General features: G+C 37.6%; 1 protein-coding gene across 1 annotated transcript; it reads right to left on the bottom strand.

Annotated features, from left to right (window-relative positions):
- Positions 1-44,531: 44,531 nt before the first annotated feature.
- Positions 44,532-51,238, bottom strand: LOC135218931 (uncharacterized). The gene is made up of 6 exons (XM_064255373.1): positions 51,230-51,238; positions 49,823-50,045; positions 49,193-49,531; positions 48,216-48,539; positions 46,634-47,800; positions 44,532-46,537 (listed from the first exon to the last, which is right to left on the bottom strand). The coding sequence occupies exons 1-6, from the start codon at positions 51,236-51,238 to the stop codon at positions 44,532-44,534; spliced, it is 4,068 nt and encodes a 1,355-aa protein (XP_064111443.1).
- Between the last annotated feature and the right edge of the window lie 20,851 nt (positions 51,239-72,089).

Raw genomic sequence — 72,089 nt, 5'->3', positions numbered from 1 at the left:
CTTTCAGCACAGGGGGAGCGCAATTACCTCCGTATGACTCTCTACCTCCGTTCTCGATGAACAATCCTTGGAGAGTAGCGTCATACGCCCCTTCCAAGACGGGCTTATCTCTATCCCGGAATGTGGAACTCGGAGGATTGAAGACTTCGAGTTCTACCGGAAGACCTTCAGCCTCCGTTCATCGGCTACTCCAGGCTCACCGCCTCGGCCATGACTCGAGACGATAAGGTACCGAAAGAGACAGTCCTCTATTCACGAGACCAGGCTCAGAGAGAATGGCTCAGGTGTCTAGAGGACATGGACTGTTCCAACACAAAGATACAACCATTTAAGAGTCCTTTTACGATCTTTACAATGGAAGAGAGTACCCCGCTCCCTTTCTTGACAAAGATCGCTACAACCACCATTCAGCAGCCCAGAAGGGGGATTCGATGCCTCAGCTGAAAGAAGCGGACCCTACGTCTCCTTTACTTCCCTCAGCCGGTGAGTTGTGGGAAGATTTGCCCAACACTTTTTCGGCGGGCAAACTCAAACCAGACTGTGCTATGGAGCAGTTTGGTGAGAAGCTGCCTAGGCTTCCAGATAGCCTCATTCAGGCAGAATTTGATGCCAAATCTAGGCTAGCCAGGTCTATCAATACCATGGCCATGACCGAGGTGGCTACCATTTCCTATGGTTCTGAGCCACTTTTTAAGCTTCTCACCAAGTCTCTGACTCAAACGGTGCAAGTCTGATATTGTTTGAGTTCGCCACGGCTAGGACGAACTGTAGAAAACAGTCTCCAAGAAGCAACGATTCGGCATGAACCGAATAAGTTGCTTGCATCGAGCATCTGGGGAGCAGACCTCTTCCCAGAGGCGATGGTGAAGGAGGTCCAGGCAGAGGCTACGAGACTAAACCAAAGCCTTAAAGATCGTTGGGGTCTTACGGCCAAGAGACGCCAAGATCAAGTGGTCAGGGGTAAGGCTCAAAGGAAACCCAGACGTTTCCAGCCTTACCAGAAGAAAACAGCCACGCTTTACTCAGCAGGTTCCAGCTGTCCCGTTGGTGCAAGCAGCCCAACCTTCTACCTCCAAGGCTCAGTCGCAGCCAATTTATGTCATTTCCCCCCAGCCTCAACCCTCCACCTCTTACGCTCTCTCTCCAGCCTTCAATCAAGTCTTCGAGGGTCAGGCTTCCCAGAAGTATGACCGCTCGGGTAGGGGAGGCAGAGGTAAGCGATCCTTTCGTGGGAGAGGATCGGGAGGGTCCTTTATAGAGGGAAAGCATTTCAGGGGAGGCCGAGGAGGCTACCAACATCAATGAGGACTTTCAGGTAGGTAGGGGAGGCTGTTTCCACTCCGCCACGGTGGAATTTCAGCAAGTGGGCGCAGAGTGCATTGTGTCAAAAGGCCTGGGTTGACGTTGGGTAGCGGACCCGCCCCCATCCCAGACCTTTCCGCCAACTTCCATCCAAAGAATTGACGGAGTATGCGGAGGACCTCCTTCAGAAAGGAGCTATAGCGAGAGTCAACAGATTAAAATTTCAAGGTCGCTTGTTCAGCGTTCCAAAGAAAGGCTCACAAAAAAGAAGGGTAATCTTAGACTTGTCCCGCTTAAAACTTAGCCCATTCGCTGCGACAAGTTCAAGATGCTCACGATCTCGCAGGTACGGACCTTACTTCCCCGTGGGGCCGTCACCACCTCTATCGATCTTACAGACGCCTACTATCATATCCCTATTGCAAGACACTTCCGTCCGTATCTGGGCTTCAAGATAGGAGACCAGACATTCTCCTTCAAGGTAGTTCCTTTCGGGGCTCAACGTAGCACCCAGGGTGTTCACGAAGTTGGCGGAAGTAGTAGTTCAACAACTAAGATCGCAAGGGGTTATGGTAGTAGCGTATCTCGACGATTGGTTGATCTGGGCTCCAGTCGAGGAATGCCACTTAGCAACACTGAAAGTGATTCAGTTCCTGGAATATCTAGGCTTCAAGATAAAACAGGTCCAAGTCAAGACTCACTCCAGAGTCAAACTTTCAGTGGCTGGGCATCCAATGGAATCTATCCTCCCATACTCTGTCGATTCCATCAGCCAAGAGGAAAGAAATAGCGAAGTCAGTAAAGCAATTTCTGAGTCACAAACTTGCGTCAAGAAGAACTCAGGAAAGGATCCTGGGTTCACTCCAGTTTGCATCAGTGACAAACATCTTGATGAAAGCCAAAACTGAAAGACCTAACCAGAATCTGGCGCTCACGAGCAAATGTCAGGTCCAGGGACAAATTATCCTCAGTCCCTCACCGATTCTACGGAATCGACTTCGCCCATGGGCGAAAGTCAAGAACTTGTCGATATCAGTGCACCCCTTCAGTTTCCTCCTCGGGGATTACCATCCATCACGGACGCTCATAAGCGTTTGGGGAGGATATTCCCAGTTCAAGAAAGTTCAGGGAACTTGGTCACTCAGTTCCGTTAGTTCCATATAAACGTATTGGAAGCAATGGCAGTGTTCTTGACTCTAAAAAGGTTACGTCCGCCAAAGTACTCCCACATAAAGCTAGTCTTGGACAGCGCAGTGGTAGTACATTGTATAAACAGGGGAGGCTCCAAATCACGTCATCTAAATCATGTCATGGTAGCCATCTTCTCCCTGGCGGACAAGTTCAGTTGGCACCTCTCCTCCACCCATATAGCTGGAGTGAGAAACGTCATAGCAGATGCTCTATCCCGATCAGTACCTCTAGAGTCGGAATGGTCACTGGACAACAGTTCGTTCCAATGGATTCTTCAGAGAGTTCCAGGCCTACAAGTGGATCTCTTCGCATCCCAAGCGAACCACAAACTCCCATGTTATGTGGCCCCCAACCTAGGACCCCTCTGGGCCTATGCCACGGACGCCCTGGCCTTAGACTGGAACAACTGGGAGAAGATTTATGTCTTTCCTCCAGTGAATCTTCTCATGAAGGTACTGAACAACTCAGGACATTCAAGGGTCAAGTGGCTCTAGTAGCCCCAGACTGGCCGAAGAGCAATTGGTACCCTCTAATTCTGGAACTGGGTCTTCGCCCTCTTCGGATTCCCAGTCCCAGGCTCTCCCAGTCAGTGCAAACGAAGACTGTGTTCGCTTCCTCAGGAATTCTTTAAAAACCCTAACTTTATGGATTTCATGAAGTTTGCAGCGAAAAGGGATGCGAATATTGACCCTCAAAACATTCTCTTCTTGGAATCCGATAAAAGGGATTCAACTTTGAGACAGTATGATGCTGCTGTCAAAAAGTTAGCAACCTTCCTGAGAGAATCAGATATAGAATCTGACAATCAATTCAGCTATATCCTTTTTCAGATCTGTTTACTTTTTTTTTTTGAAAAAGCTTAGCAGCTAGCACCATTACGACAAACAAGTCAGCCTTGAAAAAGATTTTTCAATTTGGTTTCAACATAGACTTGACAGACTCCTATTTCTCGTCTATTCCCAAGGCTTGTGCTAGACTTAGACCTTCTGTAAGGCCTACGTCAGTATCTTGGTTCTTAAATGATGTTCTAAAGCTGGCTTCAGAAACTGATAATGACACATGTTCATTATAATGCTCTTAAGAAAAACTCTATTTTTATTAAGCTTGGCCTCAGGAGCTAGAATTTCAGAACTGTCGGCATTATCCAGAGATCCGGATCATATTCAGTTCTTCCCACAGGGGAAGGAAGTACTACTTTCTCCGGAACGTAGTTTTATAGCAAAGAATGAAGATCCTTTGATGAGGTGGGAACCATGGAAGGTAGTACCCTTCCACAAGATATATCTCTTTGCCCAGTATCGACCTTACGAGCCTTTCTGTCTAGGACCTCCTCTCCTACGGGTCTCTCTTTTAAGAGAGAAAAAGGTGGTACTTTATCTATAAAGGCATCAGGCAAAAGATCCTGTACTTTATTAAACAAGCCAATCCTGACTCTTTTCCAAAAGCACATGATGTCAGGGCAGTAGCCACCTCAATTAACTATTTCCAACACATGAACTTCGATGAGTTGAAAAAATATACTGGATGGAAATCGCCGACAGTATTTAAAACGTCATTACTTAAAGTCCTTGGAAGCTCTGAAATTCTCAGCAGTTGCGGCGGGTAACATAGTTTCCCCGACTCTGCCTAATTCTTTAGTAGAAGATCCAGTCCTCCTTTCTACCTGTCTCACCCAAACAGTTCGTCTATGCCTGCCTTGTTCATCTACGGTTACCTTGTGTCTTAGCTGCTTTTATGATGATATGGTGGGTGTCCCTTATTTTTTTGCTAGGGACACTCACAATCGATTGTATATATTGATCTTCTTTGATGTGATCCCCTTATTTTTATGCTAGGGGATACATCTTATTTACTATGGTTACGGGTTTTGTATATTAAGTCATATACATTCTCATATTATTATTATTGAAGTTTGTTCTGTTCAAGTTATTGTCATAATTGCTTTAGAGTTCTTGGTACATATCGATACACAGATACTACTTTTAAATATATATTCCATGTAAGCCCTGTATATATATAATTTACCTTAATTTAAGAAATATTATTAGCATTAAGTTTAATTTAAGCAATATTTCTAATTTTGTATCATTGTGTATATGTATCTTTATTAGCAATTATATTCTTTTCTGTTATTTTATCTTTATTTGAGAACCTACTTTCTGTTTTGTTGAATTTTCTTTACAATCTTGTGCTATTTCTCTGGTACGATTTCGCGCAGCGACACGAGCTGAGCCCAGAAAAGGATTTTGACGTAAGGAAAAATCTATTTCTGGGCGCTTGGCTCTGTCGCCAGGCGAAATCGCCCGCCTAGGCCCATCCCATCGCTCAAGATTGTCTGCTAACTTCAGGATGGCCACCAGAGGCGCAGCAGTCGGCAGCATGGGATGGAGTAGTAGTAGTTGCTGCCCACTCTGTGGGTCGGCTCTCCTCTTGTGGGGATTTTGTAGTGGGAGATTTTATATTGGCAATCGGCTCGTGGTAGTGGTCTCACTCGCCATAGTGTTCATACCGACACCTCTTGGAGGGTTGAGCGAGTCAGTGTACTGACCTTTTTCTTTATTTATTTATTCTCTGGTATGTGTTAGTACATTTACCCTAGAAATAATAGATTAAAGGATATTTCGCTGGGCGACACGAGCCAATCGCCCCCCAGAAATAGATTTTTCCTTACGTCAAAACAAAATTCTTATATATACAGGGTGGGCCAAAAATAGCCTCACAGTTTAAACAGAATAAAAAATAATTTATTAAACGCATAAAAATTTTTCAGACATGAATAAGTGGCATATTTAAGAATGAGGGGTGACATGAAAAGGATAAAAATAAGTAGCATGTATTAATGGCACAGTATTCATTTTCTATTGAAGAGACAGATGCAGAATCAGTTGCTGCTCAGATCCTCTAGAATGCCTGTTGAGAGTGTCAGGACCTGACATGCTTAATGATACACTGGTTTAGTGGCTGTTGCAATGTGGTCTTGTTTAATATAAAAAATACTACCTGAATATTTATTGTCATTGCTAATCAACATCTGACAAACAGGTACGTTGTCTATTATTAACAAATGTTGCACAACACCCCTTCCTTCTTAAAGTACTTTTTCAATTTGGGGATGAAATATAGGAGGAATCCTGCAGTGAATAACACTACTGTGACCCAAGCCATGGTTTTCCTAAGACGGGAAGACAGTTCTTGATTTTGTTTGTTAGAGTGTGAGGAGTATTTGTGCAGTAAACAACACTTGGCTTTATCATATGGCTTTCTTCATTGGTACATAAGTAATCCACCTTCCACATTTTTGTGCTTGATGCTTGTTTTACACTTTTGTAGTTAGATTCTGTTGGGTATTTTTTCTAAAATAATCCTGTTTCTCCACATTTTTAAAACTTTCCTAGGATGGTAGCCTCCTACTCAGTACTTTAATATTCATAGATGTAACAATTCCTGCCCTTTTTTTATTAGTCAGATTATACCTATTCAGAACCTATGCAACAATCCCTTGCTTATTGTTTACCTTGGCATATGTTGCAGCAGGTGACTTTTGTTGGGGAGACCTATGGATCACTCCAGGCCTACCACCAGTCCTCCTAGCTGTAAATGGGCACCAGTGTCTGATATATTCAAGATACAGTGGGTTTTGGCTAGCAATGCCAACCCTGCATAATTGTTGAAAATCTAAAAGGGCATTCTGTTTTCATGCTGCTCTCCCAGAGGGAAGAAAAGTTAATTTTGTGAACAAATTTTTATGTATCAAATCTGACTTAGTATATGTATTTTATATGTATAATACTTATGCAGCGAAGGAGAATACTTACAAACCATATCATCCACAGATTAATATGATAGCATTTGCCATGGTGATGCGAATCGTTTGGAAAAGCAGATCGGTTGGTGATACACACAGGCAAAAGGCCAAACCCGCCTGCCATAAACTAGTGGGATCTCTCACCATATTTGTTGTTCTTGGACTCACATGGGTTTTTGGCTTTTTCTACTTAACAGGAGGTAAATTTTTTTCTGTTTGATTTTTCTAAACACATGCATTAATACATTGATAAATGGTCGGTAGCCAGTGGTGAACAAAATTTGTATGCTCTCTTGTATAAGTAATTCATTGTAATTATACAAGATTCTTTTGAGTTTTCTTGTCTACATGTTTACTGTTGTTCACTTATAGTACAAGTTTTTGTGAATTTCAACTTCCAAAACCTCCTCCATACCTATGACCTTATGTACAATTAACAGGGTACTTAGGTTTAGAGGGGGTACCCATTTGCAAGAAAAAATGCATAAAGTATTTCAGTATAAAGCTTCCCTTGCTGTCTTCAGAGACATGATAATCTCTGTATTATGCACATTCTGATGTTAATGATGATCTCTATGTTTTGCAATAGTACATTTGCCATTCAAGTTGTTTGCATTAAACCATAGTAGTTACAAACCTCGGAAAATATATCTGGTGTTGAAGAATATCATGTAAGTCTTTATATATTTTGTCCTTCAGATAAGTTATGCAGTATTCATTTTGATATATATTCCAATTTCCATTAATTTATAGTGAGCTACATCTTCCTGTGCATAGATACTTATAGTTTTGCAATACCAGGTACCTCACAATGTCAGTCACTCTTTCTTTTCAGCTGCCATCCATCTGTCATTAGTCTTCACTGTTATGAATTCTCTCCAGGGGGCCAGCTTAGTTTTATTTGGAATAGTTTTAGATGCAGAGGTCAGAGGGGAACTTAATGAGATCTTCAAAAGAAAGGTAAGTGAATGCAACATTTACTGCAATGAAGATAGTAGATGAGTAATTATTTTTTAGTATTACAATATATTTTAAAACCATAAAGGGAAAAACGAAGCCAGGATATCTATCTTCAGCTGTGACAATTGCCTTTTGGCTTATGCTGGGGAGACCAGATGCAATCTTGAAAAACAACAGGGAGCACTAAAGAGCTACAGTGTTATTGTTAATAAAAGAATCAATGCATTAGCTACATTTTGGATTTTAACCACAGAGTGAATTTTAAGGATGGTAAATTTCTGCACTGCATAAGCAAGAAAGTAAAGCAATGTAGGGTTATGAAGGGTGTCTAAATTAACTCATTACCAACTGTTGCTAGAGAGAAATCTTTTAAAATCTCATACAGCAGAAGATAAATGGCAGCCATTTTCATCGAGAAACTACTCTCTCCAAATTCATAGGGGAAGTTAATAATCCTTGCTTATTCCATGAACTTTTGGATTGCCAAATAGATGACCTTTGTCATGCACAACCAGAATAACACCCACAATTGAGCAGCAGATGGGTGACACATGCAGCGAACCATTGCTCAAGTGGTTAGAAGATCAAGCAGGAACCTGATTTAGATAATCTGTCCCAAGTAAAAATTTTTATTTAGTTTCATTCCATCTGACTATGAGACGGTACTCCCCATAAAGCTTAAAGATTTTAAGTGTATTCTTAAAGTATACCTGTATACCCTTATTCTTCATAATCACCATGGAACAGTTGTCAGCACCTGTTTGACTGAGAAGGCACTATTCTGCAGGGGAAGAGTACTAGAGGACATTGGTGAGATAGTAAAAATTGCTGAGTGGTGCTTAGAAACTCAAATGATAAGCTTAGTGGAATGCCAGAAGCTAATGAAGAAGTCTAGCAGGGGAGCATCAAGAAACCCAGTGACTTTTAAAAGATGGCTGAACAGAAGCAGGCAAACAAGTGTGAAGGCAAGTGCTTTGCATGTCACAACCAATACACTTAGCCAAAAATTGTACTTATCATGAATAAGGACCAGCAGAAGTTTAAGCAAAATGTAGCCATTGCTACAGTTATGGCAGAACCAATGGAGGTGATCTCTATCATGATTTATTACAATGTCAGCATGGGCAGATGGAGCTGAAATACGTGTTTTACAAGGAGCATACATAGCTGAGCAGAGGAGAACACTATAATTTACCAGTTATGAAGGTTATGTAGGCAAGGAGAAAGTAAGTTACAGTGAGATACAGGTTGACCAAATGTTTTTTTGTATAGTATAGAAGTTTGGTTACTGAGGACCAAATGACCGATAAGAAATGGGTTTATGCACTTGCTGATAAAGAGTTCCATAGATATCCTACTATGTATGGGAATTATATGTTGTGTGCCTAGATCGTCTCATTTATGATCTTATTCTTGGAAACATTCTAGGTACCATAAGGACCACAAAAAAGTGGCTAAAGTTGAGCCTGAGATGGTCATGAAAACTATAGTGGCAGAAAACCAAAAGGACAAGCCAGAGGAAAATGATGTTATTTAGCCAAAGGCAGTAAATTCTAGCATCTTGCTTGTAGGAACACAGTAACTAATTGAAGCCCTGCAGAAGGATCCCATTCTTGCCAAGGAGTGAGCAACAGCCAAGACTGATGCAGAATAGGGTAAAGAAACTCATTCAACTGAATGGTTGCATTGTGTTTTCTAGGGCATGAGGGATATAGAATTATAGTAAATCCTAGTCCTGGGAATGCATTTTACCCAAGTAATGAAGTAGACCCGTGAATTCATAATCAATTATAATCTTGGAGCAAAGAAGACTGTCGACTGATCAGCAGTTCCCATGGGCCAGGAGTGGTTACCAATGTCCTCAGATTTTGCTGGTCTTATGACATTGGACAGAAGACAACACATTAACACTGGAGGATGCCATTCATGGAAAAGCCATTCAAGAGAGCAGTGGACGTAATTGAACCTATAGGTATTGCCATTTTCTGAGGGGCAACAGGTAAATCTTGTCAGTGATGGATTTTACTATGAGATACCTAGAGGCATTAGCACTCCTTAAAAATAGGAACTGAGTATGTAGCAGGGTAGAATTCCCAAAGAAATGCTTAGCGACCAAGGTATCCAGTTTACTTATGAAAGGATGAAGGTGGGGAGTCATCTTGTGAACATCAAGCAGCTTTGAATGATGCCATGTAACCCAAGATGTAACAGATTTTGTGTGACCAAAGGATTGGAACTGGCATGTAAAATCTATCTTTTTTGCATATTGAAAAGTAATTCAGTCCAGCACCAAATTTGTACTGTTCAAGCTGCTGTGTGGAAGGACAGGTGCAGATTCTCAAAGAATTATGGCTTGAGAGAGACTATGATATGGTGAGTGCAAGACCTACTTGTAAATGTGGAGCTGAAGAAATTGCCTGAAAGAGATGTGTTGACTAATTGGGAGAGTTTGGAAGCTGCACAAGGACGCCAGAGATCGTCAGTTCAAGGTGGGACAAAAACTGTTAGTGTTATCACCATAAGAAGCAAACAGGGTGACATTGCAGTAGAGAGGGCCACATGAGATCAAGAGAGTTGTTAACTGCATGGAATAGAGATTGGTGTTGGTGTAGAACTGAAAACTGCATGCTGACACCCTGGCCATCGACAATGAGAGGGAAGTGAATGAAACAGCAGCAGCTGTCATTGAAAACGAGAGATACTTGAGTATACCCATTATCAAGAAGGAAGCCAAAGGAGGCTTATGTAATGTGAGGACTGGTTAGAACTTATACAACAGGAAGAGGAGGGGAAATACAGTATATCAAGATGTTAACATTAGTAATGACTTCAGCAAGCAGCAGAAGCAGCAGGTATTATAGTTGCTGGAATGATAACAAGACATATTAGGTAGCATTCCAAGTAAAACTTCACTGAGAGAACACTACAAGAGTTTCCATATGGCATGTGTCCAATTACTTATGCAAGTAAGAAATTCTGGAAAAAGTGCAACTGTTGCATTATCAAGAAGGAATGCTAGCAACAGTATTTACAGTTAAGAGATTCTATCTGTATCTCTGTAGGTGGATTTCAGGATACAGACAGCCTACAAGCCACATGCTTATGAGTACAGTGAAAGATTGAATGTTCAAGGATCATAAAGTAGTCCATAGCATTCCAGAACTGAAAGTTTCTAGTGGAAAGCATTTCAGGTAATCTCACCATTAGTGCAGATAACCTCAACAGATTAAATTGATCAAAAAGATTATCAGAAAATTTTTCTCAAATGTGGATATGTTAAAATGAAAATTATGGTATAGACACTTATTTTTGGGAGTTGAAGTGTTTAGTAAGATGTTAGAGAGAAAAGCATGTTAAGCTGTTTATCCAATATATTTATCCAATATATCCACTCTGGCCTACTTGACCAAGGTTACGTCTTGTTTCCGTCATGGGAATGCTTGTATATGCCAGAATTTTTGAGAGCTGGAGCAATCATGTGTATAGTAGCCCATGGTTGTAGAGAAGACAAAACAGAAGACAGAGCAAGAGTCATATCACCAGTTTTCTCATGCAGATGAAAAGAAGTTATTTAAGCATTTTGCTTCATAAGAGGATCTATTCTGAGGGCAGTCCTGGATAGACCACTTTCAAGAGTACAATCTGCCATTAGTTATTATCTCCAGAACGATGTATTGTTCAAGTGTTGTATATAAGCTATATTTTTGTATATACAACTTACCTGGTAGTTCCACTGCTATAGTCCCTGATGTGATCAGCAGCTAGAAATAAAGATACAAAATCCCCCCCCCCCCAGTACGGTTGGTACTCCTGGGTGATACTCTTCTCCCCCGCCTTTACCAGGGGTTGATAGTGACTATTATAGCTTCTTCAGATATTCCTGCCTCCAGGACACTGTAAACACACTGTCGGGAGGCAGCTAGAAAATTTATGTATTTTTATGAATTAATTGAATGCATCGTTATGGTGATGTACAATCTTTGGTTTTTTGCCAGTTGGTGGTTTTGTTGTTAGTTAGCAAGTTTAATGAATTTCCTCAGTTTTTTCATATTCATCATAGTTTTTTCTGTATGCTTTAGCCTAGGCGAGTCATGACGTACTCAAGTTCTTCATCAGTTAGGTTCTGCAGCCCTGGTTGCAGAACTAGGTTAACCAAGGCTAAGTATGACACTCATTCGAATTGTGTGAGTTGCAGGGGGCAAGATTGCTCTCCTGAGAATACAGGTGATGAATGTAAGGATTGGAGTGCTCAGGCATGGAAGATGCTTTCTAACCATTTATGGAAGTTGGATAGGGATAGGCAGAGAAAAGCCTTATCCAGACATAATGTAAGGAAGATTCCTCCTCTGTTGCTTTAATTAGTCAAGAAATTCCTGTAGATGAGCCTCCTACTAATATTCCTAATGCTAACACTTCTCTGTCTTCTACCCAGGAACCCGATGCCCCCCAACCCAATACCGTTGCCAGTCTTAAAGGTCCAATGAATGCTGCTTTTAAAGTAGTTATGGATGCTATGCATAGAATTGGTGATTCTGTGCAAATTTTTATGGACGATAGGTCCAGTGTTAAATCTAATGTTTGTGAAGTGAAGGAGGCATCTGCTTGACTCACTCGTGCTCCTAGACCAAGGTCTCTGTTAAACTCCCCAAACCTGGGACATCACAGAACGCTATTGAAAAGGCGTTTCTGAGAGACATTTATCATCTAGTGACTCTAGTGAAGACTTTCCGAGGAGCCGTCAGCATTTTTCAGAAATTTCACGTCCACTGAAAAGGACAAGAGGAGACTCACCCTCTTCTGTGCCCAAGAAGAGAGCGTATGTGTTTGAGGAGGAACCTACTCCTTTGTGTAGTTGGTGGGACTCCTCTTCAGACTCTGATGAACATACAGAGAAGGTCGCGGAAGGGATAGACTCAGAACACTTTAGGGCACCAGTTTCGAATCCCTTTTCTCATTCCGCTCTTACTTCTAAAGGAGTAGTGTTTGATAAGAAGTGCAGACATATGTGGAACAATAGTGATATTGTTTCTGTGAAATCTAAAGGAGATTTTCCTTTTAAAGAATTGTCTTCTTCCAAAAAATCAGTGGATTTCCGATTACCAGAACAAGTAGTGTCCGTTAAGCACCTAACGTCAGGTAAGGAGTCAACGCCCACTGGGCACCCAGCGACAGACAGCTCTTTTGCACCTGGCATGCACCCGAATCACGACGTCCATGGGGCGCCAGGTGCCTGAGCGCATTAACCCGGAATTGGCAACCATCTCATATAAGTTGGATGGCATTTTAGTTTTGGTACAACCTCAAGGAGCTGTCTATCCTACTTTGGGAACACAAGTTTTGTCTCCGGTATCGTCAGAAGTGGATCAACGAGACTCAGATGTAGAAGAAGAGGATAATGCAGACAAGAGTTCTTCGAATGCAGCATATAAACAACTCCTTCATTTCTTCGTAGCAAACTACCTAGAATCATTTGCTCTGAGGGAGCCCGCCTCTTCAAAATCATCTTTGAATAGGGACAACCTTGGAGAGTCGTCAGAATTGCCAAAATTAGTTTTGTCAATCTCAGCTAAGAAGGCTTTAAAGAATATTGAAGCTTGGGTTAAACTTAGGAGAGAAAAGGGAAAAGAACTTTCTGTTTTCCCCCATCTCGGCTGTTTTCCAGGAGATATACTATTTGGTATGAGACAGAAAAAATGTTTACTTTAGGAAATGCTGCTTCTTCTCAAAGAGATTTTTCTTGTCTGGTGGACTCCAAAAGGAGATCAGCCTTTTCAGCTGCTAAGGTAATGTTCTCCTCATCAGAGATCAACCATCATCTCAGGAGCATTTTTCCATTCCTTGGAAGTAGTGAGTTTCCTCGATTGGTCAATTGGGTTGTTAGGCAGAAGGCTCAAATCCGCCTCCTTACCTGAAGACGAGTTTGCGGATGTTTCCAATGTTTACTGTATAGACAGAGTGATCAAGGATGGTGCCTCTCAACTTGCTGCCATTTTTATGCTAGGGATTTTGAAGAAGCGTGAATTATGGTGTGCTTTTGCTATGAAGGGAGTGACTAGAACACAAAAATCAGCTTTACTTTTCTCCCCATTAGACAAGAAACATCTTTTTTCCGACATACAGTATCAGGAATTGCTTCGCTATTCCAGGCCAAAGCAACACAAGACCTGTTGGCTCAGTCGTCAAAGAGGCCTAAAGGACCTCTTCCTACAGGGAACCATCAATCAGTGGTAACAGACCCATCCTTTAGAAGTATGCCCTTTCGAGGGAGAGGTGCATATAAGACCATCACAAGAGGCAGAGGAAAACCAGCAAATATTGCAAACCCTTTTAAAAACCCACAACAGGAGAATCAAGAAAGTGAGGGATTTTTTCCTCCATGCAGTAGAGGCGAGACTTCAGGATTTTTGGAAGTTGGGAAAGTATGGGTGCGGAAATTGTAGACCATACTTCTCAGGGATGGATATCAGATCCCTTTTGTAAGCGATCCGCCTGTACTGGATTCTTCAATTCCATTTCCAGCATACTGGCCAGGGTTAGAGAAAAGAGTCGTAGGAAAAGTGTAGTTCCAGTGGGATGGGGTTTTTACAACCGCCTGTTCTTAGTCCCCAAAGCTTCGGGGGGTTGGAGACCAGTTCTAGATGTGAGTCAGCTGAATCTTTTCATTCACAAGACAAAACTCAAAATGGAGACTACACAGTCAGTGCTTTCATCCATTCACCAACACAACTGGATGGTATCCCAAGACATGAAAGACGCATACTTTCATGTCCCAATTCATGTGGAATCGAGGAAGTTTCCCGGGTTTGTCTTTCAGGGGGAGACTTTCCAGTTCAGAGCCCTATGTTTCGGGCTGTCAAGGGCACCACAAGTCTTCACCAGAATAATCTCTCATCTAGCAAAGTGGCTTCATCTGTTAGGTGTAAGAATCAACTTCTACCTGGACGACTGGTTGATAAAGTCGAGCTCAAAAGAAAAATGCATGGAGGACCTTCAAAAGACGATGTTGAAGAAATTAGGCTTTTGGTGAATGTTCAGAAGTCAAATCTGGTTCTGAGTCAACAGATTCTCTATTTAGGGATGATGATAATTCGGTGAGTTTTCTGGTTTTTCCATCTTGCCAAAGGAGAGATTCAGCCCTAAAGAAAGTACACAAGTTTCTGAATTTGAAAGCCTGTTCAGCAAGAGCTTGGATGAGCCTTTTGGGAACCCTCTCATTGATGGAACTTTGTCAGTCTAGGCAGACTACATTTGAGACTGATGCAGTTCTTCCTGAAAGCCAGCTGGAGAAGGAAGAAGGATTTGGACTCCTTGGTATTCCCGATTATGAACAATATAAAAGTGGACCCCAATGATGGAACTCAGAAGAACGACTCAGTGCGGGAGCAACGTTACGGAAGTCAGAACCAAATCTTGTCCTTTTTTTCCAATGCCTCGGACAAGGGCTGGGGAGCATTCCTGGGGGAGAAGGAGACATCAGGACTTTGGATATAGGATCAGAAAAAATGGCATATCAACTTGAAAGAGCTGAAGGCCGTTCACTTAGGACTCCTATCCATTGCAGAGGAAGTAAAGGAAAGACAGTTGTAGTCAATGCAGACAACACAACTGCTCTAGCATACATCAGGAAGCAGGGGGGACACACTCCCTGTATGAAGTCGCGAGAGAGTTGCTGTTATGGGCAAAGTCGAACCAAGTGACCCTTATCACGAGATTCATTCAAGGCAAGCTCAATGTCAGAGCCGATCTTCTAAACAGAAAGGATCAGATAATCGTGTCAGAATGGACTTAAAATCTGTCAGTGTGCAGACAATTATGGAGATGGTGGGCCCAACCACAGATAGACCTATTTGTGATGGCGAAAACAGATCGCCTGACGACCTATTGTTCGCCAATGATGGACCCACAAGCATGGTCAGTAGACGCTTTTCTCATAGATTGGTCGAATCTCAAACTTTATGCCTTTTCCCTATTCAAGATTTTACAGGAAGTAATACGTAGTCAAGTTCAGACTATCAGGGAGTTCCAGGATGATCCTAGTGCCCCCCTTTTGGCCAACAAAAGATTGATTTCCGGATTTGCTGGATCTATTCTCAGACTATCCAAGACTATTGCCACAAAGAGTAGATCTACTCAGACAACCACACTGCAACAAGCTGCACAACGGGTTACCAGCTCTCGCTCTAACCATGTTTTGACTTGAACGTTTGTTACGAGAGAATGAGTTTTCAAAATGAGCGGCAAAAGCTATCTCTATGTCTCGGAGAAGATCTTCTACTGATGTCTATCAAGCAAAATGGCCTATCTTTAGAAGCTGGTGTAGAAGACACAATGTCTCCTCTTCTGCGACTTCTTTAAGTCAGTTAGCAGATTTCCCCCTATTTTTAAAAGAAGGAAGGAAATTGTCGACATCTACTGTAAAAGGCTACAGATCTATGCTATGCTCAGTATTCCGACATAGAGGTTTGGGTGTAGGTAATAATAATGATTTGGAAGACTTAATAAAATCCTTTGATACTTCGAAAACAAAGGAGCCAAAACTGCTCTTTGGAACTGAGACGTAGTTATTAAGTGGCCGATGACTCCTAGATTTGAGCCACTGGAGAACTTATCTCTTCGAGATCTGACGAGAAAAGCTCTTTTCCTAGTGGCCTTAGCTACCACAAAAAAAGTGAGTGAAGTTCATGCAATGGATAAAAAAGTAGGTTTTTCAAGGGGAAACCCTATTTGCTCTTTGATAATGGGGTTCTTAACTAAGAACGAACTCCTGTCTAACCCTTGGCAACCATTTTTTGTGTTAAAAGGTTTGAGAGACTTGGTAGGCTCTCAGGAGCCAGAATTTACTTTATGCCCTGCGAGAGCTATGAAAGCGATTTGGATAAACTGTGGTGTACCGTAAAAAATCAGTCTCCCTTGATGTCTAAAAATGCAGTTACCTTCGTTTTGAGAGATCTGATCAGAGAAGCTCATTCTCAAATAGAGGAAAATGGTATTAAGTTGTGTAAAGTGAAAGCGCATGAAGTGCGTGCAGTGACAACCTTTATGGCCTTCAAAAGTAATTTATCTTTGACTTCCATTATGCAGGCTACATTTTGGAAGTGCAACTCGGTCTTTGCTATGCACAATTTAAGCGACATTACGAGTGATTTTGAGTATTGCAATACTTTGGGTCCGTTTGTGGTAACTGGCACGGTGTTGGGTAAGGGGGTCGAGGAGGTTGTTCCTTCCTCGAAGTCCTCTTCATCTCAATAGGGTGTTGAGTTTGTGGGGTGTCTTGGGCTACATTTTGTGCTTGGAGTACTTCCCAGTTTTTTTCTTAGTTAAGGAGTTGTGTCCTTTTTTAGGTTAGCAGTGATACTCGTGTATTATTATTATTATTTCGTTGTTTGTACTGCGCCCTGGGCAGGGGCAACCATGATTACCATGTCAGTCCATGAAACTAGCCCGCGACTGCATGGCTACCTCTAGAATCAGACGACTCTGGTCTATTACCACGTTGATGCAAAGTTATGATGAGCGCTCCCATAGGCAGTCACCATCTGGACAGCTCGGCTAACAGGTAGGAACTACAAGGGCTTTACAAAGTCTAGAGCTGATTTTTAACTGCAATGACCTTCCCCCTTCAATGTGGGGAATCAGCAGTGGAATTACCAGGTAAGTTGTATAAACAATAATATTTTGATAATAAAATAAAGTTTTGTATATACTTGCCTGGCAGTTCCAATTAAAGCCCATTGGCAGGTGAGGCATGAATATCTGAAGACGCTATCATAGTCACTACCAACCCCCGGTAGAGGCGGGGGAGAAGAATATCACCCAGGAGTACCAACCGTACTGGCGGGAATTTTTTTTTTCTAGCTGCTGATCGCGTCAGGAACTATAGCAGTGGAACTACCAGGTAAGAATATACAAAACTTCATTTTATTATCAAAATATATTAATATGTATTTCATGTTTTTAATCACACTACGTATGTGGACATTCGCCACTGCCATAGATGAACCAAATATGACACCATTGTTTTACAATCTTAATTGAACAGAACTTGATAATAAATAAGATGAAATAAATTATCCTTTGCAGTATCACAGTCTTTATAATGTTGCACGTGCTTCCTTTTAACTTTGTTTTGAATTTTGCTGTAAAATGAAAGTCTTTTCCATTTAATTTAAGGAATTCAAGGTTCTCAGTGAGATATATCAAAAAATACATGGCAACTGACAAGTTAACTGCTATTTGTATGTATTCCAGCCAAAAAAAAAAAAAGTTCTCGGCATTACATTACTAGGATGAGAGCGGGTACATAATTTTAGTTCTTGAAGTGAGTTGACGATGGGTCTAGTGAATACTTGGACAAGTGACTAAGAGAGAACGCTAGACAATATTGGCACGTAGACCACTCAACCTGCCTTGGATATAGGCAAGACTTCAGTACAAGGAAAATATTTTTACTAACATGAGTTCTATTATCATTACTTAACAAAAATAATACTAATACTTTGGTATTGGCTCTTAATTACTGGACATGTACCATAGCTTTTATTTAAATTGTAGAGTATCAGTTTCAATTTTTTGTGTGATTTTCTGATTCATCTGTCTTTTGCCAAAATCTAGCATAGCAAATGTCCTTCCTGCCCCACTTGGCTATACCCGTGAAAGGTCAAGCATTACATATTCTGGAGCTTCCATTCTAAGGGGGAAAAGTACCTGTACACTATTCCCCAAAAGTACATACTTTTAATCATTCTTTTATATATCACTCAACACAGTACTAATGTACTTAAAGAAAAAAGTTCCCTTTTCATTTGAGTTGTTAATCAATAATTTCTCTTTAAAGACAGACAAGGAAAACACCTGCTGTGTAGTTTATGCAGTGACAAGTGTTCTATATTTTTGCTTCATGGAAATCCAAATCAATTTGTATTTGTTATACAGGTACTTTCACTTGTATTAGGATCCATAGGTATCACATGTTGCAGATATGGCTTCAAATCTTTACACATAATTATTTATATTTCTTATGAAATATGAAATAGATTGCCTCAGATTGACACATAAAATATCGGTTTTCTTGTAATTTATTTACAGATTGATAACTGCAGTCTTTTCCGATGCTGCCGAGGCAATCATCCTATGTCTTTAGAGGCTCCTTCTTCAGCAGATGCCACTTATTATGCAGAACTCTCTCCTATGAATGGAACACAAAGCAGTGACTTAATAAGTGATTCGTTTTATCCAGAATCTGAAGGAACGTCCACAATAAAACATTTTGTTCCTAAAAAGCCCCAAGGAAAGAGGGTAGCTGAAATTTGTCGGTTGTTTGAGGAAACTGACTGAGTGAATTGAGTGTTCTTTTGATTGAGACATTCACTCCTGGCTCATTTTGCCCCAAATCCTGAGCTGTATTGTTAATACAGCTTTTATGCTATATGCACTCGAAGTCATAGTACCTGCATGGTCAGTTGTGAAAGAAGTGAAAAAAAAATGAAAATGAAAGCGAAGGATTCACTATTGAGAATTTATCTATTAGTCAAAATTTAAATATTGTAAAAAACAATTTTCAAAATAAAATAAAAAGTGAGGAATGCTTAAGTCAGTACCTGTCTTTATTGGAGTTAAAAACTGAGTGACGCTCTCTGGTTTGGAAAGGAGGACGTCAACTATGCTATAAACAAAACTGGGGAAGAGGTCTGACCATTTAATGGGGACACAAGCTGTTTAAATGTCGATTCCAAAACAAAGAGAGAATAGTCATTGGGTGCTTGGCTTACAATGCAGAAATCCTTATATGAAAATAATGTTTTACACTTATTACAATGTCCTTGTGTGTTAGAGAATTCTTGGTTTTCAAAGTACATCCCGTACGGTGACTGACTTCGAGATGGGAATCGATACTGACTTTGAGCAATCGTTTAGTGGCTCCCACATATGACATCCAAACTCACCATATATAAGTCAACATCCTGTGGTAGAATATCAGGTACAAGGTAGCAGAATTGATGAAAACGTATTCATTATTCTACTACAGGATGTTGACTTATATATGGTGAATTTGGATGTCACATCTCTTTTTACGAACATACCGTTGCAGGCGATGGTTGACATCATTTTAGATAAGAGCTTTTACGATGAAAATATTTTATATCATTGTTTTAATTAGGGTAATTTTAAGAAACTTCTAGATATTGCAGTGGAGGACACTCACTTGATTTTTAACAATAAAGTATTTAAACAAGTTGATGGTGTTTCGATGGGGTCTCCACTTGGCCCAGTTATGGCTAACGCTTTTATGTGCTGGATTGTTGTCCCTTATCATATCGTCCTCTCTTTTATAAGCGATATGTGGATGACGCTATTGCTCTATTTAGGTCCTGAGAAGCAGCCAAAGCTTTCTTGGAATATATTAATGGCCTACATCCTAATATACATTTCTCAATTGAGCATGAACATGACAACCAGCTTGCTTTTTTATGTTTTACTTACTAGGACAGAACATGGTTTTAATACGAGAGTCTTTAGAAAAACGACGTTCACAGATCAAGGTACTAACTTCTATAGCAGTTGCTCGCTAACATTTAAATGAAATAGTATTTCCACGCTATTACACCATGCTTATATGTTATCTTCCGGCTGGCAAAACATCATTAGCGATATCCAATTTTTACTCCAGTTTTTTCAAAATAATTTGTATCCTCCAGCCTTATTCTTTAATTATGTGAATATCTTTCTAAATAATAAATTTCAGCCACGTCAACCTGTACCGGACGTACTTAAATTAATGATGTATGCCTCTATACCTTTCATTCAGTCCAACGCATTTAAGTTGCAAATACAAAAAGTAATTCAGAATACTTTTCCTGTTGTGAATCTCAAGTTAATAGCTAAAAATCCTAAAACTCTGGGTTCTTTGTTCTCCCACAAAGATAAACTTCCGGCTTTGATGCGATCTTTGGTGGTATATTGCTTTACTTGCTCGAAATGTAAAATCGGGAAATATGTGGGAACCACCAGACGATTGCTCAAAGTCAGAATCGATTCCCATCTCGGAGTAAGTCACCGTATGGGATGTACTTTGAAAACAAAAGAATTCTCTAACACATGAGGACATTGTAATAAGTGCAAAACATCATTTCCATATAAGGATTTCCACATTGTTACCCAAGCACCCAATGACAATTCTCTCTCTCTTTTGGAATCGTTGACAATTAAACAGCTTGTGTCCCCATTAAATGGTCAGACCTCTTCCACAGTTTTGTTTATAGCATAGTTGACATCCTCCTTTAAGCCAAAGAACGTCACTCAGTTTTTAACTCCAAAATAGAGATAGATACTGACTTAAGCATTCTTCACTTTTTATTGTATTTTTTAAATTGTTTTTTTAGAATATTTAAGCTTTATATTGTTCAATTTTTATTCATATTAATACTGAGTCTGGTTTTAATTTGTATATTTTACAACCCTGAAGATGAGACTCAAAGTCTTGAAAATTTGGATAATAAATAAATAATGCTATGCCGGCTTTTCTCCATTCTGTTTATTATATATATATATATATATATATATATATATATATATATATATATATATATATGTATATATATATGTGTGTGTGTGTGTGTGCGTGTGTTTACAGTGGACCCCCCTTATTTGCAGGGGATGCGTTCCTGACCCCTCCGCGAATAGCTAGAATCAATAAATAGTACTTAGAACGTCTATAAAAATGCTAAGAACTGCCTATTTTGTTAGTTCAAACTCATGAAAAACCCCATTAAAAAGGCTTATACAGTCATTCCCTGGTTATTGTGGGATACCTGTTCTTGGTAGGGTGATGATAAGTGAAAACTGCCATTAACCAAAATGTAGTGATTTATGGCAGAGATAACAGGAACATGGTGCTTTATGACGCCATAAATTGCCAATTTTATGGTGCTAGATGAGCACCACAAAACCAGATTGCCATTGAACAAGTCCACCAATAACCGGGGACTGCCTATACCTGGTTTTTTAAATAGTTTTATCACAAAATGTGCAGTTATTCTTGAAATTGTTGCGATAATACAGTAATTTGTTGATATTTCTCACAGAAAAATGCCGCGAATACGCGGATTTCCCGCAAATAATGGGTAGATATGATCAGCAGGGTTTCCGGTCTGATGGAGTGATAACCGAAAATTGGTGGTTTGGTTATCATGCCAATGTTGGGGATGTATCAGCGCCAATGCCCAATTATCGGTACCAATAAGCAGAAATTAGTGCATGTCAGCGCCAAAAATCACCAATTTTCATTGCTAGATGAGCGCTGTACAACTGGATTGCCAATAACTGGGGACACTGCCTGTATTTATGTGTGTGTATATATATATATATATATATATATATATATATATATATATATTATATATGCTCATATATATACACACACACAAACACAGTGGCCCCTGGTTTTACACCTTTCATTTTGTTGCAGATTTTTGTGGAACACATTGTTCACGTTTCTGCTGGGAATTTTTCACTAATTCGCAGATTTTTCTATGGGTTGTATATCTCTAAAATTATCACCTCATGTAATTCAGGAAATAAAAATTCCATATTATGCTGTAATTCACTGTATTTGATGAAATTTTCACTCGTAGTAGTAGTGCAATATTTTGCTAACCTACATTATACACAAAGTATGTACTGCTATTACTACTACGTAAACTGAAATTTGTAAATATTTTTCTAACCTACAGAATAAAAATTAAATTAAAATTTGTATATATTTTCCTAACCTACAGTGCTATGCAAAGCAAACTTGTTTACAGTATACTACTTTCGGAACAGTACTGTACACACTGTACCATTGATGAATGTTATTAAAGATGGTGATGAGCAATTAGTTGTGCAGTCTGATGAATGACAATGATGAGCTAGTACTGCATACTAATGACCGCACAGCAACCCAGGGAAGCCACATAATATCCTTTTCCTCTTCCACCAATTCCATCACCTGTACTTCAGGGGTTTCCAGTGGCTTTGAAGGGTACTTTTTCTTCTTCCATCGGAAGAACACAGTGATGGGCAGCTGCTGTCGGTGCTTCTTCAGTCTGACTTGCAGGCTAACGTAGAGTGCCATTGACCATTCAGTTGCATTCACAAACTTTTCAAGGTGCATTCCATATGATTATCAAGGGATAAAAATCTAATGCCACCTCTTGAGCACCCTCAAAAGTTTGGACAGAACTTCCAAAGACAGGAGGCCCTCATCCTCCTCCACTTAATCCTCTGAACTTGAAATAGATATTGCATACATGAAATTAATGAAACTTATGAAGGTATAGTAAATGTAAAACTTACTTTTCTGATGACTACTTAAATATGTAAGTAATGTTCTGTTTATAAAATTAAGAGGTCCTTATAAGAAGAAAAATTATCGTTGTAAAGTAATGTAAATACTACATTACTATGGAATACTGTAACTTTAAAACTGAATTACGTTAAATATTTTTCTAACAAAAGATAAACCAGTATTATTTTTTCATATTGTGTTCGTGACTAAATACTGATTTTTATAATAAAAATAGTACTTAGTAATGTATACTGTCTATTAAGCTCATTCTCTAAGAGTAATGTAAGATGTATTTGAACTTATATTACTGTAAACTGTTTTTGGATAATAGGGCATATTGTACAATATTTAAAGTATTTTCTAATTATTTTCATTTTATTTTCCAGCAAAAGTAGACTGGAAAATTAAATTTAAATCATTAGCGAATATTTTAAATATTATATAATGTGCTCTTTCATCCAAAAACACTTTACAGTAATATAATTTCAAATACATCTTACATTACCCTTGGAGAGAGAGAGAGAGAGAGAGAGAGAGAGAGAGAGAGAGAGAGAGAGAGAGAGAGAGAGAGAGAGAGAGAATCGTACACTTCATATGCTAAGTCTTGGGCCCAACCTGAAATGAGTTTAACAAATGCAATGTGAACCATAATATGTACACTGTAGATCATTGTTATCATAAAAGTCAGTATTTAGTCACTAACACAATATGAAAAAATAGAGTAATTAGTGACTAAATAAAGTTGCTCTGGGGAAAAAAGCGATTTAGCACCTGGTGTGTCTTCTTCCTTACTGGCAGACTTTGTCAGCTCTTCCAAATCCTGGTCTGTTATGGGGTCAGAGTGGCCATTAACCCTTAAAACGCCGAGCGGTAAATAAAACAAAAAAATGACTCCCGTATGCCGGAGGGGTTTGAGAGTGAGCGCGTAAGCGGAAAAAATATTTTTTTCAAAAAATCACAGCGCGCTTAGTTTTCAAGATAGAGTTCATTTTTGGCTCCTTTTTTTTTCTCATTGCTTGAAGTTTAGTATGCAACCATCAGAAATGAAAAATATTATCATTAGCATATATAAATAATGCGATATATGATAGCGCAAAAAACGAAATTTCATATATAATTGTATTCAAATCGCGCTGTGCGCCAAACGGTTAGAGGTAACAAGTTGCTTTTTTTTTCGTTGTAATGTGCACTAAATTGCGATCATTTTGATATATAACATATTGTAAAACAATAAAAGCAACACAGAGAAAATATTATCACAAAATGATGCATGAATTCGTAGCGCGCGGATGTAAAAAAATAATTTTTTAATAAATTCACCATAAATCGAAATATTGTTATAGAGACTTGCAATTTGTTTCAAATGAAGGAAAATGATTGAATATTACGATACTGTAAGAGTTTTAGCTTACAAATGCAGTTTTTTACCATTTCGAACGAGTTAAAGTTGACCGAATGTCGAATTTTTGTTAAAAGTTTTTTTTTATATGCAAATATAAAAAAAATGAGAAATGCTACAACCTTCCAATAATTTTTGTTATATTGTGCATGTTTTTGCGCACATTTTCATATATAAAACTTTAAAAAAGCGTAATATGAAAAGGCTCAAATATTAGGAAATGTTGACCTACGCGTTTCTGAGATTTTCGGCCGAGAATAGGCGCGCGGACGGAATAAAAATATTTTTTTCAAATATTCACCATAAATCGAGATATTGTTCTAGAGACTTGCAATATGTTTTAAAATAAAGATAAATGATTGTATATTACTAGACTGTAAGATTTTTATGTTATAAATGCGTTTTTTGACCTTTTCGGTTGAGTCAAAGTTGACCGATCGTAGTTTTTTTCGTACTTATCGTACTTTATATGCAAATATTTCAAAAATGATAAATGCTACAAACCTTCCAATAATTTTGTTATATTGTGCATGTTTTTGCGCACATTTTCATATATAAAACTATAAAAAAAGCGTAATATGAAAAGGCACAAATATTAGGAAAATGTGACCTACGCGTTTCCGAGATTTTCGGCCGAGAATCGGCGCGCGGACGGAATAAAAATATTTTTTTCAAATATTCACCATAAATCGAGATATTGTTCTAGAGACTTGCAATATGTTTTAAAATGAAGATAAATGATTGAATATTACTAGACTGTAAGATTTTTATGTTATAATGCGTTTTTTTGACCTTTTCGGTTGAGTCAAAGTTGACCGATCGTAGTTTTTTTTTTTCGTACTTATCGTACTTTATATGCCAAATATTTCAAAAATGATAAATGCTACAACCTTCCAATAATTTTGTTATATTGTGCATGTTTTTGCGCACATTTTCCTATATAAACCTTTAAAAAAAGCGTAATATGAAAAGGCTCAAATATTAGGAGAATGTGACCATACGCGTTTCCGAGATTTTCTGGCCGAAAATCGTCTCGCGCGGAGGGGAAAAAAAAATATTTTTTTCAAAAAATTCACCAGAAATCGAGATTATGTTCTAGAGACTTGCAATATGTTTAAAATGAAGATAAATGATTGAATATTACTAGACTGTAAGATTTTTATGTTATAAATGCGTTTTTTGACCTTTTCGGTTGAGTCAAAGTTGACCGATCGTAGTTTTTTTCGTACTTATCGTACTTTATATGCAAATATTTCGAAAATGATAAATGCTACAACCTTCCAATAATTTTTGTTATATTGTGCATGTTTTTGCGCACATTTCCATATATAAACCTTTAAAAAAAGCGTAATATGAAAAGCTCAAATATTAGGAGAATGTGACCTACGCGTTTTCCGAGATTTTCGGCCGAAAATCGTCGCGCGGAGGGGAAAAAAATATTTTTTTCAAAAAAATTCACCAGAAATCGAGATATTGTTCTAGAGACTTGCAATATGTTTAAAATGAAGATAAATGATTGAATATTACTAGACTGTAAGATTTTTATGTTATTATATGCGTTTATTGACCTTTTCGGTTGAGTCAAAGTTGACCGATCGTAGTTTTTGTTTTTTTCGTACTTATCGTACTTTATATGCAAATATTTCAAAAATAATAAATGCTACAACCTTCCAATATTTTTTGTTATATTGTGCATGTTTTTGCGCACATTTCCATATATAAACCTTTAAAAAAAGCGTAATATGAAAAGCTCAAATATTAGGAGAATGTGACCTACGCGTTTCCGAGATTTTCGGCCGAAAATCGTCGCGCGGATGGGGAAAAAAATATTTTTTTCAAAAATTCACCAGAAATCGAGATATTGTTTCTAGAGACTTGCAATATGTTTTAAAATGAAGATAAATGATTGAATATTACTAGACTGTAAGATTTTTATGTTATAAATGCGTTTTTTGACCTTTTCGGTTGAGTCAAAGTTGACCGATCGTAGTTTTTTTCGTACTTATCGTACTTTATATGCAAATATTTCAAAAATGATAAATGCTACAACCTTCCAATATTTTTTTGTTATATTGTGCATGTTTTTGCGCACATTTCCATATATAAAACTATAAAATAAGCGTAATATGAAAAGGTACAAATATTAGGAGAATGTGACCTACGCGTTTCGAGATTTTCGGCCGAGAATCGGCGCGCGGACGGAATAAAAATATTTTTTTCAAATATTCACCATAAATCGAGATATTGTTCTAGAGACTTGCAATTTGTTTTAAAGTGAAGGTAAATGATTGAATATTACTAGACTGTAAGTAATTTGCTTACCCCCCAAAAAAAAAAACCCCCTTTATAATTAGATAGATATATATATATATATATATATATATATATATATATAGATATATATATAGATATATATATATATATATATATATAGAGATATATATATAGATATATATATATATAGATGTATATATATATCTATAGGAACATATCTATATATATATAGATATAGATATAGTATAGATATATATATATAGTATATATATATATTATATAGATATATATATATATAGATATATATATTATATATATATATATATATATAATAGATATATATATATATATATCTATATAAATATATAGATATATATATATATATATATATATATATATATATATATATATATATATATATATAGATTATATATATATATATATATATATATATATATATATATATATATATATATATATATATATGTATAATATATAATTTTTTTTATAACGTAAAATATATATTACATTCTTCGATTCTGGTACCAATACATAAATAAAAGGAATGCAGGTGACACTTCTCTTTTCGCATACAATGAAATGTCTTATTATTATTTTATCATGCACACATTCAGATATATAAAAAATTGTAATAAATATAAAACTAAATATAAAATAAATGCAGAATACTCACTCGTAATCCTGACTCTTCGTTCTATTCTTGTTTTCTCCCTCCTCCATTGAAGAGTCTTGGCATTTTTTTCCACTCGACATGACGAGGTACAGGTGGAGGAGGGAGACGCGCGCCCTTACTGCTGATGGACCCGCGGTCCCCGTGCGCCCTCCGCTGTCGGTTTAGGGGCGCGCTCCAATACATGACCTTAGTGTGATACTTTCGGTCACACTCCACCCCTATCCTGCAAAGAGCAACTTTGCACTTTGAGACGACAGAAGAAACCGGGTGTCTCTCCTTCTGCCATTCATATGGCACACCCGGCACCGTTTCTGCCTTCGGCCCTTCTAAGGCCTCCAGTATGTGTTCCCCTGGCTGCAGCCGACACGCAGGGTCCACTACCCGACGAGAAGCGGTGATGGCGGGGCCGGCAGCAAGAGGGGCCGTCGTCAGCAGGGGCGTCGTCAGCAGGGGCGGCGACAGCAGGGGTGTCGTCAGCAGGGGCGGCGACAGCAGGGGGGCGTCGTCAGCAGGGGCGGTCGGCGCAGCAGGGGCGGCGGCAGCAGGGGTGGCGGCAGGCAGGGGCGTCGTCAGCAGGGGCGTCGTCAGCAGGGGCGTCGTCAGCAGGGACGGCGGCAGCAGGGGCGGCGGCAGGTCGAGCGAAGTTGGCCCCTCCTATCTGCCCTTTCCTCTAGGGGCAGATCTGCAGCTCGGGGCAGGGGGTCAGTTATGGAAGGCCACATCATCGGGATCGAAGTTGATGAGGGCATTCCCGGCTACCTCTAGGAACTGTGCGTGGGTCAACCTCGGAAGATTGTCACCGCGGTACCCACAGTACAGTATGTAGGCATTTTGGAGGGCCAACTGAAGGATGTTATTTGAGGAGCTTCTGTGTCCACCTTCTGGTTCTCCTGGCGAAGGGATAGTACTGGATGAGCTGATCAAAGAGATCAACTCCTCCCATGTGCCTGTTGTAGTGCCCAATGACAGTAGGCCGCTCGGTACGAAACTCCTCAAACACAACTCGGCCCTGTCGACGTGTCTTCTTCCGCTGTACGATCTCTTCTTGGATGGGTTCATGACTCGTCGTAATCATGGGGACGAGTCGGACACCCTTCCAACAGATGACGAAGACAGCGCCCTTCCGCCGCCACTCTGTCTCTCCTCTTGCCAGGTGTTGCGGATGACTAGCGAACCTCTTGAGGACATTCGGGGCCCCACGCACCAACCGAAGGGTACCACTGACGTGAACACCTGCTTCATACAGTTCCTGGGCCAGGGATACGAGTTATAATATTATCCATAAACAGGTGATATCCCTGGTTACGGAAACGTCCCACAAGGTTGAATACAGTGTCACGCAGCGTGGAGAATACCCCGGTATACACTGAAAAGTCCACAACGTATCCAGTGTTGGCCTCGGTAATGAGAAAGAATTTCACACCATATTTCTTTGGCTTCTTGGGGTTATACACTTTTATACTAAGACGTCCTTTGTAAGGCATCATCCCCTCATCCAAAGACAGGTTCTTTCCAGGAATCACGAGATTACTACACCGCTCACGGATATAATCCAACACTGTACGCACTAAAATGAGGCGATCACTGTTATTCCGGGGTATGGCCCTTCGGTTGAAGGCGTTGAAGTACCTGTCCATCGCCAGGAAATTATCACGGGACATAACGCCAGGCACATTCGGCATATATAAAAAATAACTTCTCTTCCAATATTGCCTGACGTCGATAGCAGGTGTCAAACCAAAATAAATGTGGAGCCCCAAAAAATGTGCCATGTCAATGAGAGTTGCAACCCCGCCCAAGGAATACGAGGCAAATGGTTCGTCCTTCAGCTCATATCGGCAGTACCGAGCGTAGTCCACCGTCTCGTGTACCAGGTATTCCAGCAATTCCCGCGTCAGGAAAAGCTGGATGAATCCCAAAACAGTCAGGGGTACTGGTACGGTCATCCCAGGGGTTGCCGTGAAGGGTGCATGTTAGGAGGGGTGGGGTCCTCCGTCCACCCCTCGTCACTCTCCGACGACCGACCTTCACCTTGGCTGGCGCGACGAGCCGACCTTCTACGTGCCCGTGCCCGTGCGCGCGCACGCGCACGGGTGCGGGCACGATGCACACTACCCCCCCCCGTTGGCCCATCACCCTCACTTAGGCCCTCACTTTCTGTATCGTCCTCTGCGATAAAACTTGAGCCCGTATCCCCACCCTCCCCCTCCCCCTCCCCCTCGAGATTTCCCGCCCCTGCCGTTCCCAAATGATAGGATATGCACTGAATTCGAGCTCACTTTCGGGATGTGAGCCTCGAACGGACATTGGGGGCAAATATTCATCCTCACTTTCATCGGGACTGATGTCCTCATCACTCGATGACCATCCGCCATCAAAATGAGGACTTGCGACATGTTCCCGATCAAGCTCCGAAAGATATTCGTCTATGTCCCTTGGTTGGAGGCCTCCCAAATGCCTACGAATGCCCCTAAGGACGCCCACATGCTTTCTAGGGGTAACCAAAGGCAAACGATTGTGTTCCCGAAAACACTTTTCAGCCCACACGTGGCCGCACAGAACGGCCTTGAGGCGCGGGGTCATGCTGGGTGCTTGGCCCCTCGCCAGCATCCATGTCCAAAACTCGCCTTACACGATCCCTTCCGACGGGTAAAACGCGCCTTTCACGGTTCACACGTCGTTGAGACATATCTACGAATGTCTTGTAGCAATACAAATGCTCAAAGTCTCGCACAAGTCCAGAAAAACACGCTTTTCACGAAAGATCGCTCTCGGATGGTGCGCTACTGATGCTGGCTGGAGCGAGAAGAAGGGATATCGCGCATGCGCACCTGGGTCACGCTTCAAACAAAACAAGGCCTTGATCCGTGGACTCCCAGCATCCCCCAAGGCGCGTGATTCAAAAGTTTTAGGCTGGTAGGCCTATAAGTATTTTTCCGCGAATTTTAAAAAAAAACTTTTGTATGTCGACGTAAAATACGTCCAGTCGGCACCCGACAGACAATTTATCTCGACGTAAAATACGTCCAGTCGGCGTTTAAGGGTTAATGAGGGTGCCGACTTCATCCTTGGTGATGTCATTGAAGCCTTCTCCACCAAGCTGCCTTGCCAATTAGACTGCATTCCCATTGGCCGAATGTTGGTTTTCTTCAGGAGAGAAGTCCTCTTAATCATGAACACTCTCTGGTCATAACTTCTTCCAGCAGGCGTTAAGGGTCTCCTTCTTCATCTCCTTCAATGATTTGTGGAAGATGGACAGACATGAAGCAATCTTGAATTTATGCCAGTACCCCTTCAGCATAAATTCACTATCATTATCCATTGCCTGGACAAGGTGGTCGAGGGAGTTCTGGGTGTAGAGTGCATTGAAGGCATGGATCACCTCCTGGTCCATAGACTGGAGGAGGAAGTGGTGTTAGCAGGGAGGAACAACTTGGACTCCCTCATGATCAAGACTTACAGGGTGGCCACCATCTCTATCCATAAGCAACAGCACCTTGAAGTCCAAGCCCAATGCTTTGAAGGATGAAGCTCTGATGGAACCAGGTATTTGTAAACTGTTTGGTGATCCAGGCCTTGAAGTTTGACATGGCAGCAAAAAGTGTATAGTATATTCAAAAAGGCATACAGTATACTTCAACACTGAATACATGCGCACATGAAATGGAAAATCAAAATACTGTACATTTACTCACTTTAAAACTTTGAGGAGTTAACAAAGGTCCTGCTTCTGGCTCTTCCTCTTCTTCGAAGCCCGTGAAGTCATGCTCACTTCTGTCTCATCTACAAACAAATATTCTAGACTTCTGTTTTCATATGAACCTTTAGTTTCCATGCCACTTGTACAATTGCCATGCCTTCTCACAGATAATGTTGCTATCTAAAGGCACCCCCTTACTTTTACAATCTTGTATCCAGTAGGGGAGAGTGGGGCACCTTGAACATAGGGCCACATTGAACCATTGGACTTTTCAGGCACAGTTTTCTATTTTGCCACTAGATGTCTCCCATGCAAGAACCCTCTGTTGATGACTCACTTTATGACCAGTTAGGTGCTAGCCAAACTGTAGTGGCCACGTGCCACAAGGCATTTCTTGGATTTTTAACCTCCTATGTAAATATTCAGAGGTGAGTTACAATCCTCCTCATAATATTCCTTTACCAGATACTCTCAGTCACATGACTGGTATACCTAGTGGATCAGAAAATTCTTCTTATGAGAGATTTGTTAGTTCTGATTAGGCCTGGATGTTCACGTTTTTCTAAGTATTGAAAATAGGGCACTTTGAACCATTGCAGAAGGGGCACATTGCACATATGGCTCAATGTACCCCACCGTATGGTTTAAAGTACCCCATGCATTTTATTATTGTAAACTTGCTATAAAACTGGTTTTAATTAATATTAATGAGTACATGGCCACCCAATAAGGAAGATATGGAGATGGGACTACCAGGTGGGAGAAGGTTAGGTAGACCAAAATTGCAATGGATGGACTGTGTGAAGAGAGATGAGGGAGTTGGGATTGAGCAAGGAGGATGCACTGGACCGAGGGAGATGGAAGAGTGTGTTGAAGAACCATTACAGCAACCCCAAATAGGGACAAGCTTGTAGAGAAAGAAAAAGAAGACAAGGCCAAAGTTATGAGAATTGATATTCTGATGCGCCTCCCAAATCCAGTTAGCAGTGATGGTACAAAAAGGGTGCAGTCCATGATACACTCTGATGTGGACTTGGAGCAATACAAATGTCAATGAGTTATTACTATGGTTTTGTTTTTCTCTTCTTTTATTCTTTTTTAAATCTGTACTTTAATTTTCTTTACTTTTTCAAATCCCTTCTTTAATTTCAGCTAAAACAGTATCTTTTTGAAGGAGAGATAATTATTTTTGTACCCTAATTGTTTAGTGATTTATCTTGAGTAAGATTCATAAACCCAATTATTACAGTTTCATGCCAAAGATGTGAGATTTATAAATCCCATTATAACAGAGCCATGCCAAAGATGGCTAATCTCGTTAGCTTAATTGTAGAATAGCCTATCCATAAGAAATTAGCTTAATGAAGCCAAAGAAAATGGTGTATGTTAGAATTTTGTGAAACCAAAGAGGATATTTTATTTCCATTTTTATAAGTGGAATTAATTAATAAGCTTACATATATACAAATAAACAAATTGTACTTCTATTTCCTTCTATAAGTAACATGGATCAAGCTGCCCCTTAGGTATGTTCAATGTACCCCACCTACAGGGCAGATTGAACCAATTTGGATTTTTTTTTAACCTTAAAGTACACCCCCAAGAAATTATAAGAACCCCATGGGCTTCACATAATAATTAGCGTAATGGTTGAACTTTTTTATGGTAAGTATTAGACCGAAATCTTCCAGAAAAATTTTGTAGAGAGAGAGAATTACAAAAATATGTTCAACGCGCCCCACTCTCCCCTAAGCTTAGGACATCTCCACCTTTGCGATAATTCATCTTGCCCTGTGGATACCTTCTTGGGGGTCTTCCCCAAAACTTTTCTTGAACAGCCTTCCCTATACGTATGACCCCCACTATTCACAGTTCGCAATTCACTTATTAGAGGATTTTTCTATGGACCGTATATAACCCATTATTCATGGAAAATAACTGTACGTATTTTCATATTTAAGTGACTAAATGCACTTTTTGTGATAAAACTCTTAAAACACTCGGGTATCTACAAGTATTTTTAGAGGTTTTTTTGTGTTTTAACTATCAAAATAAGCAGTTCTAAGAATTTTTAGAAGGGTTTTCAGTATTCGCGGATTTTAGTTATTTGCGGGGGATTGTTGTACCCATCCCCCACAAATAGGGGATACTGTATCCACCTCTTTCTTGACATGCCTGAAAATATTCAGAATTTGTCAGAATAATGAAATTTATCATAAAATTTATATATGTATAATATATACGTACAGTATTTATGTACAGGCTGTCCCCGTTTTGGGACATAGTAAGCCGAAAATTGTCGTAAGCCAGAACATCGTCGAAATCATCAGAAATCCTAAGAAAACCTTACTTTTAATGCTTTGGGTGTATGTATTGAATTTGAATATTTACCTACCCTAACCTTTCATTTGAACACAAATGTGCAATCTACCCAACTGTTCACGTTCTTTGATCACAGTATACTCCAGCTCACACCTTAGAACATCACCACACCAAGACTTACAACCCAAAACCTCCTATCCAACAGAGAGCTCTCTCCTACCAACCAAACAACCCACGCACGTGTCACCTTCTGCCTTTGTTTTTGTTTACATCAATGAGATGCCGCCGCCATCTTGACTTCTATGACGTCACAACACAATTTAAATACATCAACATACACCTAAAATCAACCATATACTGCCCAAACATTGGACATCTACCATATTTTAACAATGCAGAAAATATCAATAACAATATGAATGAAATAACTCCACTAAACTGATATATATTTAATAATTGAAAACTATTTACACTGCATTTTTCATCAAAAACCTTCAAATATTAATTATTTTGCCTTTTCAGAGTCATATTTTTTCCGTCGGATCGGCGTCATAAGCATCATAACCCTGGAACACACATCATAGCCCTGGTAATAAAAAGCACCTCAGTGGCGTGATTGGTATGGTCTTGGCCTGCCACCTCGGTGGCCGCGAGTTCGATTCTCGGGCATTCCATTGAGGAGTTAGAGATGTGTATTTCTGGTGATAGAAGTTCACTCTCGACGTGGTTCGGAAGTCATGTAAAGCTGTTGGTCCCGTTGCTGAATAACCACTGGTTCCATGCAACGTAAAATACACCATACAACCCAAATAACCCTGGTAATAATTTCTGATGAAAACACTTTCGTTTATACGGGTAGTGTTCAAGTTACGCTAATTTGTCTTACGAAAATCCAATTTTACGATGGGGTTAGCAATTAATACTACTGATACAACAATATTTTGAAAATATTTTGAAGTTTCGTTCTCAATGGGTGCAGGGAGCGAGAGAGACCCAATTACAGTAGCCTAACTTTATCCCATCTTCTAGTTAAATAACTTCAAAAACTGCAAAACCGGGAAGATGGTGCGCCTTCTTGTGGCATCCGCACAAAGCCATATCTTGTGTCTACTCCAAGGAAAATGAACGGCCCTCAGGATCGGCCGATTTACGAAACATTAGCTAATGGCATGTCAAGTACCAATGCGCATAGGTATTTTGCCAAGACCTCATCTTCTGTTTTGCAATCTCTGTTTTTTGCCATGGATTGAACATCTTTAAGGAAAATTTTTTTTACAGTATATACATATTAATACTCTGCTGTATTTACATACATTAATATATGATAGTATACTGCACTGTAATGTTCGAAAATGAGTAGGGCGAGATGGGGTATTACTGTACCATTAATGGAAAAATATTTGGCAAAAATCAGGTTTCAGCCTGATTGAATAAAGTGTATGTCCAAAATAAATTTCAAGAAATGGGCCATCTGTGGTACCCACGTGAATTGTCAAAAATAATGGCAAATACAATTTTTAGATTTTCAAAAAAAATTCTTACTTCGTACGGAGTTTTCCCATGGCTGGGTAACTCCATTCAGGGTATAGGGGAACACCATACTAAGATTTGCTACCTACCTGTAATTGTGAAGGGGTTTTAAATGGCTAAGACCTATTTAAATGGATGTTTTTAGCCTATTAATGGGTGAAATGAAAGAACTCTAATACAAATTTACATTTATTGTACAAAAATAGATAATAAGATATATACATTCTTTGTACAGATTATTTACATCCTACCCTACCGCATATTGAAGTAGTTCAGTGGAGGGGAGACCTTAATTAGGGTTGCCTGCCTCTGGGTGTAGCCCTTCACATTGGTTAGGACACCCTTACACTGCACAACCTCCACATTTTCAACATCTTCTATTGCAAGGAAGGAGAAATTGTCCTTGGGAAACAGAGACTTCATGCGGAGGAAGGAGACCTCATATTTCCCTTCCTTAATGTTCATCATCTTACAAACAATGAATAGGTACCTCTCTGTTACTCCCCTCTTCAAGCTCAAGCTCAATCAGCACAAAGTCCCTAGCCTGGAAAAGAAAATAAAGTGAAAATAGTATCCTATTGGCCTCAAAATTTATAAAGAAAAATAATATTTTTGGGAGGGGAAGATAGACTCAAGATAGCCTAAATGTAGTTTACTTTAGTTCAATATGCTCTATGGAAAATGGAAATTCTGTGTATTATCTTACACTGTAAAAGTAGGCTATATGAAGTCCCTCACCTCTGGTTCCTTCACTGTAAAGGGATAAGACCCATCTACTTACATATTCCCCTCCAACTCACTGGAACATTCAGAGGAATCATCCAGGATGAGAGGCACTGCAGGGTCACCTTCCTCATCACTGTCTAGGAGTTTCGGGACAGCCCACCTTCTCAGTTTGCCATTCTTCCCTGCTCCCTTTTTCTTTTCCTCTGCTTTCCTCTTCTTATGATCTTTGGTCTGCAAATCAGAGATGACTTCTTCATTCTTGGTGGAAATGCAGGCATGGACCCTTTTTCGTCTCTTGCCATAAGGACGGGGAGGAGCCTAGGGTAAGGCCGTACACTTTCTGGGGTGACTTCAGAGATGTCACTATGCTGGAAGTGGTTGAAGGACTTGGGGTGCTGCAGGAGGGATCACTAGAGGTTGAGATGGCATTGGAGGTTCACTGCCTCTGCTTGGGTGGTGGAGTTGGAGATACCTCCAAGTCCTGGGCCAAAGTTGGTAGCTCCTCTCCAACAGCGGAAGGAGTCTGAGAAACTTCTACCGCATGGTTCTGTGATGGTGGCTGCTCCAATATCTGTGCCCCCGCAAATGCCTCATCAATTGTTTCTTACTGATGCGCACATATTTCCTTGGCATGATGGACGAGTGTTGTTGGATTCTAGAAGAAAGTAAATACCATTAGGTTTTTCCAAATAATTGAAGTCAGGAAAAAATTAAAAGATAAACATTGGGGTAACACCATATGCCTTACCTCTCATCCGTCTTGTGTGTCCCCCAAACTACTAATTTTTTTTATTTCGTAAAATTAGGCTATCTCATATAATCAATTTCAAACACCATACAAATGTCTTATGTTGGTTGTTGCACATTTAGATGTCATATTAATACTGGTAGAACATAAAAACTGATAAAAATATCCCAGAGCTTTACCCTTCCAAAACATACACTTTTACTTGTTTATCATTCACTCTTTCACGTGTGGCTCGTATCTTTATCTTACTTCACATGTGCAATCACTTTTCAACTTGTTATTCAAAGTATTTAAGTTTCGATGGCACTTCAAAAATTTGGCTGTACAGTCTTTCCCTGTACAGTTTTTCCCCACACCATGCTTGATTTTCTTCACGCCACTTCATGGCAAAAATTTTGAAAGGCTGATCTTTATTTCACTCAAACAAGTCTAAATATGGCTATTTTCACCATTAAATGTACTATCAAATAAATCACGCCATATTTGTGGTCATGGCACACTGTATTAGAACCCCATAAAATTACAATGAACCTGCAAAAATTTGATTTTCTTACCTGGTAAACAGACTTGCGGCGGGATCGGCAAAAGCAAATGGTATAGAGTTGTTATTGATGCTCTTCTTCTTCCTTAAACGGAGTGATGTCACAATACAGCTGATAATTTTTTGTCAGGAGCACATGTAAGTTGTTTCCCCATGTACGGTACTAACCCACCTCACTCTACAGGAAATCATTTTTTTTTATCATGGGTAAATGTATTTGTACGTAATCATGAAAATGCTTAACATGATGCAACCTAGCATTCTGTGTGGGTGAATGTGTCACATCGTTCTAAGCTACCCACATACATTTTAGATAATGCTCTATACAGTGCCCTATCCTAAAATATGTACTGTACACTAAATATTTCAAATGCATCTTGCAACACAGGAAAATATCAGTACTTAAAATGTATGCTCAGTGCATTATAGTATGCGTACAATGATGTGCAAAGTTACATAGGCCAAAGAAAAAGTGTCTGAATGATAGGGGACACTTAAGAGTAACAGTTGTAGGCTGGTACGTAATTTTGCAGGCTGGTACATAATTTTGCCAGTTGACTTTAAAATGGTTTTAGACTGTTCTGGGATGATAGTTTGAGGTATACATTTTTGTTTTAATTGTCAAGATTGGTGATGAACTGTTAAAATAGGCAGTTATAAGCATTGTAGGGGTGTATATAGCCAAGTTATGGATTACGGTAGTAGCAGAGTACTGTACTTTATTCTGGAATGTATTTTTGTTTGAAATATTAAATTATATGAGTATGATAATTTAAGGCATATTTTTGATAATTTAAGGCATATTTTTGTTCGAACTATCAAATTAAACAGTAAAATGTTAAATAGGCAGTTATAAGTATTTTAGTTTAAGGGACACATGGTATTTGGCAGTTATAAGCTGGTTATAAGCATGTTTAGAGAGAGCTGTTGCATTTTGCTGGATTTAACATTTCTGCAGTAGGTTCTGGAACCTACCCCCATCTAAAAGGGCACTGTGTATGTGTATATACATATTATATTATATATATTATATTATATATGATTATAATATATAATATCTATATATATTATATTATATATATATATATATATATATATATAGATATATTTATATATATTATATATATAGTATATATATATATATATATATAATATATATATATATATATATACAGGCGGTCCCCGGGTTACGACGGGGGTTCCGTTCTTAAGACGCGTCGTAACCCAAAAATCGTCGTAAGCCGGAACGACGTTCTTGAAAACATGTCCACAGGGAAAATTTCACTACTAATTTGCAATTTTTCTTAGGGGCGTATCTCTAAAATTATCACTAATTTACTTTTTTTCATGTGCAACACTGTGTATTCACAAATTACTGTATATTTTCATTAAAATACAAGAGAGAGAGAGATAGAGAAATAACTCCTTAGGTTTCAATAGATTGAAATGAATGTCTGTAGGCAACTTTTTCCCCCTCCCATAAATACATATATTTCTCCAGAGAAGAGAGAAAGAGAGGACTGTGCAATTATGTTTGTCTGTCTATCAATTCTTTTGCTGAGGGCGAGAGAGATAAAAGGAAGAAATAGAAACACCAAATGTATGACAAGTATCTTGTGGAGAGAGAGAGAGAGAGAGAGAAAGTTGTCCTTACAGTATTTAAAAGAGAGAAATGGAATGATTATTGTATTTAAAATACTCAGATATGAATTTTGTACTTATAGTATTATTATTGGAAAATATTAATGATAAACTTATTACATACACGTCCATGAAAATGATCTCATCTTAGTAAGAGAGAGAGAGAGAGAGAGAGAGAGAGAGAGATTACATAAAACCATTAAATTCGTTGACCATTGTATGGCATTGTTAAGCTTGAGTGTCACTCGAGTTGAGTTAGGGAAATTGATACAGAAAAAGACAAAGGGAAGAATTTTCTTTTGAAATTAGTTATCGTATTATTACTACTTCTATTATTATTAAAAAATATAATAAACACGTGCATCTACCATAAAAATTCTCTCATCTCAGTAAGAAAGAGGAATTATCCTTACAAGTGAAATGGAAAGGTCATTTTCATCTCTTTAAAATACGACCATTATGAATTTTGTAATTAAAGTGTTATTATTATTATTATTAAATAACTGAAATTATCAATAAACATTTTACATACTAGTACCATAAAAATTCTTTCATCTCGGTAAAGAGAGAGAGAGAGAGAGAGAGAGAGAGAGAGAGAGAGAGAGAGAGAGAGAGAGTGTGTTTATCTCTCTCTGTTTATAACGCTTCCAGCGAAAGAGAGGGAGAGAGTTACCACTATGTATGACACATTATTATCTTGTGTGGCAAAAGAGAGAGAGAGAGAGAGAGTTAACCTTAATTAAAAGTGACATGGATAGATTAGTACATATTGTATTTCTTTAAAATACTATCACATATGAATTTTGTAATTACAGTTATTATTATTATTATTTGAAAGTATTAAAAACAAATAGTACAAGTACATAAAAAATCTTGAGTCTCAGTAAATGAGAGAGAGAGAGAGAGGGGAAAATGTCAGGACCACATGATTGCAACACTGCAGCTCTCCCCCAGCTATTCCCCTCCTGGCTGTCACAGAACTTGATATATAGCTGACAGTTTTAGTACCTGCATCTCGAAAAAGGTTACTGGAAGTTACTTCAAGAAGACTGGGATTTCCTTCATTCTTCCATATTTTTTTAAGGGGGCCGGCCGGAACCCCTATATATGGGGGTATAGGGCGAAAAAAGCAAAGTCATGAAAAAATTCATGGAGCTTCATATGGCAATTGAGAATACGTATACGAAATATTTCGTCAAAATTCCTCTTACTTTCGTAGTTACAGGGTAATTAGTAAACATAACTCAATAAGCCTAAAACATTCATCCGTACAAGAAAATGCAATATTTCTTCTGTTATCGTAAATTTTGATAATTATTGGCAAATAAATTGTGAGAAATGGCATCTGTAGAGATTCCGTGGCTCGCATAAGCGAGTATCTAGTTCAATCATGAATCAGTTGAACCATAGACTTCAAGTAGATTACACGTTCGAGTTTCACCTCGTGACATTCGCTTGCTTTTATGTATGTTTATGTATGTTTCGGCAAGAAGTTCATCATGCCAATGAGGAAAAGACAAGGAAAACATCTCGCTAACATACAGACGAAGAAAAATCGCTCAAGTATTATTACAGAATATCATAATATATGCGTAGTTAGTGAAGAGAGAGGGGAGTGTTGCTTAGTAACGCCCCCTTCTTGCCTGACAGCACACGTCACACTGTGCCCAAGGCTACGATCTTTGAGCAGAGATATCTTCATTTATGAGAAATAACATAGTTTTGGTTTTTTAATACCTAAAATGGAATATGAAATTCATAATAATCATGATTTATTAAATTGTCTTTGTAAAAAGAGAGTACACCTTCGAGTCTCAACTCTGACATTCTCTTGTATTTACGTTTGTTTATCTTTGTTTCGGCAATAATGTCATCATACCAAAGAGGAAAATACAAGGAAAACATCTCGCTAACATACAGAAGAAGAAAATTCGCTGTAATAAGCCGAGTTAGTGAAGGGGAGGGAGGGGGTTACGTAGGAAGGAGTTCCCCATCTTGCCTCAAGCAGTGCCCCAGGCTACGATATATGAGCAAAGGGATCATCATTTATGATTAAATTATGATAAATAAAATAGTTTTGGTTTATTAATACACAAAAAAGAAATATACATTCATAATAATCATTATTTATTAACATTGTCTTTATAGAAATACGAAGGAAAACTTTGAACGCCCGTATCTCAAAACTATACTTATTGACCTTCAAAATCTATCTCCTCACTTAGTTTTAAAGCTATAACATTGGAATTTGGTATATAACTCAGAAAGACATTATAGAACAATTAAATAGAGCCCTTTTTTCCAATTTTTGTTTCGTCTTTTTTTTTATTTTTTTTTTTTTTCTCGTGATTTATAGGGTTTATTTTTTTACCATATTGAAAAATTCATATCTAGCAAAAAAATTACTTTTAGAAAAAAAAACTCTCCATTTGATTGGAGGTCTACATCAGGTCTATTTATGGTAGTAATCCCAGGTCTTAATATTAAATATCAAAGGAGATAGAATTTGAAAAATGGTATTTTCGGGATAAATTGCCCTGGCGTCACAAAACCGAAGGTCAGAGGCGAAAATCATATGCGGTTTGGAGATGTCCCAAGTCACCTTATTAAGTGGTATGAATGTCAAAGTCCTGTCGTTAAAAAACGGCATTAGCCGGCCGGCCCCCTTAAATATAAGCTAAAATCTTACTAATTCACTATGGTATTTTCTTTAATGAATTGATATTATTGCTGTATAAATTAATATTAATATTTGAAAATAGTAAATCATTTATTTATCATACTAAAAAACATACATCTTTGTAGTATAGAGAGAGAGAGAGAGAGAGAGAGAGAGAGAGAGAGAGAGAGAGAGAGAGAGAGAGAGAGAGAGAGAGAGAGAGAATTATAGTGATTATTTTCGTTGGAAAATACAAAGAGAGAGAGAGAAACTGTGCTAAACTATAAAGGATTCTTATCTTATCATAGTATGTGTTTTTTAAAAGCGTCGTAAACTCGGAGCGTCGGAAGCGTCAGCGTCGTAACCTCGGAACAAGCGTCGTAACCCAGGGCGGATTTTTCAATGAATATTTAAGAAAAAGCGTCGTAACCTCGGAACGTCATAAGCCGGACCCGTCGTAACCCAGGGACCGCCTGTATATATATATATATATATACGTATAATGAAAGGAGCCCATGAAAACGCCAAAATATAGAGAGAGAATACTATATTTCAGAGACTGCTGTCTCCCTCTTCAGGTAAATGAATGAGAAAAATTACAGAAAAAGTGGTATTTATACCAAGAGATCCATCCACACGTCAGCCAGTTTAGGTCATTCCCACTGATAATCCTCCTTTAATCCTCTTAAGCGTAGGTTGAATGACAACTTTATCATGACATCTGAGTGCCATGCACCCTTTGAGATGTTCATTACCTGTCTCTGTTTGATCAAGGCCGATTCTATCACCTGACTCTTGTACCGGCAGTTGCTGCTATGAATTATACATAACAAATTCTAGTATATTCTGTGGTTATGCTCATTTATATGGTTGAAAATAGCTGAGTTCTGTTGTCCATACCTAACTAACCATTTATGTTGTATTATTCTCTGGGGAAGTGATTTTCCTGTAAATCCGATTTAAGATTGGTCACAGTCCAGGCATGGGATTTTGTACAACGCCTGTGTCCTTGGGGATGTCTTTTATGGAACGTTAATCAGGGATTTGGCTAAGGTGTTTTGGTAAGTAAATGCAAAAGGGTTAGATTTTCCGAGAGTCTGGGTCACCGTCTTAATCCTGTCCAGGTGTGGAATTTTTATTTTATTGTTGGGTGTCTCTCTGGTCTTGTCTTGAGGGGGTCAGTAGAAAATTATGTTTGCTTTGTGAATTGCTTTCTCAATTATATGGTCAGGATACCTTAAAGATGAAAGCTGTTTATGAGTTAGATCAAATTCTTTTCCCGAGAAATATGGGGAACAAATTCATAAGGCTCTTAAGCATACAGAAAACCAATGTTCTCACTTTCATACATTCACTACTTTAGCTATCACGACATTTCTATCAAGATAGGCGTAGCCAGCAACCTATTCTTAAGAGCCTTTTGAATTTTTTCCCTAGATTTCCTGGAAAAAGAATTTGAATTAATTTGTAAGCAGCTTTCATCTTTAAGGTATCTTGCCATATAACTGAGATTTGTAAGCAGCTTTCATCTTTAAGGTATCCTGACCATATAATTGAGAAAGCAATTCACAAATCAAGCATAACTTTCTACCGACCCCCTCAAGACAAGACCAGAAAGACACCCAACAATAAAATAAAGATTCCACACATGGACAGGATTAAGACGGTGACCCAGACTCTCTGAAAATCTAACCCTTTTGCATTTACTTACCCAAACACCTTAGCCAAATCCCTGATTAACGTCCAACAAAAGATATCCCCCAAGGACACAGGCGTTTACGAAGTCCCATGCCTGACCTATGACCAATCTTACATCGGATTTACAGGAAAATCACTTACCCAGAGATTAATACATGAATGGTCACATTAACAAATAGGATGTTTTTTCATGTTCGTTCTTGTGAGCTGCCGCCTGCCGCTCTTCCAAAAATACAGTTAAAAAAATGCAAATTTAGCGATCGATGTGTCGATTTTATAAATGTTCATGCTTTTATGTTTAAAATGTGTATGAAAATGTAATACGTATGAAGTATTTTTATTTTTGTACATGAATATGATATAAATTAAGGCAGCTATCAGAGGATGTTTTTTCATGTTCGTTCTTGTCCGCCGTGGTTCCAAAAAATGCATTTACAAAGACTTCACGTGGTTATATTTGATTAATTTGGGAGCTAATTATAACTCATTTTGTTAATGAAACTTCAGCTTTTTGTTTTAAGTTTTCATGCATTTATGTTTAAAATGTGTATGAAAAAAGTATTACTGGGTATTTTTTTTTACTTTTGTACATAAATATAATACAGTGGCAGTACGCATGTCTATTTGAAGTCTTTGTAACAGCCCTTCACAAGATGAAGACGATAGGTTGTTCGGTCGTGCCCGAATAATAACATTTTAATTTATATCATTGAATCACGTTTCTATAACAAATTATATTTACAATTGTTGGATAAATTTATTTTAAAAGACAAAACTCATGTATACATTCGATTTTGCAACACTGCAATTTGTTTTTCCATGGGATAGAAGTTCAAAATATAACTGTGCAACTTGGTCGATTTTTTGCTTTGTTACTTGAGCAAAATATTGAGGTACAAGCCATACAGCCGTACAAGCTCGAGATGTTGCTGCTACATAGTTGGCATGGTGACGAAAATTAAGATAAGCACAGAAGAAAAAGTAAATATGCATATTTTCCATAAATCTTTTAAAAAGTTATACATTACTTCACTGTATGCAATAATATTGTATGTATTCTCATATTATTGTATTATAAAATACTACGGTAAATCCAACCCAGTATTCCGCGGAGCGGCCAATGTTTGGTTGGGAAATCTGCTGATGCCGAATACGAGTTAATTTGTTTCGCCATATTTAACGCAATTCTGAGCAAATTTTCTTGCTTCTAGTTAGCATAAACGAATATCTAGATACTTAACTTATATGAGACAAGGTTATTTTTCCTTATACGACATGTTTTTAGGTGGAAATATGACTTGAATATGTCTCATTGTTATTGTGAATTAATTTTTTGTTCATTAACAGATTACGTTGGCGGCATGTTTAGAGTAAAAAAATTATGTGTTTCCGTTCGCAATTTCCTTTATATTGTTAGAATTATCTAACTCAAATCAATTATAAGGCAAGTCTTTATATTTCAACTTACCTGCACCATCTTCCAGAACAATTTCTTCATAACTACGAATTTTAAATCCTTAATTCACTCTTTACGGCAGAAAAAGAACACCCGTTCTTCTGTCCGACAGGTACCACAAGACCCTTCTCCTTGTCGGATCAAAAACAGTCAACAACTCCATTTTCTTTCACTTAGTCCGAAACTCTCGAACAACGTTGAAATATAAAGACGGGAAAGCAAAACTGTTTCCTTATAAGGAATACATTTAATATTAAATTAATTAATTCAATTAGAATACAAAAAGGGGAAAGTTAAGAATTTACATTTAATATTAACAAACGGCAAAAATTCAGTTTACTTTCCATCCATAAATGAACACCAGAAATGGGGACAAAAAGTAAGAAACAAACGAACTAGTCAATTCGACTATTCTCCCACGAATGAAATTACCATTCTCCAATCAACTATTTCTATATCTTCCCCAACCAACAAAAGAAAAGTGGCTACACAAAGAACCATTTTGACAGATTAACTCCACCACAAAATACAACTTTTATAAAACACAAACAAACCATTGTTTACAATCTACCCTCCCGAGCTAAACTTCTTATTAGGTTTCTGGAGGCAAGAGCAGCACTACGGGTAGGCCTAGTAGATGTTTCATTGGGCAAAGATGTTCCAGTGTCAGGTATTTCATCTGTCTCCAACTCACTAATATTTTCTTCTTGTTCTTCAATTTGAACATATAAATTAGGATCATTAAGCTCAGAATATAATTCTAAAGGTATTAAAAAACTAACATTAATTTCACTTTCACTTTTATCAGGCTTAACAATACGAACAGTACGTACAACACCTTCGTTATCACTGAATGTTTCAACAATTCTAACCAGTGGCCAATAAGTTCTAGATTTGGAAGGTAATTTAAAGAGAGCATTTTCCCCTTTTTCCCATTTTCTTGGAGGATGAAAAGAAGATCTATCCTTTTCTTTTAAACTTACTAAATATTCAGAAAGCCACCTTTCCTTAAAGCTTTCATAAAGTCCATCCCTAGTTTCCAAAGTACGAGCAAGGAGAGAAGAATACTGATCCTCCTCACCATACTCCCACTCAGGAACTTGTTCAGAATCACCAAATATTAATGAAGGAATAAATTTGCCAACCAAGAAATGATTAGGAGAAATTATATCTATCTCATTTTCACAAGATCTATAAGTTAAAGGCCTATTATTCAAAATTTTGTGAATGTCAGAGAGGAAAGTGACAAATTCAGAAAATGAAGGAGTAAATCTACCAAGAGTTTTAAAAAGGCAATGCTTAATTGTTTTAATTAATCTTTCCCAAACAGCACCGTACCACGCTGCGTACACAGGGATAGTCTTATGAGAAATTGAAGCGACCCTAAACGTCTCCTCACACTCAGAAGAAGTAAGTAACTGTTCAATTATATTACCAGCCTGAACAAAGGACTTGGCATTATCTGAATAAACAGCAACAGGAACACCAAACCTATTAGAAAATCTAATGAAAGCTAATATAAATTCCGAGGTTGACATAGACTGGACAACTTCCAAATGTATTGCTCTTGTATTGAAACAAGTGAAAATAAGAATGTACGCCTTAAGTTTTTCTCCATTTTTCTCCCTCAACCATAAGTGGCCTGTATGATCCACACCAGTATGAGCAAAAGGCACACTCAAATTAACCCTGGAAAAAGGAAGCAAAGAAGGAGAAGGATACTTCACTGTGCTAGCATTATAACGCTTGCATACAATACAATCCTTAAGGACAGACAAAACTGCTTGCCTAGCCTTCACAATCCACAAACCATGCATGCGCAAAAAACTAAGAGTGGATTGCAAACTCATATGCATAGACTTACAATGGGCATAATAAATCAACAACCGGGTCAAATGATGCTTCTTATCCACAAGAATAGGATTGACAATATCAAATTTTAAAGTAATGTTTTTGTCAATCCGACCTTTAGTTCGCATTATACCATTATCATCCAGAAACAAATTAAACTGCCGAACTAAAGGTGGAACCTCAACTAAAGAATTTCTACTCTTTAGATAAGATAATTCAAGAGGAAAAGCTTCCTCTTGCATTAACCTTAGAAGGTAATTAGAAGCTGCCTCAACAGGGTCAGCTTGAATTTTCCTAAACTTATATACAACAGTAAATACCTTAGAAACTATACTTATAAGTCTAGAAAAACTAGAAAAATTACTAATATTTACAAGAGGTTCCTTTTTAGGAAACATTACAGGAGAAATTAAGTCACCCTTCACATTATCAGGAATACAACCCAAAAGACCCTTAGGCCACTCGTCAGGAGAATTCAACCAAGAAGGCCCTTTGATCCAAAGACTGAAATTTTCAAGAAAATACTTACAAGTACAAGGTTTAGTAAGTAAATCAGCCTGATTGCTAGATGAAGGAATATAAGCTAATGAAACTCTACAAAATCTATCAGAAATCCTATCTAACAGATTAGAAATTTCCTTCAACCTATTATTCACAAATGTGTTTCTCTTAGGAGCCCTATTAGTAAGAATCCAACTAAGAACTACTTGGCTATCTATAAATAGAGTTATGCTTTCAATTTTAGTACAATTTAATAGATTATTTTCAAAAAATAGTATCAAAACACTTCAAAGCTAATTGAGCAGCCCACCAAAAAGTTCTAAAGTTGGGAGAGTTTTCTCCTTAATAGGGCTAACCTTAGTCTTAGCAAATATCAGGGAACTATGACCACCTTGCACAGCATACATAGCACAACCATAAGCTTCCTTCGAAGCATCTGCAAACAAAAACAGCTTGATAGGAGCATCAGTTTTATAAGTTTGTCTGGAAAAAGAAGCTTGACTAACCTCACTGTAAGAACTGCAAAATTTACTCCATAACATAGCAATTTCAGCACATGCTGTTTCATCCCAGTTCAAAACTTGCTGGCACAACTTACGAATAATAAGCTTGCCCTGCAGCATTATAGGTGCAAATATGCCAATAGGGTCAAAGACAGAAGACAAAGCTGACAAAATCTGACGCTTTGAGGAAGCACCCTTGTACAATTGCTTAACCTTTAATTGTAAGGTATCCTGGTTAGAGTCATAAATATATCCTAAAATCTTCATTTCAGAAGAAGCTACCTTTTCATCTTCATCAAGAGTAGATAACAAAGCAGGACAATTAGAACCCCACTCCCGTAAAGGCAACCCCCCTGAATTCATGATTTCCTTAATAGAATTGATAATAAATGGTGACTGGGCTCCCTGATTAGAAGAGAGCACCAAGTTATCCATATAAAATTTGTCTTTAATCAGAGAAGCTACTTCATTCCCTCTATAACTAGACAAATCATGTTGAATAATATAATTCAATATAAAAGGAGAACTTACAAATCCAAAAATTATGGTATTATACCTATAAGCAACAAACTTCCCATTTATCTTTCTAAAGAAACAAAATCTATTTCGATCAGACTCTAAAGATAACCTAACTTGGAGAAAAGCCTTCACTATATCAGCTACAACTACATAATCATTATTCCTGAAATACAAAACTAATGACAACAAGTTGTTCATCAAATCAATACCAGGAAAAGCGGCTTCATTTAATGAAGGAGCTTTTCCCACCTTTAAACTACAATTGAATACAGGACGGATTTTAGTGGTGGCATTTTCATCATTTCTTATGACAGGACGATGAGGAATGAATACTTGGCCTGCGGCTCTATTTTTAACAGGCTCAATAATGCCAAGCTCCTCCTGTCTATCAAAAACTTCCTCATATTTAGAGGATATATTCTGATCTTCTAATTTAGAGTAAATCCGCTCAGTAACTGCCAATGAAATCTTTAAATTGTTAGGGACTTTTTCAATTAAATCCTTTATCCATGGTAACTGAACGTGACAATGTCCTTCATGAAAAGAAATTGATTTAGCAAATTCAGCAACTTGTCAGTCTTCATAAGGAATGTCGAGTCCATACTCGACACAAGAATCTAGAAAGATATCATTCCATGGATCGAACTTATAGCCTACTGGATTAACTGCAAAATTTACTAATAATTTATGTTTTCCAAGTTGCTTAGGAGGAACAAATTCCAGAAGTCTAATCTTATCAGGCTCAGAAGTCTGTTTAATCTCCAAATTAAGGGAAGAATTATAAAAAAAACTCTAGATTCTCTGTTACATTCAGGTACATATTTAATCTCCTTATTAGGAATAAACCTAACAGATTCACTTTACCATTACCTCTTGGTCTATTTTCCAAGATTTTATTACTATTAATTATAGGACAAGACTCTACCTCTCTTATTGGTTTATCTCTAACACAAGGTTCATAAGAATCAATTCTCTCATAAAAAAGCTTCCTTTGTGAAGGATGAACTAAATTGACTACTGTACCAAATGGAATAACCCCATTGGCCAACTTAATTACTCTAACCTTAATATTAAATAACTCTACAGAGTCTAAATCTAACTGACTAAATTCCTGAAGGATATCATTCCCTAGGATACCTAATATATTTACAATTTCAGAATTCCTTCCTGGGTAATTATTACATACAGAATAACCTGCAGATTCCAAATTTTTAACTACAGAAGACAACATAGGAATTTGGAGGATGCAAAAAAAAAGACAACTAGACTTTATCCCACAAGGCATTGTTAAATCAGCTACCAAATGAAATCCCTCACTAACTCTAGCTGGCAACCCAAAAGAAGAAACTAACCTAGATAAAGGAGCACCACAATAATCTCCTAATTTACAGTCAACAATTTGTTTATTAATAACACTAAACTGGGCTCCAGTGTCTAATAGAAAACAACATTTTAAAGATTTCCTACCCCTACCAACTTTGAGTGTAATAAAGGGAACAAATATTTCAGACCCTGATTGACAACTTAATACTTTTTTACCAAAATCCTTAATAGCATGAGGACACATTGCTCCATGATGTTCAGATTTATTGCAAGAAAAACATTTATAAGGTAACAATGATTTATTTCCCGGACATTCCGAGGCCCTATGCTTATCACTCAAGCATTTAATTTCCTAGCTTGCAAAGTATCAAACCTAGTACATTTAGAAGAGTTATGACCTGTTTCTTTACAAAATTTACATCTACCAGAAGATAAAGGTTTACTGGTAAATTGAACTTTATTAGAGTCATTACTAGCAGTAGATTTATTACTATACTTTGATTGTTGGAAATTACAGTCTTTACCTTCATATTTAACTTTAGGTTTTGCGCCAGAATTTTCATTGTGACCTAAACTAAGGCGTGCAATAATACTCTGATAATTATCTAACAACTGGTTAAAATTAGGATAAGAAGATCCTGTAGTTCTAGAGAGTTCTATCAAAAAATTTCTAGGAAGTTTCCTATTTACAATTTTGCTAATTAGCAATAGAGCAGCCGAATCAACTTCAATCAGATCTATACCAAGTCCCTTCAAGTCAATGAATTTATTATTCAAAGATCTAACCAAAGATTCTACTTCACTAAGAGATTTTACTTCAGAAGTGTTCAAAACTTCACCTATTACTTGATCAATTATGTTGTCTTCATCCAGAATATTAAGATCTAATTACTTAAAAGCCAAATCAAAACCCTCATCATTTACTGTAATGTTTTCTACTATACTTAACGCTCCACCTAACAAATAACCCTTTAAATAAATAAACCTTTGAGCATTAGTTAAGTTAGGCATACCAGCCAAAGCATTATTAAAAGCCTTCTTAAAGTTAAAATAGGCAAATGGATTAACTGCATTGTTTTCAAACTTCTGAATTTGAATAGGAGGGAGAGGTAATTTTACAATTTTACTAGAACCATTTTAAGGAGTATTCTTACCTCCAAACAAATTATCAAATTTTACTCTAAATTCTGACAGAGTTTTCTGTATCTCATAATGATAATCTCTTGCTGCTTGCATAATACTATCTAGTTTATCTTCAGCAGCAATTTCACAAATGCTTGCATCAAAATTCTCAACTATTACTAAATTAGCATCAATTTTATGAATAAATTCTTGTAACAAATGACTATTAATTTGATCGTCCTTTAAAGAGTCAACCTTCTTAACATAAAGAATTATTAAACCCTTAACATAAGCCCTCTTTTTAATTAACTTTTTTATTTCAGAATCAGTAATCTTGAACAAAGCTATTAACCAATACTAAATTACCCAAAGAAAAAATCTAAACTTAACTTAATCAAGTCAATGCAAAGCAAGTTATCATCAATTACTTCCTAATGAAAAAATACAGCATACTATGCTAACAGCTAAACTTAGGCTAGCCTACCTCAAACTTTATCAATAATAATTTAATTACACTTAACATCAGCTAGGCTAATCAACAGGTTATTTAAATGAAAAGGTTACTAACTTAACCTAAACTAACTTAATCTAAACTTAAATTAATACAAGTATAAATAAGGACCAATACTGCTCCTTTCCTTATAAGGAATAACAACAGTATACAAAAAATCCTAACATTACAAAACCCAGATGAGCCAAGAGAAAAAAATATATACTTTACCCCAGAACAGCTAAACTAACTTAACCTAGGCCTTTGCTCATACTAAAAGTCAGCCATTCTCCGAGGCAACTTCACATTACCATCAATATTGAGGTGTACTCCATCCCTGGCATAAAGGCGTGGGTCGGAAAATCCCTTAACCCCTTTCATTAGAAATAAACTATCCTTGCCCTTCTATTTGTTCAACTTCTTATTGAATTTATTAGATTTTGCCTTGAAATCCTGCCGCAACGCATCAAAACTTTCACAGTGGTTAAAAAAGAATCTATCCTCTATTTGGGCAAAAATTAGTTTAGCACATCAGGACAAACACTTTTCAGTAATTCAGCAAAGGCCTCACAACAGTGCTCTACTTTCCATACCTGCGCAGTACTGTGGATAGCATCCAAATCATTGCTCCCCAAGAACACAAAGATGCGACTAGGCCTAGACCTCCTAGGGTTAGCGAAATACCGCTCTACTTCATCCTTGATGTTTTCAAAGGTTGCGCCCCCTTTACAGATGTAATTAAACCCGTCACATTCTCTTAAACATAACTCGGACAACCTCCGCACCCAGCTATGCCCAATAACAAGTATCATAGCCAAAGAAAAACAAAACAAACAAGACGAAAAGTAAACTGAAATCTTACGGAGTAAAAAAAAAGTTTAAAATTCGAATATGTTATAATTATCTAACCCAAATCAATTATAAGGCAAGTCTTTATATTTCAACTTACCTGCACCATCTTCCAGAACAATTTCTTCTTAACTTCGAATTTTAAATCCTTAATTCACTCTTTACGGCAGAAAAAGAACACCCGTTCTTCTATCCGACAGGTACAACAAGAACAACTCCGTTTTATTTCACTTTGTCCGAAACTCTCGAACAACGTTGAAATATAAAGACGGGAAAGCAAAACTGTTTCCTTATAAGGAATACATTTAACATTAAATTAATTAATTCAATTAGAATACAAAAAGGGGAAAGTTAAGAATTTACATTTAATATTAACAAACGGCAATAATTCAGTTTACTTTCCATCCATAAACGAACACCAGAAATGGGGAAAAAAAGTAAGAAACAAACAAACTAGTCAATTCGACTATTCTCCCACGAATGAAATTACCATTCTCCAATCAACTATTTCTATAATATCATCCTAATACGAACTTTTCATAGTAATGTGTTCTTTCAAGCACAGTAGTTTTGATTAAAATGATTTTATCTCAATTTTATCTACAGTTGTGTTTGATGGCATAAGTTTACATAGATTTCATCCTTGTTGCCGACAGCACCGGAAACGGACGAACTTGTTTCGTAAACTTCATCTCTAGTTTAATTTACGTAGTGTAGGGTTTTAGAAATTAATAACCCTTAAGATAATTGGTTTGTATGATCTCCTTTCCTGTTTGTACCTATCCTAACCCATATCCTATCCGAATCCTTATCTGCAACCAAAATTTAAACGGCCATATACACTGATCTGTCGTCGGAAAATTCGGTAAGTAAAATAACATTTCTTGTCAACGTACCAATTTATTTCCACGAATATAATTAGAGGTCACTGGGTTTGCTGATTAAATATATAGGCTTTGTTTTTCAGTTTAGGAGTGAATTAAGAGGTGTGGGTCCAAACTGGGTTAACTTAAAGGTAGGTCAACATACCTATTTTCCACAAAGGCTAGACCGCCATTATTGTATGGCTGATTTGAGCCAACAGTCATTCGTTAGGAAGCGGTTTCGTCTTTTAACGTTTAACTTACTTGTTTAACTTAACTTACTTATTTAAGACTTAATGCACTGTTTTCTTTACCTTAACTAAATTTTGAGCCATTTTATGTAGTTAGGCTATTGTAATATTGGAGTTTGTGAGAATTAATTAAGCATAGACTCAGATTGAACAATTTTACAGGGGTTTATATAATTACATGGGCGTAGTAGACAATTTAGTCAAAATTAGGTCTGTCTGTTTACTTAGCATTACTATTTGGGATTAGTTTACTTTAATTTTACTTTAACTGGGACGAAACTTAATTGAATTCTGGGACCAAACTGCACTGCCTGGTTATTTTATGGCCTTGGTTTAATTTATTCATAGTCCTTATTAGATTAATTGCATTTACCTAAATTACTCGTACCTGAATTTAACTAGCCTACTTAAACTTAGAAAGCAATTATTAATCCTTTGGAATTTCTGACACAAGTCTGAAAACGTGTTAGGCGCACGGAAGAATTGTGTGCTTAACAGCCCGTTTTATGCGATTTACCGTGTTACTAGAGAACACTCAGTGGAAGGAATTACCCTCTTAATTTTGTAGAGTATATTCCTTCAATCTTCCCACTGAGTGAAACAAATTTCCCACAAAGGAAAATTGGCATCCCCAGCGGGATGTTTTAAGGCCTGGGATTTTTTTTGCTTTGTTACCTTTTAAACTCATAAAATGTCTGCGACACAATTAGCATATTCCCTCCAACTTTATGAGGAAACCTGCAAGGATCTATGCACAATCGCTGCTGACATAATTCAAAGGGCAAGTGATGTTGAGTCCTCAACCTTGGAGGCATATTGTCTTAGGCTAGAGTCTCAAATAAAGAAGTATGAAGAACTCAACTTTAAGTACTTAGTTCAACTTGGAGAAGAAGGGTTCTCTGAGCAAGACCCTGATAGAACACAGCTCACTGCAAAGTGGCGTCATGCCAACCAAGTCATCATGCAAAGCACTGAAGTTTTGGAGAAACTAAAAATCATTTGCATGGAAGCCAAACCCCAGAGTATTGCAACAGAGTTTAAGCCATTGCATAAGGTTAAGTTGCTGTCTTTATCACTACCAGAATTTGAAGGGGTCGATGGAGAAGGGCCCCCTTTTGGGATGTTTTTGAGTCTAACGTTCACTCTCATCCAGCCTTGAGAGCTGTTGACAAATTTAATTACCTGAAGGGATGTTTGAAGGGTGAAGCTCTAGCTCTGATTAAAAATATCCTTGTCACAAATGAAAACTATTTAGACGCCATTGACATGTTGAAGAAAACTTATGCTGATCCAGAGAAAATAACCTCATCTCTAATTTGTCAAGTAGCAGGCCTGCCTAAGCCTTCTGCAGATCTGGATTCACTACGTGGCTTCCGGGCTAAACTTGAACAATATGTTAGAGGCATAGAAAGAAACAAACCTAATTCAGATCACTATACCTGGATACTTGGTCCTTTAGTTTTCCAAAAACTACCGGGCAAGGTGAAAGAACAAATCCAAAACAAGTGTGGACAGGACTACCCCTCACTCCTAGATATTAGAGAGGGGCTAGGAAGGATAATCCTGACCTTGTCTTCTTTGGATTTTGAACCCAGGTATAAGAATAAGGATTACTCCCTTAGAAAACCCAAGCCTAACCAAAGTTCTAATAGACCAGGTAATCAGACCAAAACTCAGGTTAGTTCTAAGACCCCCAAGAAACATGATGTCACGAATCTTGAGTATTTCTGTCACTCCGGGTCAGCCTAATAAGCAGCTAGCAATAGGAATCGGATGAGACGTTGCCCACCTTATCCATAACTTCGTTATCATAAAAATCGTAATTTTCATCACGGCAGTCGATGTCTTGTCTGAAGAGCAAATGACAAGATATTACAATATTTCAGATGATGTGCGCAAAAACGTTTTTTCACAAAGGCGTCTTCAGAAAAGGCTGATATTATACATATATATATATATATATATATATATATATATATATATATATATATATATGTGTGTGTGTGTGTGTATATATATATATATATATATATATATATATATATATATATATATATATATATATATATATATATATATATATATCATATATATATATATATATATATATATATGTGGTGTGTGTGTGTGTATATATATATATATATATATATATATATATATATATATATATATATATATATATTAAAACAGTCCTTGATATGGTCAGAATGTCGCCCCCCGCCCCCCAGTATTACTTATGGAATTCTCTACTATGTGTTGAGGATGGGCATGAGACAATTACCAATGGGTCTACTGATTTCATACTCACATCTTTCCTATTACTATGTAAAAACTATTACGTACATAACTATATTTATAATAAGTACTTAATTACACAAGTTTCATGTAATTTGTAAATATAATATGTCTGTATACACGTTATCAATTAAATATATTCAGCTATGCATGGCAAGTGCCAATTGTTCATAGCCCTTTTGACCAATGTAACCCTATTCATTTTCCCATAAACCTGACTCGTTTATAGTGTACACTTTTACCCTACATGTCGAGTACGTAGGCATACACATATGATTTAGACGCACATACATACATACACCATATAAACAAACGTACATACACACACTCATTTAAATATGTGTGTACGCGCGCGCCCGTGTTTATATGTTTGCGTGCATAAACTCCACAGATGTACGTATACATCTACATCTATACCTCTCTCTGTCTCCCATATTCACTAATGAAAGCTTGGCTGTGTCAGCGGGGTAGGCAGGATGGGTATATGCAAGGCAAAGAGAGGTTCGCACACTGGACCATTACAATCGTTGCCATATCATTGGGATTGTTTCAAATTTATATTTTAAGGTTCTCTCATTAAATTTGCAGTTTTCTGCATTTTTGTTTTACATTGAATAACAACACTATATATATAAGAGCTTTGATAAAGGATTTATTTCTGGACAATTACAAATGATTTATTGGTAATTTACTAATCGGCATCATTTTGATGTCCGGAGAGGAAATGTTTTCGATTTCATCACGAGATTGAACGCAGCTACCTATCGTATGCCGACTGATTTTTTTTTTTATTATACTTTTTAGAAATATGGATTGCAGTGAAAATATTGTTCGTCAGAGACAGAAAAATTATATATCTGATCTGAGGGAAGAGCACTAATTACTTCTTAGTTAAACTTAGTGATGTCGGGCGACTTGGTGACAGTGTTACAAACACTTGAGGAAATGAAGCCAGTTAGAAGTAGCGAGAGGCGACTTTCACCTGGGAAACTCGTGGGGGAAATGAGGTGATCTCGCCAGAAACAAGCCGAGTTTTTGGCGTAGTTTTGAATATTATTTTCGGGGCCACATTGAGGATTGATTGGTGGGGAAAAGATTTACTTTAATTTATACACGGCAAGTAGAGAAAACAGACTGGATTGGATCAATTTTGGGGACGCTATATTGAGTTATTACAAAGATAAGCCCTCGATACCTACTATGAGAGGGATGGCTGGCTTCTCCCAGAAGCCCCAAGACCGGAGAGGGTTAATGGTCCAACTGACAGTTCTATGTACTCTTTACGTGTGGGCACTCATCCGTCAAACAGTTGTGACGAAACTGACTGGTAAAACTGTGATGAATACCTGGCCTTACATTTGTACATTTCACGAAGATGTGTATTCACAGAATGGTTCTTTTCCAATGAATTAGTAGATCAGCGTCACTGCTGGATTGGACGGAATGACATAGACACGGAAAACAGCTTTAAATGGTCTGTGGATAACAGCAGTATTCAAGACAATGGCAATTATTCAAGGTGATGATATTACTATACTATATTTCCTTTGTTTGATTTATAGGCCATCAAATAAAGTGAGACATTAAGCAGTATCCCAAAATTTACCTAATTAACAAAGTATATGGAAAGAAAAACCTTCAATCTGAATAGCACTTAACCTACCTAACAGCAGACCTGCCATGATGATCAGTTTACATGTAATGAATACATTTTTAAACAGATATTTTCCATATCTGTAAATAAGCCCATGACCCAAGGGGTCACAGGCGAGATAGGAGCGTGATAGGTATTCATCAACAGGACGTAAACTAGACCATACCGCGCTATGCTTGCAGTGGCCTGGTTTGCATTTGCCTGTGTAATCAGTTGATACTATCTTGTAAACAGGTCACAGCACCTTCCTGCAGAGGAAACACGTGACATTCGAGTCACATGTTAGTATGTCTGTATATTGTCTATGCTGAGATAGCTATTGTCTGCTATCGATATGAATGACTTTGTATTATCAGTTCACTACTTCTCTTCAAACAGAGCAGTCATTTGACTAACTCTTCCTATACTCCTGTGATGGAGTTTGTAATAAAGCTGTTAAGTTTAACTCAAGGAGTTTGAGTCATCTCCCCTATACTGAAGAAGAAACCAAATGGGAAACTAGAAATCTCTACATTGATGTCACTCAGACGAGAATGGGAAGTGGAACAATAATGCTTGCGTACAACAGTCGCAAGATATAACATTCAACGGGTCGCCATCCTATACAAAGGAGCAACCCGTATATGACATAGACACTGAAAACAGCTTTAAATGGTCTGTGGATAACAGCAGTATTCAAGACAATGGCAATTATTCAAGGTGATGATATTACTATACTATATTTTCTTTGTTTGATTTATAGGCTATCAAATAAAGTGAGACATTAAGCAGTATCCCATAATTTACCTAATTAACAAAGTATATGGAAAGAAAAACCTTCAATCTGAATAGCACTTAACCTACCTAACAGCAGACCTGCCATGATGATCAGTTTATATAGGAATCACAGAAAAACAAGTGATAAAATAACAAAAGGGGTAGTAAAGCCCAGCCACAAGAAACTGATATGGAAGTCGGGATACAAAGAAAAGGGAGGACCGAAGGGCTTTACTCCACAGCCTGATATGTTATGATGAAAGCGAAAAGTAGAAGGAGTTTTCCAAATCAGTATAGAAAGTGAGTGCCTTTATAATGCACACAACACTAACCATACCTGGAGAGATATACACTGGCACTTATTCATGCAATACAATTCGAAGACATAAATATAGCAAATGTATCACTCAGAAGCATGCAGTCAATTAAACACACCTCTCCTTTGTGAGTTACAAATTTTTTTTCTTTGTTGTCGAAAATCATATGGTGAACTCATCCCGATTGTTGCTGTTGCAGAGACTAATATCTTACAAATACCCGGGCAGGGTCAGTGTTGGGTTTTACTGGAATCAGGTGCTCTTGCTTAATTTTTAATCATCAGTGGTGGTTCATCCAAACTGAAGTCTATTCAGTATTTGTATTAATTTCCATACTGATTAAGAAAAGATTCCTACTTCTTTTTTTTCCTTTCATCATAATTTATCAGGTTGCAGAGTAAAACCCTACACTCTACCCCTTCCTTTGTATCCCCAACTCCATATGTCTCTTGTGGCTGAGCTTTCCTACTCCTTTTGTGATTTCATCACTTTTTTGCCTGTGATTTCAGTTCTTTTTTGCAATGGCAATACCCTAGACTGAGAAAAATGTTGTAACAAAGGAGTGGGGTGTTTAGGTTTTAGGTAGTTTTCTTAGACCTATGTGGCTTCCTTGTGATAATGGTCAGCTCAGCTCGTTTGTTGCATAGTATGCAATTTATATATATATATATATATAGTATATATATATATATATATATATATATATATATATATATATATATATATATATATATATATACACAGTTCCCCTGGTTTACACGTTTATCATTTCCGCGGCTCACTTTGTCACGGATTTTTGTGGTACACATTATTCATTTTTCCACAGGGAACTTTCATTAATCTGCAGATTTTTCTTTGGGCAGTATTGATAAGATTATCACTAATTTGCTTTTTTCTTGGAGCAACACTGTGCTGTGTATTCACTAATTACTGTATTTTTCCATTAAGATATACTAGCGCCATGAGATCAGCAGTTTATGACGCCATAATGGACTAGGTTCGGTTATCAGTGTCATAAGGCGCTGATAATAGAGTTATGGCGCCATGTCACCTAACAGAGTCGCCATTAACTGGTTATCAGTGCCACAAGAGCCATAAATCACAGTTTCAGTTAATGGCTGTTTTCGCTTATCAGCACCCTGCCAAGATCGAAACTCCTGCCAATAACCGGGGACTGGAGGGATAGATTCTTAGGAGTATTAGTAACAGGTTTGGGGTGGTGGACAGATTGATGCTGTAGACAAGCAATATTAAGTGACATCGACTTGGAAAGAATCAGGCAAGAAAGAGGTGCCAATACTTCTATAGCCCACAAATTCACTATTGGCAACTTTTATACTGGCTAAAATCACGAATATGGCATCTCAGGACTTCAGTTCTGCTTCTGACTTCGAGAGAGAATGTACTGCGTCTTTGTGTCTTGTGATGTCTTTTCATATATTTGCTCATAAATATAGCAAGGGGTTGCTGTTGGATTTTGTTCTTGTCTTTTACAATAGTATGTCAGTTGTAAATGTAATTATGCAGAAAGAAGTACAAAGAAATATTAGAAAAAACATGTACAAATAAAAAAAATTACTGAATCTTCGGTCTCCATAAATTTACATAAATATTCTTCAATTAATATGCTAAGAATTTGTTACTGATTTTATTTCTTATCTGTTTTGATATTGTGATAGCTATTGTTATAATTTTACAAAATTAAATAAAAATATTTATTAGATAAAACACATAAGTTGGTAAAATTTACGATTGTCGAGTAAAAGGGTCTCCACAAGGGGATGTAAATAATCATTATCAACTTCTCGTGGAATGTAGGGAAAAATTTTTAGAATTTTTTCTTCTTTCACCATGTGCATTTGAATATCTTCCTCTTTCCATTGATGTTTTTTTTTTTTTTTTTTTTTTTTTGTAAATTGGCCAACCTCAAAGTTTAACTAGCCTGAGGAGCTGCCTAATGATTTTTTACCTGTCCACTAAGGGTTAAAATGAGTAAGAAAGACTGTGGTTTTTACATAAAGTCTAAGCACAGTATAAATATTTTCTGTAACTGAAATACTATTTCATTGATATTTTGTTTTTTTCACACACACACACACACAAAAGTATACTTGGACATCTCCCTGTGGAAAATACTGCAACCAAATTGACCATTTAACAATAAATAGAAAATGCAAAAACTCACTACTGGATGTCAGATCTCAACGGGGAGCTGATATAGGAAGTGACCACCAACTTGTTGTCTCAACACCTAGACACAAGTTGAAGACCAGGAAAGCTAATATAAACCTACCTCCTAGATATGACACTGAAAAGCTAAGACAACAAAGTAGTGAAAAAGATGATTATGTTATAGAGTGCAGGAACAGATTTACAGTTTTAGAGATACTACCTGATGAAGAAGTAGAGATGGATGTGAATATTCATTATAAAAATGCTGGAGAAATCTTTCGGGAATCTCCCAACATCACAATCGGACAGGAAAGTAGAGCAAGACAAAAGAAATGGATGAGTTGTGAAACATGGAAACTGAGAGAGAAAAGAAGAATGGCAAAACTTAACTCTTAATCATTAAAGGAAAACAGCTCACATCTGACCTTATTATGAACTGAATATATGAGCCTTGATAGTGAAGTAAAGAGATGCTATTGAAGAGACAAAAGAAGGTTCATAAATTCTACTGCAGATAAGAAAACAATCTAAATAGGGGAGATGGAAGAAGTATAAGATTTGCATATGAGGGTATTCGTGAAGTCGCTGGAAAGAAGAGGCTGAGAGGTGAGTTACCTGTCAGAAATGAAAATGGAAATCTTCTAACTAAGGAATCTGAAATTAGAGCAAGATGGAAAGAACATTTTGAAGAGACACTAAATAGGCCAACCCCACCAAATGAGGAAGACATACTTGAGGCCGAACATGATCTTCCTATAGATGTGACATTAGACTGGCAGAGGTCATTTTGGCAATCAAACAACTGAAAAACTATAAGTCACCAGGAATGGATGGTATTGCACCTGAAATGTTGAAGGCTGATGCGATTCAAACACCCATTGTGTTCAATGAATTATTCAATCATATGTGGTGAGATGAAGTCACGCCTGTTAAATGGAAAAAGAAAAGGATTATTGTTAGAGTACCCAAGAAGGAAGATTTGAGAGAATGGGAATTGGCAAGGGATCACAATGTCACCAGTATGTATGAAAGTTTTTTCCAAGGTAAAATTGAATAGAACCTGTAATAGATAGAATACTTCAAAAAGAGCAAGCAGGTTTCAGAAAGGGTAAAGGATGGGACGATCAGATTTTTATTCTACAACATATAGCTCAAAAGTTTTTATGCTTTGTGGATTTTGAGAAAGCATTTGATAGTATTTCACGTAGTACATTAAGAAAGATTCTGAGGCACTATGGGATACCAGAAGAGATTGTAAACATCATAATGGATATGCATAGTGGAACTTGTTGTAGGGTATTGGTTGATGGTAGTCTTACAGATGCATTTGAAGTCAAGACTGGAGTACCACAAGGTAGAATACTGTCCCCTCTACTGTTTATTATGGTGATTAATTATGTTATGACCAAGGTAATGCAAGGAATAAATAATGGCATTCAGTGGAAAGGGGACCAGAGAATATGTGATCTTGAATACACAAATGATATAGTTCTAAGCGCCTCTACAATGGCTGAAATGCAGGAAGTGATTGATAGGTTAGTACTGGAGGGGAGAAATGTTGGATTTCTGATCAATTAGAGAAAGACTGAGGCCATGCAGATTCAGTGTGGTGATCAGACGAACTGCTTTATCGGAGGAGTGATATTACCCAACTCAGATACTCAAATACTATTTGGGAACCATTATTACCAGCAATGGATTACTTGGTACAGAATTCAAAGAGAGAATAGGGAGGGCAGAACAAGCATGCTATAAACATACCCATATCTGTACCATACCATAGCCATTCCTATACCCATAATACACTCATATCCATACCCATATCCCAACCATACCCATGTCAATACCATACCATATCCATATCCGTATCCATACCATACCATACCCATATCTGTACCATACCCATACCTATAGTTAAATTAGCTGTACTAATAATATTCAAGAAAAGTCTACAGCAGAATCAGCCCCGTTTATGGGGGAGACCTTACCTTACCTTACCTTAGACCTTACATCTTGTTCGGGTTGCCCCAGGTCCCTCAGTGTGAGGCACCTCTGTCTACCAGAGAGTTGCTAGTACATCTTCCGGTATATTTTGCATCTTCCAATCTTGGATGGTCTGGGATACAGCTTAGATATTTGTCGAGCTTATTCTTAAATACATCTACGCTCACTCTTGATATATTCCTCAGATGAGCTGGTAATGCATTGAATAGATGCTGCATTATCGATGCTGGTGCGTAGTGGATTAATGTCAGTGTGCTTTCCTTATTTTTCTGGTATAGTTTTTGGGCACTATTAATCTACCTCTGCTTGCTCTTTCTGATATTTTTAGCTTCATGATGTTTTCGGCTATTCCTTCTATCTGTTTCCATTCCCGAATTATCATGTAGTGTTCTCTTCTCCTTTCTAGACTATATAATTTTAAGGACTGTAGTCTTTCCCAGTAGTCAAGGTCCTTAACTTCTTCTATTCTAGCTGTAACGGACCTTTGTACACTCTCTATTTGTGCAATATTCCTTTTGATAGTGTGGGTACCATACCATCTGCATTATCAGTGGACGATGAGCATATATTTTTATAAAGCATAATCATGTTGTTTAGCTTTTCTTGTTTTTGAAGTGCCGTAACAACATTCCCATTTTGCTTTACATTTTGCCAATAGAATTGCTATTTGATCATTGCATAACATGTTCCTATTCATCATCACACCAAGGTTCCTTCAACTGCTTCCTTATTTGTGATTGTCTCATTATTAGGTCCCCTATATGCATATAGCTTTCCTTCTCTGTCTCCATAATTTATTGATTCAAATTTATCAGAGTTAAATACCATCCTATTTACCTCTGCCCAATCATATACTTTGTTAAGGTTTCTTTGTAGCGCGTTCCTATCTTCATCACAAGTAATTTCTCTACTTATTCTTGTGTCATCGGCGAAACTACTCACTACCGAGTCCTTAACATTACTGTCTATGTCTGCAGTCATAATAACAAACAGTAATGCAGCTAACACCGTACCTTGTGGCACACTGGATATTACCTAGTCTTCCTACTTTATCCACTATATTATGTTTTCTAATTTTCTTCGCTAATATATTATGGTCTACCTTGTCAAAAGCTTTTGCAAAGTCTAGATAAACCACATCTGTTTCATTTCCACTTTTCATATTTTTGTATATGTTCTCACAGTGGACTAACAGTTGGGTTTGTGTACTTTTTCCGGGTACAAAACCATGTTGTCCCTATAAACAAATTAAAGTTTTTTTATAAATGTTTTTTTTTCATATATTTTTTTTCATTACCCTTTCATACACTTTCATAATATGTGATGTTAGACTCACAGGCCTATAATTACTTGCCTCTAGTCATGATCCGCTTTTGAAAGCAGGGGTAATATATGCTAATTTGTGCTCATCATAAATCTTGCTTGTATCTACACTTTGTCTTAATAGTGTATTAGTAATTTAAATAAGATTAAATGATATCACATAGTAAAAATAATAAATCTCTCTCTCTCCCCTACAGAGATGTATGTTTTTTTTATGATAAATAAATGATTTACTATTTTCAAATATTAATATTAATGTATACAGCAATAACATCAATTCATTAGTGAAAATACTAAAGTGAATTAGTGAGATTATAGTTTATAAAATTGAAAAATTATGTAAGAATGAAGGAAATCCCAGTCTTCTTTCTCAAACTCCAGGTACTAAAACTGTCAAACTTATCAAGTAATGGGACAGAGGGGGAGCAGCTGTTGGGTTGTTGCCACCAAGTGTTCATGAAATTTCTCTCTCTCTCTCTCTCTCTCTCTCCTCTCTCTCATTTACTGAGAATCGAGAATTTTTATAGTACATGCACTATTTGTTTTTAATACTTTAAAATAATAATAATAATATAACTGTAATTACAAAATTCATATTATGTGATAGTATTTTAAAGAAATACAATAATTATCCATTTCACTCTTTTAATTAAGGATAACTCCTCTCTCTCTCTCTCTCTCTCTCTTGCCACACAGGATATGTATGTCATAGTGGTAAAACCATCCCTCTGTTTCACTGGAAGCAATATAAACATTTTCTGAGAGAACAGAGAGATAAACACACTCTCTCTCTCTCTATTGAGATGAAAGAATTTTTATGGTACTAGTATGTAAAATGTTTATTGATATTTTCTGTTAATAATAATAATAATAATAATAAAAACTGTAATTACAAAATTCGTTTGTGGTAGTATTTTACAGAGATAAAAATGACCTTTCCATTTCACTTACGTAAAGATAACTCCTCTCTCTTACTGTGATAAGAGAATTTTTATGGTAGATGCATGTGTTTATTAATATTTTCAAATAATAATAATAATAATAATAATAATATAATATCTAATATAATAATAATAATAATATAATAATAATAATAATAATAATAATAATAATAATATAACTAACTTCAAATGAAAATTCTTCCCTTTGTCTTTTTCTGTATCAATTTCCCTACCTTCTCCTAACTCCAGTGACGCTCGGAGCTGGGAAGCTGTGTAGTGCCATACAATGGTCAACGAATTTAATGGTTTTTATGCAATCTCTCTCTCTCTCTCTCTCTCTCTCTCTCTCTCTCTCTCTTACTGAGGAGATTCTTTTTATGGTACATGCATTTAATAAGTTTATTATTAATATTTTCCAATAATAATACTATGTGTAATAATACTATAAATGTAATTACAAAATTCATATGTGAGTATTTTAAATACAATAATCTTTCCATTTCACTCTTTTAAATACTGTAAGGACAACTCTCTCTCTCTCTCTCTCTCTCTCTCTCTCTCTCTCTCTCTCTCTCTCTCTCTCTCTCTTGGCTGCAAGTGTTAGAAGTACTATGTATGTACGTATGTATATACCTTTAAGGGTGCTAATGTTTAGGATTACTTTGAAATTATATTGATGCAGTCTCTAAGATTAATACATTAATATGATAATAATTTAAGGTAAATTTGATGTAGGATGTTACATAAGGTTTACATTTGGTGTTTCTGTTTCTTTCTCTCTCTCTCTCTCTCTCAGCAAAAGAATTGATATACAGACAAACATAATTGTTCTCCCTCCTCTGGAATAGATATGTGTATTTATGGGAGGGGAAATAAGTGTTGCCTATAGAAGTTCCTTTCAATCTATTGATATCGTAAGGAGTTATTCTCTCTCTCTCTCTCTCTCTCTCTCTCTCTCTCTCTCTCTCTGTTATTAGCTGTTTATATATTTCTAATGGTAAAATGTTTAAGCTGACTTTGGAATTATATTAATAATACCAATTCAATGGTATCTTTAATGTAGGATGATACTTTAAGTATACAAGATAGGCAGATATGGGCATTTTTAGAGGGGAGTTCTAACTAATCGCAGGTTTGCGCTATTTGCGGGGTCCCTGGTACACATCCCCCGCGAATATGGGCAGAACACTGTATGTATATATATATATATATATATATATATATATATATATATTATATATAATATCTTAATATATATATATATATACACACAAACACTGGACAAACAAGTATGTAAGAAATTTAAATTATCGGCAAAGAGCCCACATTGTGAAGAGGCGTTGGTAACCCAGTAGTCAACCAGATCCCCAGGCAGGGCCTTGTCAGCTGCAAATTGCAGGTGTTTTCGAGCCCAAGATTCCAATGGAACAAAGAGAAGAAGAAGAATGGCAGAGACAGCCATTTGCGTCAGATGCGCCAAAACTTTGCTCGCCTTCCATCCCACTGGGAATGTCCTGGTGCCCTCCATCTTCATTCCTTTTATGGAAAGAGAGAGAGAGAGAGAGAATATTAGTAGACACTCCTGTAATTACGAACTTTCAAAGATATGAACAACCGTGATTGCAAAATAAAAATATTTTACTATGTTATCAACATAATTCGCTTATTGTATTTAAGTTTTGATAATCATTTGTATAATAAAATACTCTATAAAATAGAATACAGTACTAGCAGTGTGTTTTAGTATAAAATAAACAAACATAAATAGTACTGTATTTAATGACTTTTGAGCACGTACTACTATATCAAATTGGACTTATAAACAAATCAGGTTACAAATACTCATTCAGAATATAACTAGTTCATAAGCAGTGAAGTGTTTGTATGTATTTGTAGTCTGAAATTTAAGTTTTATAAAAGATTTTAATTTCTGATATTGCTGTATTCAAACAACAACGTTTCACTGCTAATTTTTTGAAAGGAGAAATAAATTATTGTTTCCTGCCCTTGGTATCGACTTCAAAAGCTAAGAGTCACATTATAACTTTAAAATGCAAACATGAATGGAAAGAATTAAAAATGAAAGAAAAAATAAAATAATGAATATAGAACAGGTTTTCTGAAACTGCCACAGCATAATAAGCAAGATATAATTATTTGACGCAAGTTACATTCAGCATTAGATGAAAACCTCAGGATTATTAAGGATTCACTGACAGAGATCAAGGGTTGAGCAACCATTTTTCCTAAGATAAAATTTACAGCATTTTGGATACTTTCTGTCAAAACCAAAGTAAGTGTGTTACTTATGTCAAAGGTTTACTTTTAAAGAACTTTTGTTAAATGACATCATGTCAAACTTAACTTTTAAAGAACGTGACATTATGTCAAACTTAACTTTTAAAGAACTTATGTTAAATGACATTAAATAAAAACTTTCAGTCCTGAACATGACATTACATAAAAACTTTCAGTCCTAAACCACTTACATTAAATGACATAATATCAAAACTTCATGTTTAGAGAACAAGTTAAGTGACATTGTATCAAAACTTCAATTTTAAATTATATTACTATATCAAAATTCCATTTTTATAGTACTTACATTAAAGGAAGTTTACCACTGAAACATTATATCGAACTTTACTGGGGAAAAATATGCGAAAATTATCCAAATAAGACTAAACTTTATAACAAAAATTTCAAGAAAATGAAAAGAGATTGAACTTTACAACAGAAAAATGTCCAAACAATTGAGAAAATATTTAATATTACATCAAAAATATTTTTCTAAATTAGTAAAGACAGCTCTACCACAGAAAATTTTTCAAGAAGTTTAAAAGAGATTGAATTTCACTTTAGAAAAATTTCCCCCTCAAATGGAAAACGGTTGAACATACCAGGGTAAAATTTCCAAAGCATTGAGAATTGATTGAACTTCACTTAAGAAAATTTTCCAAAAATTGAGAAAAGATTGAACCTTACTCTATATAATTTTTAAAAATTGAGAAAAGATTGAACTTTACTTGAGAATAATTACCAAAAATTGAGGAAAGATTGAACCTTTCTCTATAAAATTTTTAAAAATCGAGAAAAGATAGAACTTTACTTAAGCAAAATTTCCAAAATTGAGAAAAGATCAAAACATATAAAAGACTGAACCTTACTCTAAAAAAATTTCCAAGCATTGGGAAAAGATTGAACTTTATGAAAGAAAAATTTCCAAAAATTGAGAAAAGATTGAACTTTATGAAAGGAAAATGTCCAAAATTGAAGAATGATTGAACTTCACTATACAAATGTTCAAAAAATTGAGAAAAGATTGAACTTTACCCAGAAACCTTTCCATTAGGCAATACGAAAATTTCCAAAAAATTGAGAAGTTTGAACTTTGCTATAGTAGACAAAATTCCCACCAAAATAAAAGACTGAAATTTACCTCTTTTCCTTCAGAAATAAGATTTCTTTCGAAGGTCCACGCTTCCTCACTGGCAGAACGAGTTGGACTAACATGAGACATGACGTTGATTTTATTTGCTCCCATGATCCTTCACTTAACGACATCTTGCAAGCTGTAAAGCCAAGGGGAAAAAAAATCATGCCACTAAATGTATCTTGCGCATTCTAATTTACAGCCATAAATTGGAAGATTTTTTTTTTTTTTTTTTTCCCGCAAGGTTAGCGTATCACATCCGTTTTTCTGTGCTAGTGGGTCAATTAGTTGACAAACTTGGTAGCTCTGACAAAATTGGCAATGAACACCACAAAATATTTTATATATAATATAGTAATAATAATAATATTGGAAGAGACCCTCTTTCAAACAAGTCTTATTGAAAGATATTGCTGCATCAGCTGCATTCAAACTTGTAAATAGTCTTCTCTATTTTTCTAATAATAGCTTTCTCTCTGCTATTACAACTGGCGAGTATTGCGCCGATATTACTCATCAGGAGCAGTCAATTCCAGGGATAATTGTCGCAAATTTATTTATTTGTTACAGTAAATGAACAAATAGGTCAAAATATAAGTTAATATATTGGCCAACGTTTCTCTCGGTATCATCCGAGTATGATCACGGCAGTGGATCGGAGCAGACTGTTGTTGCTGTCAGGATCTACTCAATATATAGCGGCAGGTCAGCAGGGGTTCAACCGCTAGCTGCGTTTTCATTGGCCGGTGGCGCAATGCGCTCCCGCCATTGGTTGAACGAAGTTTTCTTCAAGACCGCTTCTCGTCGTTGAAGGTTGCGAAGTTTGCAGCCTAGCAGACCGTCGAGGCTGGGGCAAGGCTTCCCTGGGCGTTGTGTCACGACGGGTCGCGATGTCATTGGCTGCTGGACTGCTCGTCTCATCTGGTATTCTTAGATCGGGGGTGTTCGCTCGGTCTGGTATTACTTGTATTATACACATAGGTTTTCCTTAAGTTGGTGGGGAGGAAGAGCACTTCCTTCCTGCGTCGTATTCAATAGGGCTTCTCTTGCTGTATGAGGAGTGCCTCGAGGAGTCGCAAGCGTCGCTGGTCAGGAGCCCTCCCTATTATCTTTTATATTCTTTGATAATTAAATACCGTCGCGGGAATAAGCTTCCTGGTTATGCTTGCAACCTGATATGGTTTTTAATCGCTCCTTCTTGTAACGTGGTCAGGTATATCCTCTTGGACAGGTCTCATAGAAGTCATACCAGAACGTAAGAGCCGGACATCCCAGGACGGGGCCATAAAAGATTGGTAGACTATACATATTCGACTGTTTCAAGAGGTCTCTTGCTGGGGGGGTTGGGTTGTTCTTCATAATACGGTCCCGGTACGTCGATTTTGGTAATAAATTACACGTTCAAGTTCTTTGTCGGCTTCGGTGGGGGTCACATTCTCTTTGATTATTTTCTTCAAAGCATCTTCGTCCTCACGGTGACGTGCGTGCATTCTTGCTTTGTAATACAGCTTGATCTTCTCATGGGGTAGGGCCTACATTCGGAGGGCCCTTACTCACTGTTCTTCCTGGCAGGACACTCACAAAGAACTCGCCGAGTCACTCAGATGCTCTTTAATAAACGGGTATCCGAATCGACTTGTTGATAAAGGAGTCCGAACAGCGCTGGATCGGTGGTACGGCGAGAGTGAGAGACCGCAGCGCCCCACCCCCAATGAGAAGATCAAGCTGTATTACAAAGCAAGAATGCACGCACGTCACCGTGAGGACGAAGATGCTTTGAAGAAAATAATCAAAGAGAATGTGACCCCCGAAGCCGACAAGAACTTGAACTTTTAATTTATTACCAAAATCGACGTACCCGGGACCTTATTATTGAAGAACAACCCGACCCCCCCAGCAAGAGACCTCTTGAAACAGTCTAATGTAGTCTACCAATTCTTATGCCCACGTCCGTGGATGTCCCGGCTCTTACGTTGGTATGACTTCTATGAGACTGTCCAAGAGGATATGCTGCCACGTACAAGAAGAAGCGATTAAAAACCATATCATGACACACACCAGGAAGCTATCTCCCGCGACGGTATTATCAAGAATATAAAGATAATGGAGGGGGCTCCCTGACCAGCGACGCTTGCGACTCCTCGAGGCACTCCTCATACAGCAAGAGAAGCCCTCATTGAATACGACGCAGGAAGTGCTCTTCCTCCCCACCAACTTAAGGAAACCTATGTGTATAAATACAAGTAATACCAGACCGAGCGACACCCCCGATCTAAGAATACCAGATGAGACGATCAGTAGTCCAGCAGCCATGACATCGCGACCCGTCGTGACACAACGCCCAGGGAAGCCTTGCCCCAGCCTCGACGGTCTGCTAGGCTGCAACTTCGCAACCTTCAACGACGAGAAGCGTCTTGAAGAAAACTTCGTTCAACCAATGGCGGGAGCGCATTGCGCCACCGGCCAATGAAAACGCAGCTAGCGGTTGAACCCCTGCTGACTGCCGCTATATATTGAGTAGATCCTGACAGCAAACAACATCTGCTCCGATCCACTGCCGTGATCATACTCGGATGATACCGAGAGAAACGTTGGCCATATATTAACTTATATTTTGACCTATTTGTTCATTTACTGTAACAAATAAATAAATTTGCGACAATTATCCCTGGAATTGACTGCTCCTGATGAGTAATATCGGCGCAATACTCGCCAGTTGTAATAGCAGGGGGAGAGAAAGCTATTATTAGAAAAATAGAGAAGACTATTTACAAGTTGAATGCAGCTGATGCAGCAATATCTTTCAATAATAATAATAATAATAATAATAAATAATAAAGGGATTTTGACAAAGGAAAAATCTATTTCTGGGGGAAGACCTGTCGTCCGGTGAAATGCTCCTGTAGCACGCATTTCTAGGTTTAAACAGATGCTAAATATACCAGAGAAAAAAGCTAAATGGAATGCTGAAGTTACTACCCTCAGCTCGAACACCATAGGGCGTCGGCATAAGCACAGGGGCAAGTGGAGGCCACTACCACAGGTCTTCTGCCAATTAGAAGATTCCCTTCAGTCCCTCTCTAGGCAAGTGCCGTTACAAGGACTACAACATCTACCTTCTGCTCGCTACTACTACAACTCATGCCCGATGGCTTCATTCCTGGATTATGCACCCAAGCTTGGGCTGGCTACAGGGTGGGGACCAGGAAAAGAGAGGGATGGGTTCACCGGGCAACACAGGTCTTCCCCCAGAAATAGATTTTTCCTTTGTCAAAATCCCTTCTCTGGGTTCGACCTGTGTCGGCCGGTGAAATAGTATCAGAGAATGGCCATACAAGCTTGGAAGATACAAAATCAAAAGATAAAAGGAACAATAAAACCTAATGTTCTCTTAAGATTAAGTTTAATAACCAATGAAAGGTAACAAGAAATTTAAATGTACTCTTAAAAGTTAAGTTTTAATAACTAATGTAAAGTAATAAAATACAATGGTAGGACAGGAGGAACAAATATGACCAGATTCATACTATTCTGGAAAACAACAGGTAAGGAGTACAAAAATGACAAATATAAACTATGTACAAGTCCGGCAATGGATTGACAAGCAAACCAGCCCAAAACCAGAGGGGGATAGGTAGGAATTACGAGCAAGGCAGGTAGGAAAGAGTGAGTATCTAGGGAAAATTTTAAGCAGAATAAACTTCTAAGACTTGGTCATCTCAGGGGAGACGATGCTCCCTGCAGCCACTGCTGAAAATTTATGGGCCTCTAAATTCTTGAGATAGTGGCGTCTAAATACTGCCGGGGATTTCCAACCCATATATTTCTTAAGATCCTCGAAGTTCATATTGTGAAAATAGTTAATCGAGGTAGCCACTGCCCGGATATCATGGACGTGAGGAACTGAATCCGGATTGGCTTGTTTAATAAAATAAAGGATTTGTTGTCTAATTCCTTATAAGGAAATGGTTCTGCCTTTCTCTCTAATAAAAAGAGGACCTGAAGACTTTTCAAAAGTTCTGGCCAGATAAGATTTTAGTGTGACAATAGGACACAATGATGAGTCCTATGTGAGGGGTATAATTTTCCATGGAGCCTACCTGTTTTGTGGGTCTTCATTCTTGGCCAAGAATTTCCGATTTGAGGATAGTAGAATTTCACCCAACGGGAGGAAATCGATGTGATTTGGGTCTCTAGAGAGAGCCGACAGCTCAGATATTCTGGCACCTGAAGCCAGACTCATTAAGAATAATGTTTTCCTGAGAAGGGTTATATATGAGCATGAATCATTTTCAGTGTCTGAGGCTAATTTGAGTACATCGTTTAAAAACCAGGAGACCGTGTGGGGGCGGTCCACTGGTCTCAGGCGGGCACATGCTCGAGGGATAGAAGAGAAGTACGAATCTGTCAAATCAATATTGAAGCCAATCTGGAAAATCTTCCTTAAGGCAGATTTGGTTGTTGTAATGGTACTAGCAGCTAGACCTTTCTCAAACAGGGTTCTAAAGAACGAAATTGCCAGATTCGTAGTCATCTTTTGGGCATCTGATTCTTTTAGAAAGATGGCCAATTTCTTTACTGCAGAATCATACTGTCTGAGTGTTGACTCTTTTATCTGATCCTGTTTAGTGGATCGATACTAGCATCCTTTTGAGCCACAAACTTCATGAAGTCCATAAAGTTAGGGCATTTAGAATTCTTGAGGAAGCTGACAGTCCGAGTTTGTACTACCTGAGTCAGTTCTGGACAGGGAATCCATCTGGGATGGAGATTCAACTCTAGTAGAAGAGGAAACCAGTTGCTCTTTGGCCAGTTGGGTGCAACCAATGCCACCTGTCCTGTGAAGGATCTGAGTTTGTGCAGGACTTTCATCAGGAGGTTTACTGGTGGAAATAGGTAAATTTTCTGCCAACTGTTCCAGTCTATGGACATCGCATCTGTGGTGTGA

The sequence above is a fragment of the Macrobrachium nipponense genome, chromosome 1 (genome assembly GCF_015104395.2).
Source record: "Macrobrachium nipponense isolate FS-2020 chromosome 1, ASM1510439v2, whole genome shotgun sequence".
Taxonomy (NCBI): domain Eukaryota; kingdom Metazoa; phylum Arthropoda; class Malacostraca; order Decapoda; family Palaemonidae; genus Macrobrachium; species Macrobrachium nipponense.
Note: the sequence above shows the minus strand (reverse complement) of the source record. Positions and strands in the feature narration are given on the sequence as shown.

What these genes read in the sequence shown, in the direction of transcription:
- LOC135218931 (XM_064255373.1), bottom strand. An exon ending in ATTTGATAATTTGTTTGGAG is followed by an intron (nt 49,532 to 49,822) that starts GTAAGAATACTC and finishes TTCTGGATGAAG; the next exon opens with ACAACATAATTGATCAAGTA. An exon ending in CTTGGAAAATAGACCAAGAG is followed by an intron (nt 47,801 to 48,215) that starts GTAATGGTAAAG and finishes TTTCATTGGCAG; the next exon opens with TTACTGAGCGGATTTACTCT.